The following is a 72,089-nucleotide window of genomic DNA, read 5'->3' as shown; positions in this document are numbered from 1 at the left end:
AAGAAGAAAAAAAAAAATCATGCTACAAAGCTACCCATCATTCCCTCGTCAAAATCCGACCCCTTCTGGAACCTTGTTGCAGTTTTGCTCATGCCCCCCTAATGTCACACGACATCTTTGGACTTTCTATTTTGTACCCTTAATTCCACAGTGCAATATAATTATGTTGTGACCAGTACAGTTAGATGTCTGCTTTTCCCATCGCCCCTAATAACCTGGTACCTTGTACATAGTAGGCACTCATAAAGTAGTACCAGAAGGCTGATTAATCTAAGGGGAGGGGAGTCTCTACTTGATAAAAGATGTGGCATAAAACATTAATGTAAAGTGTCAACGTACCCAGTTTCATTAAAGAACTATTCTCACATTACATAGCAATTAGATAGATGCTTCAAGAAGGAACAGGTTTCTTTCAATTTGCATGCCATGTCATGGGACTTTGAAAGGAGATACACCTAATGACTTAGAAAACTGTTAGGAGAAGCTCCCTACCTCTCTAGGAAAGCTAAAAATAGGAATGGTGAAGGCCACAATGAAAGCCTTTATGGGGGCTCTTTTCACCTGCAATCTCTGATACAGTAACATTTAAACTTGACACCCTCTCAGACCACAAAGCCAGGTTACTAGTACCGACTACTTGAGTTTCTCTATCTTCGTGGTCCTTAAAGTGTGGTTCTGATTCAACAACTAATGGCTCATGTTGCTTGGGAACTGGTTAGAAATAGAAAATTTCAGCCTTTCCTGGAACCTACTGAGTCAGGAGCTCTGGGGTGTAGCCTAGCTGTCTGGTTTTAAAGGAGCCCTCTAGGTACACTCTGCTTCAGGCTACATTTCCCTCACAGTTGCTGCTTACCAGTGGCTCAGACCACCTGGAAAAAGGCTCCTTTGGGCCTTGAGCTCTTTGACAGTGGAGAAAATGAATGCTCATTGGACCGGAATTAAGATTACTCTCTGTTTTTTGTTCTATTAAAATAAAAATATGCTGAAGTTGTCTCCACCAAAATAACACTTAAATGATCAATTCTAATCTTTTTTTTTTTTTTGCATTTTTCTGAAGCTGGAAACGGGGAGAGATAGTCAGACAGACTCCCGCATGCGCCCGACCGGGATCCACCCGGCACGCCCACCAGGGGGCGACGCTCTGCCCACCAGAGGGCGATGCTCTGCCCATCCTGGGCGTCGCCATGTTGCGACCAGAGCCACTCTAGCGCCTGGGGCAGAGGCCACAGAGCCATCCCCAGCGCCCGGGCCATCTTTGCTCCAATGGAGCCTTGGCTGCGGGAGGGGAAGAGAGAGACAGAGAGGAAGGCGCGGCAGAGGGGTGGAGAAGCAAATGGGCGCTTCTCCTATGTGCCCTGGCCGGGAATCGAACCCGGGGTCCTCCGCACGCTAGGCCGATGCTCTACCGCTGAGCCAACCGGCCAGGGCCCTTATCAATTCTAATCTTAATAGGGACTTGCTAATTCAGCTGAGAATTGGAATAGTGCTTAGACAAAGAATTGATGTGGATGCACTGGGCTGATTTAGCCTGAGTTGACATTTATCTTTTGTGATGGCTACGGAGGAGGGGTTCAATAAGATAATCAATAGTGTAGGAACTGTTTTTTTAAGAAGTATGTTTAATTTACATAACAAAAGTATCAGAGTTGCAAAAGGCCTTCGGAACTGATTATTTTTCTAATCTCCTTATTTTACAGAGGTCTTATAGCCAGTTAGTGATAGAGCCTGGACCACAAACCAAGCTGTTAACATTCATAAAGAAGTGCTTGTTCTGGGGCTTCTGATACACTGTCTACAGTGCTTATAGTAAGAAATACCTTACACCACTTTAGCATTTACCTGTCAATGTTTTCCTTATACGACATGAATGTTGAGCCTAAATTTTGGGTAAACCCAAGACCAAGGTGATTCCTGCTCTTAAGGAATTCAGTCTGATGGTTCATAGCCATCTTCATAGCCAAGTTCTAGTTGAAGACCTGACTGAGGCAGGAGAGTAAGAAGCCAGGAAAATTCCCTGGCAAGTAGAACGGGGAAACTGAGACAGATGGCTGAATCATCCAACACCCTGACTCATCTGCCTCCTTCTCCCTTACACTACCACTACCTTAAACCAGTGGTGGGATTCAGCCGGTTCACACCGGGACAGCAGAACTGATACCTAATTTGTTGCTGAGTTTGGTGGACTGGTTGCTAAATGGCACTTGTAATCAGGGTTCTCTCTAAGGTGGGCACCTGGGCAGCCACCCAATGTGGAAATCAGAAATGTACATTCCTTACTCTTTTTTAATGTTCATCTGTGCAACAGTGTATTCTACGCACCTGTAGTGATATTCATTCTGTCCATAGGTGAAAAAAATTTGATGGAACTATGCTTATAATATTTACTTACTCATTTCCTAAAACTCATTATACCTTTGATAAAATACTCCATTTTAATTCTCTTGTGTTTGTTACTTCAGTAAACAAACATACAGTGTAAAGAGAAGAAATGCCAAACAACTAGGGGGTGACAAGCTGTCATTTGTTTCAGTTTGTATTATGCAATATGGAAATACCTTAAATATATGTTTTATTTTTTTTGTCAAGTAATATTTAATATTTTTTAATTAATATTTTAAAACTTTTTCTTATAAAATAATCTAGTTTTGTATACCTCTTTTATTGTTCTTATTTAAGTATTAAATGCATAAAATAATAAACTACCTTTCAGTATATAACTTTTTATACTTAAAGTGGTCATTAGGGCAAAGAACCGGTTGTTAAATTATTTGAATCCCACCACTGTTTTAAGTATTAAGCCCTCAGGACAACGAGGTTCTGTTCAGCATTAAATTATTTTAGGAATAAAGCTTTAGGTCTGTTGACCACTGAGAAAAGTTTCTGCATCTAGGCCTCAGTTGTGTTTTAGCTTCAGGCCCAGAAGAGCAGCAAAACCAAACAAGGTTATGTCATGACTGGCATCAGGACCAGATGCAAATGACCAATGACCCTCTACCTTAGCACTGACCAATCGGTAGAGACCACGACCCTTACCCTATTCACTCATTTTGATGAATCAGCATATTAAAGGACACACCTGGAAATTTGATGAAGTTTCTAATGAGATCTTCCCTTGAGACCTCCTCTAAAATTCCTGCCTTTAGAAAACAGATAAAAACCCTTTAAACAAAAGACCCAGTGCATGCTCTTTCTTTAAAGCACACTTGTGCCTTCTTTCTTCAGGCTTTTATCTTTGTTTTCTTTCTGCTAAGCTCTAAGGGTCCCCATGAGACTTGTAACCAGGGGAGCAGTGGGCAGCAGTAGCTCGTCCTGGGCTAACCTCATGAACCTGTCTCCAAGGGCCCTTTTTTGCCTCTGTAACTTGTTTCCTGAGTCCATGCAGCCCAGCTGGCTCACTTCTTTTTCTTCTGTGACTCTAAAAAGCCAAGGCAGCTCTCTGAGCAAACACTCAATTTTTCTCTTTGAGTGTACTTTTGCTTTGCTTGCTAAATAAATTTCATTTTGTGGCAGAGTTGTTGGCTTTCAGTTCTTTCTTTGCCAAATTCAAGAACTGAGGTTCAACATTGCTGGCAATACTAATTATAGTGATTCATTTTATTATCAAAAGATTCCAGAAAGTTTTGTAAAATATATTGTATTGTTAAACAACAAAATTCAGTCAAGTAAATCTGAAGATCTATTTGGCTTAATTAAGTGACTCATAAGTCAGGCACTATCCCACCTAGTAAATAGAAGGGCACTCCAAGCAGTTGTAAAAATGGAAGTTTTTATAGGAAGAAGGGTGGAACAAGTGAAATATTAACAAAAGAAAAGAAAGGATTACTTTAGATTAGTACATCTTGCAGGGGTCCCCAAACTTTTTACACAGGGGGCCAGTTCACTGTCCCTCAGACCGTTCGAGGGCCGCCACATACAGTGCTCCTCTCACTGACCACCAATGAAAGAGGTGCCCCTTCCGGAAGTGTGGCAGGGGGCTGGATAAATGGCCTCAGGGGGCCGCATGTGGCCCGCGGGCCGTAGTTTGGGGATGCCTGTTTAGGGGAAGAGAATAGCAAGGGTTTCTTATCGTAGAGTTAGTTTCTTATGTCTATAGGATGGAGAAGCCGTACATGACAGAGTAACTTATTGGTGTTGACCAAAAAATTTCAGACTGATTGATTAATATTATATTTCTGGGAGAGGTTAAAACAGCAATTAGGTCAAGCATTAAATCTAAGATTAGTAGGTTTAGCACAAGCGACGCCAACTTGGGCCTGTGGTTTTCTCTTTAACAGTATTTATTAGATTTATTTTTTGGGTTTTAAAGGCTAGAAACCTACTTGAGTCAATTTAAAGAAAAGGAGGTATGAATTACATTGGGATTAAAGAAGAGTTGGACAAGCAGGTCTCAAGAGGATGGAAACTGGGAAGTTCTTCCTCTGGGTTTCTTCTCCCTCTGCCTCTCTCTGCTCTCCAGTCTTATTCTCTTCTCATAGAACAGAATCAGAGGTGGATTAAGGTCGGTTGAGGCCCCGGGCACAGAAGAAAATATTGAGCCCCTTGTCATTAGAAAAAAGTGTAAAGTTGGGGTTTTGTGGGGCCCTTCAGAAGTTGGGACCTGGGGTGCATGCCGGGTGTGCCCGCTGTTAAATCCGCCTCTGAACAGAATGGTATTTTTGTTTCACAGGATACATGAGAAAAACAGCCACAAATAGTCATGAGTTTCATGTCACATATAGAACTACCCACTGAAACACTTGATATTTTTCTTTTTTTAAGTTAAGAAAAATCACGGCTTTATTGAGGTATAATTTAAAATTTTCATACTATAAAGGTCACTTTTAATACAACTCAGTGATTTTTTTCCTGTACAGTTGCTGGACACGCACATTTCCAGCTAATGTTGAAACACTTTCATACTAAAGAAAATTGCCCTCTGTGTGATCTGTTTAGTATACATTTTTTGCATTTTTGTGCTTATTATTGGTAGTGGTGCTTTTTAAAAATGCCCCCCAGTGTAGTGCTAAGATGCTGTCTAGTGTTCCTAAGCAAAGAAGGCTGTGATATGCCTGATGGAAAAATACATGTGTTAAGATAAGCTCTTTTTCAGGCATAAGTTATAGTGCTAGTGGCTACGAGTTCAATGTTAGAAAGTCAACAAGGCAGTGCATCTAGAAAAGGGAAGAGGAAATTTGCCAATCTTTCCACGAGGCTGCTCTGGAAAGTGCTAAAGTAACATCTAAAGTCATAAAGCTATGGAGAAGATTGAAAAGAGGCCAAATCTGTGGATTCATGAGATGGTAACAACTCTTTAACAGGCGTCAAAGACAGTGGATAGCATTGTTGTGCGCATGAAAGCCAAAGAAATTTACTGTCACATTACCCAGGGTGAAGAAAATGTTCATTCAACTCTTTTTGGCCAGTGTTTCAGTATAAAGAAATACCACATATAATTAATAATAAAAATATATATATTAAGTAAGCTGTCTTTAAACTGAAACACGCATAAAACAAGGTTATGGATGTTTAGTTGATGAAATGTTATGACCAAGAAGCTCATGGGAACCTAATCCTGTATTTCCCAAATGCTGAGCAATGGCTCAGTATTTACTAATTCAGTGTTTGTGACAACTTTATAGAATATGACTACCGTGAAAAATGAGAATTTATTGTATAGTCAGAAAGTTATGCTTCAATCCACCACTATCTGACTCCAGGACATTTTCATCCTCTTTCAAAGAAATCTGTCACCCTTCAGCAGTCATTCCCTGTTTCCCTCTACTCCTGGCTCCTAGTGTCCACTAATCTGTTTTCTGTCTCTGTGGATTTGCCTATTTGGAACATTTCATGTAAGTAGAATTATATAATATGTGGCCTTTTGTGTCTTGGTTCTTTCACTTAGCATAATGCTTTCAAGCTTCATCCATCTTACTCCAAAGTGGCCGCACCATTTTCAATCCCACCAGCAGTGTAGGGTTCCAATTTGTCCACATCTTTGCCAACACTTTTTTAAAATTATAGCCACCTTAGTGGGTGTGAAATGGTATTTCTTTGAAGTTTTGATGTGCATTTCTCTGATGAATCATGATTTTTAATATCTTTTCTTGTGCTTATTGGCCATTTGTATCATCTTTTTTGGAGAAATATCTATTCAGTTCCTTTTCCCATTTTAAAAATTGGAATATTTGTTGAGTGTCAGAGTTCTTTATATATTTTGGATACATGTCCACTATCAGATATATGATTTACAAATACAGTATTTTCTCTCATTCTGGGGATTGTCTTTTTATTGTTTGATTTTTGAATGGCCTTTTTTCCCCCAAAGATTTTATTTATTGATTTTACAGGGAATGGGGTATAAGAACTATCAACCAGTAGTTGCTTCACTTTAGTTGTTAATTAATTGTTTGTAGTGTGTGCCTTGACCAGGCAAGCCCAGGGGTTCAAACCAGCAACCTTAACATTACAGGTCGATGCTTATCCACTGCACCACCACAGACCAGGCTAAATAGACTTTTGACCCAGATACTGGAGTTTCTCTGGCTCCATTTGCACAAGTGTCCACCTTGCAGATGATGAAGCAACATTGGCAATTGCTTCCTGTGTAACAATGTGAAGTGGGGGAAAAGACAATTCCTGGAAAGAAGGTTGGGCAGGGCAGACAATCAAATAGGGAATCACTCCAATTATACAGTAGTATGTTATTTCCTTTTGTTATAAGGAGGTGTATACAACTACACTAGAGATTATGGTCACTTAGAAGATCAAAGATATGTTACTTCTTTTTTATTTAAAATAATCTTAAAAAATATTTTACTATTTATTGATTTTAGAAAAAGAGAGAAAGGCAAGGGGAGAGGAGCAGGAAGCATCGACTTGTAGTTGCTTCTTGTATGTGCCTTGACCAGGCACACCTAGAGTTTCAAAGCAGTGACCTCAGGCCTGACCTGTGGTGGCGCAGTGGATAAAGCGTCAACCTGGAAATGCTGAGGTCGCCGGTTCGAAACCCTGGGCTTGCCTGGTCAAGGCACATATGGGAGTTGATGCTTCCTGATCCTCCCCCCCTTCTCTCTCTGTCCCTCTCTATCTCTCTCTCTCTCCTCTCTAAAAATGAATAAATAAAAATACAAAGCAGTGACCTCAGCATTCCAAGTTGACGCTTTGTCCACTGTGCCACCACAGGTCAGGTGACATATTACATCTGATAACGACTTTTTAAAAGATAACACACATCTTGAATCAAAAAATGATTTAAAAATGCTTGCTTTCTTATGAAAGTGTATAACTACAGGATAGGTATTGATATATAAAAATTAACCATTTTCTTTATTTTTAATAGAAAAAGATAGGTAACACTTTATGAAAGCATTCTCTTTCTCAAATATACTGCTCACAAAAATTAGGGGATGTAGTCCCAGTACTCATGGCGGTTGCAGCCGCCTGGCATGTGCTGGTTCCCATTGAATTTGGATAAACTGTAATGAAACTACGGAGCCCAAAACTGGTGAGCCATCCTTTATTCTAGCTCGCAACAGGTGGGTGAGTAAATACTCACAGCAGGAAAACACTTCCCTTTCCATTCCGGGCTCCCAAATCCACTGACTTTCTCCCGGTTTTCCTAGAATCAAAGACCCCCACAAGCTCAGCTACCTCTTTTTTCCCCATCTCCTTCTCTCTGCACAAACTCTGTACAAACTGGCTTCTCTTTCAGCATCCCGCAATCTTTCTGCTTCTCCTCTGCAACCACATGACCTCTGCCAAAATGGCCTCCTAGCTCCTCTTTTAAAACTTTTTGGGGGTGTGAAAGCCCCTCCTCCAGCACACATTAGCATAACCAAGTCCTTTCCCAAGCATGAAGGTCATTAACAGTATCACCTGGGCAATACAATCACGTGGTCAGCAGCCATTTTTAACAATAAAAGTGAGCAAAACCAAATAACACAAATTTTACAAACTTATTTACCCAACAGGGGATATTTCAAAATGAATATGAAGTGATAAAATACCCCCTAATTTTTGTGAGCAGTATAATATTTCTTTCTTCAGAGTTTCAGAAGCCATTTAAATAATGCTCTTAAAAGGTAGCATTGTCTAGGTACAATGTACAATTATAGGCAAAAAAATATCAAAGAAATTTCAAATTTGTTCTAAGTATGCACTTTGAAGTTAACAACTTACAACAGATTTCAGAAGAGAGCTGTGTGTACCTTATCTTCCTTGTCCTATGAGGCCCATCTAAGGAGAGACCTAGCTTAATTTTATCCCTTTTCAATACAAACGTCTTTCTTCTTTAATTTTTAATAAGTGATATGAGCTTAGTTGGTTCCTCAAAAACTCATATGTTGCAGTTGTAACCTTCAGTATCTTAGAATGTGACTGTATTTGCTGATGGCATCTTTAAAGAGATAATGAAGTTAAAATTAGAGTGGGCCCTAATTCCATATGAAAGGTATCCTTGTAAGAAGAGGAAATTTGGGCACAGACATGTACAGAGGAAAGACCATGTGCAGGCACAGGGAGAGGACAGCCATCTATAAGCCAAGGAGAGAGACCTCTGAAGAGACTAACCCGGAAGACCCCTTAATCACAGATTAAGCCTGCAGCCATGTGAGAAAATAAACTTCCATTGTGTAAGCCACCCGATCAATTGTACTTGTGGTGCTTGTGTTAGGGTCACCCTAGCAAACTGGTACAATTGGTGTTGCTATAGAGATTGTGTTTTTAGGTTATTAACTTTTTCTTTATATCTGAAAAGGGATGTTATATTGATACGTAAAGACACATGCAGCCCCATGTTTATTGCAGCATTGTTCACAGTGGCCAGGACATGGAAACAACCAAAAAGCCCATCAATAGATGACTGGATAAAGAAGATGTGGCACATATACACTATGGAATACTACTCAGCCATAAGAAATGATGACATCGGAACATTTACAGCAAAATGGTGGGATCTTGATAACATGATACGAAGCGAAATAAGTAAATCAGAAAAAACCAGGAACTGTATTATTCCATACGTAGGTGGGACATAATAGTGAAACTAAGAGACATTGATAAGAGTGTGGTGGTTATGGGTGGGAGGGGGGAATGGGAGAGGGATAGGGGGTGGGGAGGGGCACAAAGAAAACAAGATAGAAGGTGACAGAGGACAATCTGACTTTGGGTGGTGGGTATGCAACATAATTGAACGACAAGATAACCTGGACTTGTTATCTTTGAATATATGTATCCTGATTTATTGATGTCACCCCATTAAAAAAATAAAATTATAAAAAAAAAAAAACAACAACAACAAAAAAAAAAAAAAAAAAAAAAAAAAGGGATGTTATAAGGGCGTTGACCCAGTTCTTGTTTATACAGTACGCTAATATCTACTAATTTAAATATGTGATTAAGGCAGATTCTGAGGAAAGTCTGCCTTGACATTCTGTTAAAAGAACTGCTAATGTAAATAATAATATAAATGAAGCCACTTTCAAATGGAGCCAGAGCTGCCATGAGAGAGGAACTGCCTTGCCCATCTTATACCTCAAACCTTAGAATGTTAAGAACAGGGTAAAAGTACCTTTGGACAGGATCGTAAGCAACCTTCTTTCTCAAAGAACTGTTTGTAATGATAACAAGAAAGCATTTAGGCCCTGGCCGGTTGGCTCAGCGGTAGAGCGTCGGCCTGGTGTGCAGGGGACCCAGGTTCGATTCCCGGCCAGGGCACATAGGAGAAGCGCCCATTTGCTTCTCCACTCCCTCCCCCTCCTTCCTCTCTGTCTCTCTCTTCCCCTCCCGCAGCCAAGGCTCCATTGGAGCAAAGATGGCCCCGGGCACTGGGGATGGCTCCTTGGCCTCTGCCCCAGGCGCTAGAGTGGCTCTGGTTGCGGCAAAGCGACGCCCTGGAGGGGCAGAGCATGGCCCCTGGTGGGTGTGCCGGGTGGATCCCGGTCGGGCGCATGCGGGAGTCTGTCTGACTATCTCTCCCCGTTTCCAGCTTCAGAAAAATACAAAAAAAAAAAAAAGAAAAAGAAAAAAAAGAAAGCATTTATTGCATTTATTATGACTTCTGGACTAGTGACTACCAGACTGAAATTTGAAGACATCATTAAGAATTACTAACACTACGTTGTGTTACTTGCCCCAGTAGAAAAGCCTTCTTTACCTTGATGTGATTATTTCCCATCCCCTTCCCCTTCTGATAAATACTCATGCCTTTGTCTCCTAATGGAAACATTATTTGGGTTTCTGCCTAAATCAATGATTCCCAAATAGCTATTCTTATTGATTTCAAATAAATGCTTGTGTGCCTCTCACTTTGAAAGGACTTTTTATTTCTAAGTTAACACTATATGTAAGTAACAAAACTCTTTCAAATTATCATGCAAATGTAATGTAACTTTTTTTTTTTTTTTTTACCAACTGGTTCTCCTAAATTAAAGTGAGTTGAAAAAGGTTTAGTTTTGCTAATTTAACAACTCAGATAATTTATATTCATGCTCAGAATTCTTCCTGTTTTTCTAGATAGCATTCCTTGAGACTGGACTCTGATGTAACACTGACTATGGATTGTGCTACAGTCTGAATGTTTGTTTCTCTTCAAAATTCATATGTTGAAATCTTAACCTCTAAACCTCCATGTTCTCACCCTTTGCACAAGCTCCTACCTTTATAATAGCTGCCTCCTAAAGAAGCATTAGGACACTCATAAGTTCTTTAAGCTGCTGACCACTTTTAATAGAATTTCCCACTGAAGTTAAAAACCTTTGTTATATGCAAAGCATTGCAAATCCATGGACCTATCCAAAACACGTGTATATTAACTCTCTTATCCCTAGCTAATGGACAAGCTCCGGAGTGCAGTGAATTCTGCCACTTGCACAGATTTCTGCCTCTGGCAAGGGGTTATATTTTGCAGATGAAGGGAGATCTGTTGTAGTATATCTTGCCTGGTAGTCTCCTGTTTCATTTGGAGGGCGGTATGACCTGTCAACAAACAAGATTAAGTCTGAATTTTCCAAAGGGATTTTAGTAAATTTGCTTGGGGGCACGAATAGTTTAAAAGCAGAGGTTGATCAACTATGAGTTTCTTTTTCTTCAGATAATGCAAGAAGAGCGTAATTTAAAGGACCACATGATGGATGGGAGAACACAATAGAGTGTTCTAAGCAGTAACCCTACTAGCTGAGAATAAATGTTATATATTTTTAATGTGCAACAAAGATTATACAACATGAATGACCATCAGGTTTAAAGCAGACCCTAAAACCAGGTCAATGGAAACCTCCACTAGTTAAGCTACTGCAGCTATTACCCTTAGACAAAGCTAGTAGGTTTTGGCACTGAATCGAGACTGTAGTAAGCTACTGGTGTTTGATGAATTGCAAGAAGGACTTGTCTAGATTTCTCAAGTTAAAAAAAAAAAAAAGGTAGAAAGATTTAAAATTAGGCAAGCCCAAGTCTGTTAATGTTTAAGTTCACAGGGAAATGGTTTGGTTACCTATGACTTAGTTAATTCATGTCATGGCATGGCAATTTCAGTAGCCAGTGAGATCCAGAAATCTTAATTTTTTTTTTTTATGATTAGTCTGGAAAATTTTAAATAGTTTTATAGTTTGTCAAGAGTAAGAGATTTATCTCTGGATAAACCATGTCCTAGCTAATAACAAAATTGTCACTTTTCTTTGGAAATCTTACGTCTTTCTAAGCTGAAACAATTAAGTTGATAGAAGGGTTAGTCTTTGATCTTACTTTGTCTTTGGAACACAACAAAAAGGTCATTCAAATATTGCAGGAGAATAGAATCACAGGTGTTGGTTGAGGACTTGTGAAATGTCGAGGGTACCTCAATAAACCCCTGGGTCCCAACAGCTCAGGTATAGTATTGATTTTCCCAGGAGATGGCAAACAAATACTATTTTGATCAAAAGGGACACTAGCCCTGGCCAGTTGGCTCAGTGGTAGAGCGTCGGCCTGGCGTGCAGAAGTCCCGGGTTCGATTCCCAGCCAGGGCACACAGGAGAAGCGTCCATCTGCTACTCCACCCCTCCCCCTCTTCTTCCTCTCTGTCTCTCTCTTCCCCTCCCGCAGCCAAGGCTCTATTGGAGCAAAATTGGCCCGGGTGCTGGGGATGGCTCCTTGGCCTCTGCCTCAGGTGCTAAAGTGGCTCTGGATGCAACAGAGCAATGCCCCAGATGTGCAGAGCATCGTCCCCCGGTGGGCATACAGAGTGGATCCCAGTGGGGCGCATGCGGGAGTCTGTCTGACTGCCTCCCCGTTTCCAACTTCAGAAAAATACAAAAAAAAAAAAAAAAAAAAGGGACACTAAAGAAAGCAGAACACAGATCTACAACTATAAAATATACACCCTCATAGGCACCAAAGATGAAAGAGTATTTGGGTTTGCTACTCCAAGGACAAAAGTTCTGAGTCTTTTTTCTTACAAATAATCAGCTTCAAATAATCAATACCCCCAAAAGCATATTTGGCAGTGTATACTCTGCTTTCCCTCAGAACTGTCTTTGAAACTTTGAATAAGAAATTTCACAGGCCCTGGCCGGTTGGCTCAGCGGTAGAGCGTCCGCCTGGCGTGCGGGGGACCCGGGTTCGATTCCCGGCCAGGGCACATAGGAGAAGCGCCCATTTGCTTCTCCACCCCCCCTCCTTCCTCTCTGTCTCTGTCTTCGCCCCAATTACTCAGTCCTAAGAATAGGTAAGTGAAACCATAGTGTCTCATTTCAGGAGGTAGTGATAAAGGTGGGCTCCCTAAGTTAGGCCTATATTGAGTAAGCAAGCAATCAGATATTTAAGAAGAGGTGTTTCTGTAGAAACAAAGGAGAAACAAAAGTTAACATTACTGAAGCAAATTATAAACTGGTTTCTAAGCCTGGAGGGCAGCCAGTCAAGATTTCTACCTGTCACGCTCAAAGTATTTTTTCCGTTTGAAATGTCTCTGATGATGCCATTGGGTATTCAGGCAAACTTTTTAGCAGTTCACACAACATCAGGCACCAAAATTGTCTAAGCCTGAGCTATTGTGGTAGTTTCTCTGATGTTTATATCAAGTCTCCTAGCTGCAGTTAGCAGGTCCTCAGGAAAAAGCACAATTGTGATTCCGAATGACTCTACATCAAAGGATGGAAGAAAATTGGAAACATTAGTTCGGAGAGTCACAGCCAAATATTTGAGGAAACAAGAAGAATTTAGAATCTAGTCTAGTTTATTTATTAAGTATTAGTGAATCTGAACGTATTTTCATGTCTTTAGTGACCAATTCTCTGTGTGTGTGTATGTATGCTGCCTATTCATATCTTTGCCCATGCAAAAAATTTGTTATTTTGGTGAGATTTGAATTCTTTGTCTATTTAGGAAATTATTCTTTAATCAGTTGTGTGTGTTACAATGTTTTCTCACACTTTTAAAGCTTGGTTTGTGGCAATTTTCTATGAGAACTTAATATTTATATACAGTTAGATTGCTTTATTCCTTTATTGCTTCAGATTCTTTTTCTCTGTGTTTTTCTAGATTCAATATTATACTTAGAAAATCTTTTCTGTTCCAAGAATATTATTATTATTATTATTATTTATAATTTTATTTTTTTAATGGGGCAACATCAATAAATCAGGATACATATATTCAAAGATAACATGTCCAGGTTATCTTGTTGTTCAATTATGTTGCATACCCATCACCCAAAGTCAGATTGTCCTCTGTCACCTTCTATCTAGTTTTCTTTGTGCCTCTTCCCCTCCCCCTTTCCCTCTCCCTCTCCCCCCTCCCCCCGTAACCACCACATTCTTATCAATGTCTCTTAGTCTCACTTTTATGTCCCACCTACATATGGAATAATGCAGTTCCTGGTTTTTTCTGATTTACTTATTTCAAGAATATTATTTTTAATAAAACCTCAATCATGTTTGAATCTCTGATATATTTGAAAGTCATTTTGATGTAATATGTGAAGTAATGACCCATTTTATTTTTTCACTTTCTACTTGTTCAATATTGAACATACTGGGATTGATTGGTTACATATTTGGAATCTCTTTTTTAAATTTTTTAAAAATTTTTCTGAAGGAAGAAGGGGGAGGCAGTCAGACAGACTCCTGCATGTGCCTGACTGGGATTCACCCAGCATGCCCACCAGGGGGCGATGCTCTCCCTATCTGGGGTGTTGCTCTGTTGCGGTCAAAGCCATTCTAGTGCCTGAGGTGGAGGCCATGGAGCTGTCCTCAGTGCCTGAGCCAACTTTGCTCCAATGGAGCCTTGGCTGCAGGAAGCAAAGAGAGAGAAGAGAGGAAGGAGAGGGGAGGGTGGAGAAGCAGATGGGCACTTCTCCTGTGTGCCCTGACCGGGAATCGAACCCGAGACTTCCACACACCAGGCCAATGCTCTACCACTGAGCCAAGTGGCCAGGGTTTACATATTTGGAATCTTTAACTTTGTTTTTCCAAGTCTTTGTTAATGAGAGTTCTTAAATTTCACATTAGTGTTTGTCTTTAGCAATTCATTCTGCATATTGTTTTTCCCACAAATGCTGACTGATGGCCAATGGAAAAAAATTCTATTGAAACTGGAGCGGACTGCAGCTGCCTTCACATATTAGGGGAGTGGCATTATTCACAACAGGAAAGATGGCTCTTTGTTTAAAAAAAATAAATTAGTAGACGTTTTGGATGGGAAAGGTGAAGCCCCTCTTTCTCCATCCACCTCACCACAGGGCATTGCCTAGAAGCTGTGGGTGAATTGCTTTGCATGAGAAAAATAAAGAAAATCGAAGGCCAGAGGCTGGCAGCTAAGAGAACCAGGGGCTGGGAAAAGGATCCTGGGAGAGATGGGAGGAGACGGCAACTAGCCGGAGTCCAAGGGAGAATATGGCTAGCAAGAAGCTGCCCACCAAGGGGAATGAGTAGTGGCTTTTTAGGTCGGTGATTTTAAAAATTCCATTTTAAGTTGCTGCTTGCATTTCATTATGCTGTGATCTCCTTCTTTACCCTTTCTTCCTATAGAAGCCTGTTATACACACTAGCTGGTAATAGTGGTCCTCTAGGGGGAAGGGAGGAAAGTGAGGGTAGTATTTCCCACCAGGACAGAGAGAGATGGCAGCAGCTACCAGGATACAGGGAACTGTAGGGAAGTGGGCTTTAGAGTAGACCCACCAGAACAGTCTACCCCTCCCCAAATTCCCTACTCCAAACACACACAGAGAATATAAGTAAGATTGTTTTTTTAACCTGTGGTTTTTTTCCTTTTGAGAGAGGGTGATATAAAGAGAGAGAGACAGACAGGGACAAACAGACAGGAAGGGAGAGAGATGAGAAACATCAATTCATAGTTGTGGCACCTTAGTTGTTCATTGATTGCCTTCCCATATGAGCCTTGATGGGGGAGGGAGAGGCTTCAGCCGAGCCAATGACCCCTTGCTCAAGCCAGCAATCTTGGACTCAAGCCAGTAATCATAGGATCATGTCTATGTTCCCATGCTTAAGCTGGCAACCTCGCACTCAAGCTGGTGAGCCCTCACTCAAGCCGGATGGGCCCGTGCTTAAGCTGGCAACCCTTGGGTTTGGAACCTGGGTTCTCAGCATCCCAGACCGACACTCTAACTACATCACTGCCTGCTCAAGCTTACCTGTGTTTTTTTATGCTCTATGTCTAATGTTGAGACTAGAGCTTGATGCACAGTAGTCACTCAGTAAAAAGTTGTTGGAATAAATGAGTAAAAATCCCATCAGAGATTCTGAACTGCCCACTGTACTTAGGTTGAGGTTTTCAGGCAGTGTTTTTGGATATTCAACCAAAAGGTGAACTCACAAGGTTGGAGACTTGGGAAATTAGCTTTAATTTATCTGCCAGGAATCCTGGCTGCTTTAACTCTTGTCTTTCATGAGAGATGTTTGAATTTAGTTTCTACGGATAAACAACTTGTGACGTTATGTTACCAGAAAGGGACCTGGCCCAGAGCAGGTCGGCCTAGGGACAGCTCAGCTGGTAGTGTGTGGGTTCTTGATTTCATGCAGGAAAGATTTCACAACATGAGTCCAGCTGATTTTGAGAGGGTATTTTATTAATATTGTGGCTGAAGGTGGTAAAACAAAGGTGAGCCTAGGGTAAAAGAAGCAATAGGAGAGAGCCCAGGTGTGGCTGCTCTGGTTCACTGAGAAGTCAGATAAAAGGGGGTCTTGGGGACAGGTTCAGGGGATTAGCCTGGGTCGAGGTGCTGCTGCTCATTACTCCCCTGGTTGCAAGTCTTGTGGGGTCCCTTAAAGCTTAGAAGAAAGAGGGACAAGGGAAACACTCCTGGGGTTGGGGGGGAAGAGGAGGAGGAAGGGGAAGGTACAGACATACTCCTGGGAAGAAAAGCATGCTAGGGTCTCCATCCAAAGGGTAGAGCTTTTAGGGTAGGTCCCAAGGGAGGGTCTCAGTAGCATATTCATCAGCTCTGCAGGTGTGTCCCTTCAGAGTCATGGTCTCCATTGATTGGTCAGTATCAGGGCAAGGGGTCACTAGTTAATGCAGCTGGTCCTGAAGTCAGCCTGGCATCCCTTGTCTGGTTTTGCTGCTTTTCTAGACCTGGAGCTGAACCACAACTGAGGCCTAGATGCTTTCCCTACGGCTTAATGCTTAAGGGCTATTCTTTGGCTTTCTTGTTTATTCCTCCTCTAAGAGGGTCTAAGCCACATGACCAGCAACATGCCATGGGAGGAAATGTCAAGGGAAGATCCAAACTGTATAACCAGGGATATGAAATGACAGGGGTTTAAACCACAAGACCAGCAATATACTAGTGGAGGGAAGGTCACTCAGGAGGTGAAACCTCTGTTTTCCCAGTTGCTAGGCACCTGGGGTTCTCTGCTATGGTGACCTTCTTCTGTGCCTGGCCTATGCTCCTTGTTCTGCTCATGTCTGTCTAACTGCTTACTACAACTGCAGTGAAAAAGAGGTCTTCACAATTTTCTTTCTTTCTTTTTTAGGAGAGAGAGAGGGACAGACAGGAAGGGAGAGGGATGAGAAGCATCAGCTCATAGTTGTGGCACCTTAGTTGTTCAATGATTGCTTTCTCATATGTGCCTTGACCAGGGGGCACCAGCCAAGTCAGTGACCCCCAGCTCAAGCCAGTGACCTTTGGGCTAAAGCCAGCAACCATGGGATCATGTCTATGATCCCATGCTGAAGCCAGAGACCCCATGCTAAAGCTGGTGAGCCCACGCTCAAGCTGGATGAACTTGGGCTCAAGCCAGCGACCTCAGGGTTTCAAACTCGGTCCTCAGCATCCCAGATCGACACTCTATCCACTGCATCAATGCCTGGTCAAGCACAATCTTCTTTAATTCCTTCCTAAATCTCAGCTAAAGATGGCTGTTTCACTGCATATTATCATGACACAAAGTAACTCAATTAAATCAGTTCCTTAAGGGTGGGTGTTTTTTTCTGCAGTGAGGTGGATTTGGGGGCTCAAGGGAAGCCTTTTAGCTAGAAGTTTATGGTCTCATATGGAAGGCATTTAATTTTTGGAGGTGAGAAGACATGGGAAGGGAGGATCTTAGTACTGGAGTCCTACTGTGACTGTGGTGAAGAGGTATGTCTCAATAAGGAATGGTCTTGGTGAATCCAGAGAGATGAGAACTGGAGCTCTGATGAAGAATTCTTTGAGAATCTTGGATGTCTCACTGCAGCTGTGGTTCAAATCATCCACAGGGATCGGGTGAAGCAATGCCCATTCTGCATTGGAGTGACAAAGTGTGAAAGCTGTAGAGGCATTCTGCTGAGGTTAGGAATTGCAGGGAAACTTGATGGCTTGAGACTTGAGTAGGGGATACCTATTCTAACATGGCTAATATATTTGAGGACAATTATCTGGCCTCACAGAGAAGAAAAAAAGGTGACCTAGGCACTTGATCTGTAATTTTTTTTGAACACACAAATTTCTAAGATCCTCTGCGTTTCAGTTTCCTCATGCATAAGGTGGAAGTAATAATACTAACCCTCTAGGGTTTGGTGAGATTTAGAGATAATCTATCTATAAATACCTAGCTGCGTGTTAGGTACACAAGAATCACTGAATAAATGGTAGCTATTATGATCATAAATGTTTTTTTCAGATTTTCTTAGAAATAGCTATACAGCAGGCAGTTCAGGAAAGTACAAATGAAGAGCTTGTGGGAGGCCAGATTATTAACAGACTTACATAGATACAAAGTCTGTGACTGACACCTCTCTCCTTCTCCAACGTGGGAAGGTAGGTAAGAGGCCATGCATTCATACATTCCCCAGAGCTGAAACATCACACAGAATGAAGGGCATAACTCTGTTTTTCAATTGCTAGAAAGTTCTTTAAAAGGTAGATTTATTTTTCTGGGAGTGCGTCATGAGGTTATGGAACTGATAATGAATAATCAAGATGAAAACAATAATGAGCGCTGTTGGGCATTTACTCTATGCCGGGCCCTGTGCTGAGCACGTTCTTGGCATTGTCTCCCATCAGCGTTTTCTCCCACGTCGGCCCTGAGAGAGTCACGCTTTCTAGTTCTGGCCCAGGAGATGCTGGTTGAGCTGGATCAAGGATATTTTTGTCTATCCTGTTAACTTAAATCTAGTTAGATTTGGCCTGTTGGTGCAGAGTGGTGACCCTTTCGTGATCTAATTCAGTCATTGATCATTATTTCTCTTTTCCATCTTCAAGTTGTCTGAAAATTTGATCATTGGGCCACAAATACCCTCATTTAAGTAGCCTATAGAAGCTAGAACTAGTAGGGATAAGAATAAAGCTTTGCTGAATGCTTTTAAAAATCTCTCTCTAGGGTGAATTTGACTCAAAACTCAACATTGTTTGGGTTTGTTTATATACAATATATATTTATATATATTCATGACAGAGACACACAGAGAGACAGAGAGAGGGACAGGTATGGACAGGCAGACAGAAAGAGAGAGAGAGATGAGAAGCATCAAGTCTTTGTTGTGGCACCTTAGTTGTTCATTGATTGCTTTCTCATGCGTGCCTTGACTGGGGGACTATAGCAGAGTGAGTGACCCCTAGCTCAAACCAGCAACCTTGGGCTTCAGGCCAGTGATCTTTGGGCTTAATTAAGCCAGCAACCTGGGGTCATTTCTATGATCCTATGCTTAAGCCAGTGAGCCCGCGCTCAAGCTGGTGAGCCCGCACTTAAGCCAGTGACCTCGGGGTTTTGAACCTGGGTCCTCTGGATCCCAGTCTAATGCTCTATCCACTGCGCCACCACCTGGTCAGGCTATATATACTTGTAAGCAGTCTACATTTATCCATCTTGTCTGCAAGAATATTAAGATTGCTGAAATGCAGATTTATAATATTTATAGCACCTCTGTGATTCTACCACATCACTAACCTTAGAAAAAGACTTTTTGTTATAAGTATTCTTAAATTCAGGTTAGGTCCTAGTGATCACATTTTCCTATTTATTTATTTATTTTAATTTTTGTTTATTAATTTTAGAGAGAGAAAGGAAGAGAGGCCGAAAGATGAGAAACATCAACTCATAGTTGCAACACTTTAGTTGTTCATTGATTGCTTCTCATATGTGCCTTAACCAGGGGGCTCCAGCTGAGCCAGTGACCCTTTGCTCAAGTCAGTGACCTTTGGCTCAAGCCAGCGACCATGGGATCATGTCTATGATCCCATGCTCAAGCCGGCAAGCCTATGCTAAAGCTGGCTATCTCTGGGTTTTGAACCTGGGACCTCAGTGTTCCAGGTCAACGCTCTGTCTACTGAGTCACTGCCTGGTCAGGTGTTTGAAGGATATTTTTCATAGCGCTTTGACTTTAAGTGCTTTCATAGACTTTTTTTTAAATAGACATTGTTTTATTCATTTATTTTCTTGGTCAATTTATTAATTTTGCGGTAGGGCCGACACTTCTCTAGATATTAGGAAACATGAAAGCATGAATAGGATTTGGGCCTTCCTTTCAAGGAGGTTACAAAGAAGCAGTGGAGCTGGGGTGGATTATAGAATATTTACATTTAGTTTTATAAGGAACTGCTAGGCCCTGGCCGGTTGGCTCAGCGGTAGAGCGTCGGCCTGGCGTGTGGGGGACCCGGGTTCGATTCCCAGCCAGGGCACATAGGAGAAGCGCCCATTTGCTTCTCCACCCCCAACCCCTCCTTCCTCTCCGTCTCTCTCTTCCCCTCCCGCAGCAAAGGCTCCATTGGAGCAAAGATGGCCCGGGCGCTGGGGATGGCTCCTTGGCCGCTGCCCCAGGCGCTAGAGTGGCTCTGGTCGCGGCAGAGCGACGCCCCGGGAGGGGCAGAGGATCGCCCCCTGGTGGGCAGAGCCTCGCCCCCTGGTGGGCGTGCCAGGTGGATCCCAGTCGGGCGCATGTGGGAGTCTGTTTGACTGTCTCTCCCCGTTTCCAGCTTCAGAAAAATACAAAAACAAACAAACAAACAAAAAAAAAACTGCTAGATTTTCCTCAAATGGGTTTTACCTTTACACTCCTACCACAAATGTGTTGTTTCACATCTTTACCAATCTTTGGTGTTATGAGACTTTTTAATTTTAATCATCCTGGTGGATGCGTAATTGTCTCTCATATAGTAATTTTTGGTTCACTGATCTGACTCCATAAACTTTGAGCTCCTTGAAGTCAGGTACTTTACTCATCTCTGTATTTTCTGTGCCCAATAATGCCTGATGCAGAGTTGGGCTCAATAAATGTTTGTTGAATTGAACTGATCTAAATTGAATTGTCCTGTACACAGAAAAAAATATCTTCTTTAATAATTTATCTCTTTGGTCAAAGGGCAGAGTGAGATTTTGTTATAAATATTAATGTTAACATTTCTCTTGAGTTTAGGATGTTGCCCACCTGAAGTGATCTGAGGGATCAAGCTTCCTTTCCCTAAATATTTGTTCCATTGCCTTTAATTTTATTTTAATAACTTTATTCCTTTGAGTCTTTTTTTTTTTTTTTCATTTTTCCGAAGCTAGAAACGGGGAGGCAGTCAGACAGACTCCCGCATGCGTCCGACCGGGATCCACCCGGCATGCCCACCAGGGGGCGATGCTCTGCCCCTCTGGGACGTTGCTCTGTCACATCCAGAGCCATTCTAGCGCCTGAGGCAGAGGCCACAGAGCCATCCCCAGTGCCCGGGCCATCTCTGCTCCAATGGAGCTTTGGCTGCAGGAGGGGAAGAGAGAGACAGAGAGGAAGGGAGGGGTGGAGAAGCAGATGGGCGCTTCTCCTGTGTGCCCTGGCCGGGAATTGAACCCGGGACTCCTGCACGCCAGGGCGACGATCTACCACTGAGCCAACCGGCCAGGGCCTTGAGTCTTTTTTTTTTTTTTTAAGTGAGGAGAGATAGACAGATTCCTGCATGTGCCTTGACTGAGATCCAGCCAGCAACCCCCATCTGGAGCCAGTTTTCGCCATCAACCCAGCTATCCTCAGCACCTGAGGCCAATTCTTGAGCCAATTGAACCACTGGCTGCGAGAAGGGAAGAGAGAAAGAAGAGGGAGAGGAGGGAAAGAGAAGCAGATGGTTGCTTCTCATGTGTGCCTGACCAGGTTGAATCTGGGACATCGTACCCCAGGCTGATGCTCAGTCCACTGAGTCAACTGGCCAGGGTCTCCTTTGGGTCTTTTGTTTTTTGTTGTTGTTGTTTTTTTTTTTTTTTTTGTATTTTTCTGAAGCTGGAAACGGGGAGAGACAGTCAGACAGACTCCCGCATGCGCCCGACCGGGATCCACCCGGCACGCCCACCAGGGGGCGATGCTCTGCCCCTCCGGGGCGTCGCTGTGTTGCGACCAGAGCCACTCTAGTGCCTGGGGCAGAGGCCAAGGAGCCATCCCCAGCGCCCGGGCCATCTTTGCTCCAATGGAGCCTTGGCTGCGGGAGGGGAAGAGAGAGACAGAGAGGAAGGGGGGGGGGTGGAGAAGCAAATAGGCACTTCTCCTGTGTGCCCTGGCAGGGAATCGAACCCGGGTCCCCCGCACGCCAGGCCGACGCTCTACCGCTGAGCCAACCGGCCAGGGCCTCTCCTTTGGGTCTTTTAAAATGGCTTTTCCATTTTTGTAGGTCCCTATTAATGTGATAATCTATGCAAGAAGAAGATAAATTAATGTTTCAATTACAACCAACAAAAGACTAGAATGTAACTTTACTTTCTGTCCCAGGAATGGGAAGTGCATGTGGAGTGAGTGATGAGAAAGAGCAGGAACAGTCCATGATCTAGGGAAGGGGCCGAAATCAAACAGTAGGGCAGAAGGACTCTTTTAGAGTGTTTCAGAAGTCACAATGGACCTTTAGTCCAGTCTCCGGCTTGGGCACATCATGGCCATCTCTCTTCCTTTCTCGCTGCTCAGCTCCTTCCCTTTCTCCTTCCTTTTATCCTTATCCCATTTCACAGTTGTATTCACGGAACCTACAAGGGTGCCTAGCATAATCTAAGTGTTCCATAAATATTTCTTGAATAAATGTGAACTCTTTCCCAGGGTCTTTCAACTTTTTAATAAAATAATTATTACCAATTTAGGGTCAACTAAAGAAAAAATAGTAGTCTCTCTACAGTGGAAATATTTGCATATAGGGTTACAAGAAAGGCAGTAGAATTAGCCATATCTTGATTCAAATACTGGTTCTGACTGTATGATTTTATATGTTACTTGAGAAATTTCTATCTGCTTTTTCATGGGTAAAATGAAGACAATATCCCTTGATGTTGCAAATTAGATTTTTTTGACATTAGTTTTGTTTTGCTTTTCTCCCAGGATCAATTCTCATTTTGCCACTCGACTCACACAAACAAAAGGTCAGTTTTAGTTCTGTATTGCTTTGTGTTTCTATTTTGTTTTTGGTTACAGAGGTTTTATCATTTTGAAGCCTAGATAATTCTTTTTAAGTTTAATTTTTTAAAAATGGTGGTAAAATGCAGGCAATTTACTATTTCAGCCATTTTTATATGTATAGTTCAATGGTCTTAAATATATTCATACTGTGTAACCATCACCATGATTCATCTTTAGAACTACTTTCATCTTGTAAAACAGAAACTCTGTACCCATTAAACAATGACTTTCTATTCCTCCATCGCTCAGCCCCTGGGAAACATCATTTTACTGTCTTTTTGAATTTGATAATTGCAGATGCTTAATAGGGGAATAATACAGTATTTGTATTTTTTTTCTTTTTTTCAGTGAGAGGAGGGGAGGGAGAGACAGACTCCCATGTGTGCCCAGACCAGGATCCACCTGGCAAGCCCACTAAGGGGCAATGCTCTGTCCATCTGGGGCATTGCTCCATTGCTCAGCAATCGAGCTCTTTTTAGCACCTGAAGTGGAGGCCCTGGAGCCATCCTCAGCACCTGGAGCCAATTTGCTCCAATTGAGCCATGGCTGCAGGAGGGGAAGAGAGAGAAGGAGAGAAGCAAGAGGGGGAGGGGGTGAAAAAGCAGATAGGTGCTTCTCCTGTGTGCCTTGACTAGGCATCAGACCTGGGACATCCACAGGCCAGGCTGACACTCTACCACTGAACCAACTGGCCAGGGCCTGCCCATTTTTAAATCCGTTTTTTTTGTTATTGTTGTTATTGAGTTGTAGGAGTTCTTTATATATTTATATTTTGAATATTAATCCCTTATCAGAGATATAATTTGTGGGCTAACCCTTTTAATTTTCTCTTTTTTGTATTTTATTTTTAGGGACTTTGTATTTAGAGAGAGTATGTATATTGAAGGGTAAATTCATTGAATCATCTTGTACAGAAACATATATATGTTATAATTATTTTTAACATAATAGCAAAAAAAACTGCACATAAATGCAAAAAGGTATTATCAATACATTTTACTATGAGTGATTATTTTCTATTTACCTGTATTTTTTTTATTAAAAAAAGAAAATGAACTTTTATTATAATGACATAAATAGTTACTATTTCAAAAATAAGCAGTTTTTGTATGAAAGTGGAAATGAGAAGGACAGGGAAGAAGCTAATATAGATTTTCTGGGTTGCAGGAGTGTTTTATTGCTGGCTTATTTGTTTTGTTTCAGTGCACTATTCCTTTGTCAGATGGCAGATCACTGAATGTGTCTATAAGTAAAGGAGAAGGAATGAACAGAGAGCAAGGGTGAAGGAGTAGGAGAAATAAGACAGTGGCAGCAGAAGCCCTGTTCTTTAGGAAACAGAAGATAAGAATCCAGAGCATTCACAAGGGAATTGACCTCCATCAGGAGGAAAAATAGTGTCAGCCTGGGAGAGTATGTTTATAAACCTGTAGGATGGGAGGCCTTGAAGCTGAGAGGTGGCCTCTGCTTTTTTTTTTTTTTCTTCCTTTTTGTATTTTTCTGAAGTTAGAAGCAGGGAGGCAGTCAGACAGATTCCCACCTGCATTCAACCGGGATCCACCCAGCATGCCCAACAGGGGGCGATGCTCTGCCCATCTGGGGTGTTGCTCCATTGTAGCCTGAGGTGGAGGCCATGGAGCTATCCTCAGCATCCGGGCCAACTTTGCTCTAATGGAGCCTTGGCTGTGGGAGGAGAAGTGAGAGATAGAGAGAAAGGAGAGGGGGAGGGGTGGAGAAGCAGATGGGTGCTTCTCCTGTGTGCCCTGGCTAGGAATTGAACCTGGGACTTCCACATGCTGGGCCGACACTCTACCACTGAGCCAACTTGCCAGGGCCTTCTACTTTTGCTAAGTGGGAGAGATGTCACCTATTCAGAGAGTGGAGGAGGAGCAGGACTGGGAGGTTATTTTGACAGTCCCAGTGTGAGTGGGAGAGGAGAGGATGAGGGCCAGGGGAAAGGTATTGCTGAGTGGCATTTCCAGGGTTGCAGTGGGAGATCACACATCTATTCTGGCAGCAACCCACCTGGCTGCCACACATAGGAGCATACACAGTGAATGACTGGACTGATCTTTGGGTGAAGAAAAAGGAGTCTGACTAGGCTGAATATGGAAGTAGAGACTGATCAAATAGGTCAAGAGAGTGGGATTGTGGGATTGGAGCTCTTGTGGGGAAGGAAGTAATGAGGTCCAAATAAAGAAGCGAAGAACTGAAAGACCAGTGGTCAGAGAGTGAAAGATACGGGGGTTGTATCAGAGGTGGGTAAAAATTCTGAAATAATAAATCTTTTCGAAGTAATAATTAGATATATTTGCGTTAAATTTTATAGAATTACTCTTTTCTTGTTGAAGCTTCTGTAGGAAAATGTTCATTTCTTCTCAGAGATTTCTGTGTTTTTTTTTTTTGTTTTTTTGTTTGTTTGTTTGTTTTTTTTTTGTATTTTGTATTTTTCTGAAGCTGGAAACGGGGAGAGATAGTCAGACAGACTCCTGCACGCGCCCGACAGGGATCCACCTGGCACGCCCACCAGGGGCGACGCTCTGACCACCAGGGGGCGATGCTCTACCCCTCCGGGGTGTCGCTCTGTCGCGACCAGAGCCACTCCAGCGCCTGGGGCAGAGGCCAAGGAGCCATCCCCAGCGCCCGGGCCATCTTTGCTCCAATGGAGCCTCGGCTGCGGGAGGGGAAGAGAGAGACAGAGAGGAAGGAGAGGAGGAGGGGTGGAGAAGCAGATGGGCGCTTCTCCTGTGTGCCCTGACCAGAAATCGAACCCGGAACTTCTGCATGCCAGGCCAACACTCTACCACTGAGCCAACCGGCCAGGGCTGATTTCTGTGTTTTGAATTGACAAAATTAAGAAATAGCTATTTATTTTCTATGTTTGATAATAAAACCTAGAAGATACTAAATCCTACATTACTGAATTGAAAATGTGAAATAGATCTTCATATTACATTAACATAGATTACAGTGAGTGTTCTACTTGACATTTTATTATGAATACTTTATTCCTGTTAGTCTTTATAGCATTCTAATAATTAGACATATCTGATAATTAGACATACCATCTATTTTCACAAACTAAATTTAGCTAATATACATATATTATAGTGGGGAATTTTGGCAAATACTTGACTGTCATTCAGTTATCTGAATATGGTTGTTTATTTTGATCAAATGACTATGCTTATTCTGTTCTTCCTTTCAATCTGAGTTTTATATATTGGGGCAGAGCCACGTTTCTTCAGACAAGTAGTCTGGGGTAAGTTTCCTGAAACTTTTTGGTAGGCAGACTTTCCATGTTTACTCCCCATCTTCTCTCCCTAGCAGCAGTGAAAAGATGGCTAGTCTTCTCACTGACTAACCACTGAACTAGTTCCAGCACTGCCACCTTTGAATATCTCCAAAGCACTGCCATTTAATAAACACCCTTTATTTTATAACTGCTTAGCCATTCCTTCCCCTTATTTAAAGAGCTCCTGAAAACAAAGCTCATCAACAAAGCCTTCTCTGATGACTATGGAAGAGATGTCCTCATTCCATTGGAATAAACAATTATCTTGCTGTCTAGTTAAGGCTTAATGTTTCTATTTTGCCCTTTGTGCAACATTTTAAGTTTCATGATGATAAGGACCAGGTCTATTGAACTTTTTAAGCAACTGTCATCCTTAATATGTTGACTTCTGCAAGAAGGCACTTCACACTATTTCATAAAGTTGATGACAACAATAGTATCAGAGAATAAAATCCTTATTTGCTTTCTATTGCTCAGCTCATTCAATTATACCAATAGACTGTTAGTAAAACTAGTAATATAGTTCAGGGTCTTAAAATTTGTCTTTAGGATGCAATATATGTTCCTACTGTTATTTGCTTTTGGAAGTGAGACATCATTACTCCAACATTTCTTTGAAAGTGAAGAAGCTGCAGAGAAAAATAAAGGCTGTTTTTATTTCAAATGTAGGGACTTAATTATATGTCTTTTATTCTAAGATATTTAAAATACATTTTCAAAAACGTACATTTACATATAAAAAGCTTAAGTAAATTCACGAAGGAAATGATAAGTGCCCCTCACCCCATATCCCTGAGAGTCTAATCCCTATGACTCAGGTCTCAGAAATCTTATATCCTGGTTCTTTGTCTTTTTCAGAATGATCAACAGATTAGACCAGGGGAGTAATAAAGCTTTCATTTTATTACATCTGTGTATCTCACGAGGATGATGGCCGAAGGGGGAAAACATTTGCAACAACAGTAGCTGATTATACTACACAGTTTGATTCACAACAGGAATTTCTTTTGAGACGATAAAAATGCCTTTGATGAAACAGTGGATTAAAAAAAGTGAAACAAGAAAAATATTGTAATCAAAATACTTAAGACATTTTTCTCATAAGGGAGAACAAGGAGACTAATTAGCTGAAATCAAAATAATTCCTTGTTTCATAAAAATTCCTATTTGGAAGCATTCAGCAACGCCTTTCATAGTGTCCTGAACTTGTCATTATACTCCCTCTCTCATCTGTTTGTGTAATTGCATAGCCTGTTCTATTTCTGAAGGTGGGAAATTGCTCATTTTACTTCTATGGACTTTCTCCTAAGAATCAAATAGGTAAGAGTAAGAAAATAAAAATCAAGGACTTAATCTCTGTATCTGCATACATAAATAATTTACTCTTACTTTCTTGGGATTTAGACTGTAGCATTGTAAGTTTTGACTCATGGTGGGGATCTTCCTGCTCAAAAGGGCTTTGTAGGGAGACCCCTGATTTTAAATTTAGAAGAACTACATTTAAATATCACCTTACAATTGAGCTTATATGAACTTTAGCCAAATCATTTAAACTCTGAGTCTTAGTCCCTCATCTCTAAAATGGGCATAATATTTGTCTAACATACTTCACAGGGTTGTTGTATCAAAGTATGGAGAAGGACCTTGTCATCATGAAGAGCAGTATGAATATATTATTATCACCACCATCATTTTACATATGAGAAAACCAACACTAGTCAGAAAGGTTAAGTATTTTCCCAAAGGACATAAGATTTGTTAGCAATAAAGCAAGAATTAAAAGCTGAGTGTCCAAATTCTTAGTTTCAACTATTTTCCGTTGACTCTTTCTGAAGTGTCGACTTGTTGGAGTTGTGTTTTTTTCTCATTCTGTGTGATTGGGTTTCACTGACCAGTAAATAGGTAAACAGTTAAATGGTGTCTTTCTACTTTATAATTTTAGCCTTGGACTTGAAGTGCGTGTTAACTTTATTAATGCAGAGGAAAGACACAGAGAGTTCATAGGTACCATTGCTCTTTTGCAGACTATTTGGTTGCAGGAGCCTGATCCTGTACTCAGGAGTGAGACATGTTTTTGTATCTGGGAATTGACCTCCACTATGGCTCCTTTGCAACAATAGTTGGTGGCAGAGGATGTGTAGAAGCTTGTCACATAATGTTTGCTTGCATATCTCCAAAATACACAACACAATTCTTAGTCTGAAAGATCATTGCAGATGGGGTCTTCCAAAACATCTCCTTGAGGCTAAGGCACTGGAATGAAACAGTGTCCCTTTCGCCCATGAGCAAGCTAATATCTTTTTTGTAGGATGTTCTGGCCACTCTTAGGCTTGTTAAGTGGGAGAAGAAACTAAATGGGAACAAGGAGATCTGTGCCAGATAGTCTTGTAACCAGAGGGAGGAAGTTTCTTATGTAATGACAAAGTGAAAACAATTGAAAAATGTGTTACATAGACACAACGTGGGTTGAACTGAAGGTGATTTTGGTAGTACAGACAGTATTTCAGCTCTGTACTTTTTTTATTTCCATTTTAGACTCCTCTCAACTTGTTTCTTTTTTAAAAGCAAAAGCTGGAGGATATCAAACTGGAAATAACGGGCTGCTTTGGAGAAAGTATAGTTTCAAAATCAAAGCTATATAGTGATATCATATGTTGAATAAAGTGAAGGTTCAACTACAGTTTGTTGAACTTGACAAACTTGACAGAACCAAGTGATTTTTAACCTAGTCAGAAACAAGGCCAGAAGAAGATATGGGCTATCACTCCTTTCTCATACACTGACCTACAAGATTGCTGTATCAAGAGCCATGCCAAGAAGGAATAATATTTACAGACATTTTGGAAACACCTGCAGCAGAAAACTTCTGTCAGATCAATAAAGAAGGGTTGACAGGCATCTAAGAATACCAAGGAGAGGGAAACGTTGGCTATAACTGCTGAAAGTGTGTGTGTGTGTGTGTGTGTGTGTGTGTGTGTGTGTGTGTGTGTGTAGTATATATAGGAAATAACTTGCAGGAAAAGCACAAGTCTCCTTTCCCTTCACTATAGTGTGTGTGTGTGTGTGTGTGTGTGTGTGTGTGTGTGTTTGGGGGGGAGAATGTCTTGGTTTCACCATGGTGGTAGAGACAGTTCTTGGACTTTCAAGCTCAAGTAGCCTGAGTTTACATCTCAGTTCTGCTTTTTACTAGCTGGCTATGAGGCCGGTCAAGGAAGGATAAAGTGTCATTAGGGACTAAAATACAGATTACCCAAACAAATGTGGCTTAAGTAGCAAAGACTTTCCATCATATCATATAAAAAAAGTCTGAAGGGAAGCTACTGCAGGACTGATGCAGCAACCGGACAATGTCATCAGGAGTCCAACTTCTTTCTAATTTTTTTTTCTTTACCATCTTCAGTATATTGGCTTTTCCTTATCAGGTAGGTTAAGTCATGGCCCCAAGATGGCCACCTTAGCTCAAAAATAATGCCTCACATAATCATATCTATAGCAGAAAAGCAACACCCGGGGGTCAATGAGAATCTTTCCTCACAAGGCTTTATTTTTTATGTGGAAAGAAACTTTTTCCTAGAAGTTGTCTAGCTCACTTCCCTTTATGTCTCATGGGCCAGAATTGGGTCATATCTGATTACATCAACCAATGATTCAGTATGAGAATGGGATTGCGACTTATCTTCTCTGTGGAGATTTGTTGCCAACTAGCTGTGTCTGCATCAGGTTATGTCTACCTTACAGGGTGATAGCAAGCATTAGAGATATATGTACAAGCTTTGCCACTTTGCTTGGTTCATCTCAGGCACACATTAAACAATCATTATTATTTTAATTGTTTTTAATTATTAGCACTTTTTCTACAATCCTTTATTTTCCTGTGAATGTTTGAATATAGTTGTAATCCATATATAAAACTTTGTACCTCACTTTTAGTTCATTATATTTATAGTATAAACATTTCCTAGTGTTTCTGTAGAGTCTCAATAATATCACTTTAAAATTTTATTGAACGAGAGAAAATATTCGTAACTGAGATATTGAATGAGGGGTTAATATCCTAAATATATAAAAAGCTCAAATAATTCAATAGCAAAAATAATCTGATTAAAAAATGGGTGGAAGATGTAAAGATATCCAACAGGAACATTAAAAGATGGTCAACATTTCTAATTATTAGGGAAATGTAGCTCAAAAGCACATTTGTTAGAATGTAAACTGGTGTAGCCACTAAAGAAAATAGTAAGAAGATTCCTCAAAAAATGAAAATAAAGCTACTATGTGATCCAGCTATTCCACTTCTGGGTATTTGTCCAACAAAAACAATGGAAATACTAATTTGAAAAGATATTTGTACCCCTCTGCTCATTGCAGCATTATTTATAAATAACCAAGACATGGAAACAACCTGAGCAGCCACTGATAGATGAACAGATAAAGAAGATGTGATATTGATATATATATTTGTAGATCTCTATGTTTTGGGAAAAACATCTAATACAACCTAACTTTCTTTTTCAGGTAAAATAAGCAAACATCAAACAATATATAAAGTAAGATAACTATATAAAAAATCAATACAAGAAAAGCTTAGTCTAATGTAATAATTTAAAGTCTTTAAAAAAATAAAATAAATTAGTTGTCTTTCAGATTTCTTCTCCTTTTCCTTGTCCATTCCAAGGTGGTGATTGGTATAGAGAGGCACTTGCCAGGTCCTGTGGTGAGGAGGGACCACTCTGTAGTCCTTGCTGGTCTATGTAGAGATAATGTCCCTTAGTTTTTTGGCTGCTGCTTGTCCTACCTGGTATGTCTGGACAAACTTGACAGCTGGTGAACTCTTGATCTTCTCCTCCTGTTTACCCAGTGCCCTGTGGTCCTCCTTGTGTGTTGAGTACTGAATGCCCCCTTGAAGTCTGGCTGCAACTCTAGTGTGTCCCCAGTCAGGGATATCTACCCTTCTGCTCCAAGCTGCAGGGTCACTTGGTCCTTTTAAGACACATATGTAAGCTTGCCAGCCAGCACCATTTACTTTTCAAAGGCAAATGGAAGCTTTTAAATTTAGTGGGAAACTTCATTGGCTTTAAACGTAAGGGTGTTTCCTCTCAGAATCCTGTTTTAGGAAATGGGAAAAGTTTTTCATACTCTGCCCTCAGTTTCCTTCTCAATCTAATACATCTCTTTCTCCAGGACGTTTACTGGGGAGTGGAATGGTCATCATACACGTTTTTATCACCTGTTCTTCCTATAGCCGTACCATTCTCCTTTTTACATCTTTTGGCAAGAAGCAACAGGCTTTCTACTTCCTCTATGTTGTGAGTTTGTTTTAGTAAAGCTTATAAAAAACTCATGATCTAGGGCACTGAGGCTGAATACTAAAGGAGGCTAAATTTTTAAAAAAAATTCTTAGTCAATAATAAAGCCTGGCACTACGACTACTGTATTTTATCAATTTGAAAATGCCATGATTGTAAGATGCACTATTATTTTGTATATCATTAAGACCATGGCCTGATGCTTAATAATAGTCAGTGAGAGTCCTAAACTGGTTATAAGGATTTCTCACTGAAGTGAAATCTCTTTTATCTGCTCTGGGGAACTTGAATTCTCTTGCCTTGCTTTCAATCACAATACTTGGCAAGTGATAGGTATTCCTTTAGCAAATATGTTAGTAAAACAATGTAACATAGTTTTTTTTTTTTAATTAATTTTTAGAGACTGAGGGGGAAGAGAGAGAGAGAGAGAGAGAGAGAGAGAGAGAGAGAGAGGCACTAGTTTGTTGTTCCATGTGTTTATGCATTCATTGGTTGATTCTAGTATGTGACCTGACCAGGGATTGAACCCACAACCTTGACACGTTAGGACAATGCTTTAATCAACTGAGCTACCAGGTCAGGGCTTAATGTGACATAGTTTTAATGACATGTGAGTATCTTCCTTTTACTGGTCCGTAAGAGCCCTTGGTTGTTGTTTTCCAACAAAGTAAGAATAGCAACCATTTATCCAACTGGAGTATTTGTTTTCCTTTTATCAAATTTACATTCCATTACAAATTTACATTGCTTTGTTTCTGTGCCTTTCTGTATATGCAATTATTATTATTTTTTATCCAATCACAAATCATAGTATATTCTTTTTGAATACAATTTGTTTCAGTTCAACTCTATCTGGAAGAAGATGATTAGATTTGGGGAGCAAGTAGACCAGTAGTTAGTTGAACCTTGAGGTTCTCTTGATGGAGGTCATTGGTTGCAGAGGCCAGATCAAGGCATTCTACCTGGCTTATTGGGAAGCAGAAACCCTGGAAGTAAACATCCCTTAATAAAAGACTGAAGAAGAGAAGAGAAAATTCTAGGGCATTCACATGGTAGCTGCCTGGGGTAGTCTTGCTTCTGTCTTCCTGTAAGGCTCAGCTCAAATGCCCTGTGCACATCAAACCTTTCTCTGATCCAATAGATATTAGGCTAGGTCTGCTGCTATGTTCTTTTCCTATTCTAGCACTTAGAATAGTTAAAAAAAAATAATGACTAGTTTATCCTCACACTAGAAATGGAACTCTGCAAGAATCTGTCTTGTTCACCATTGGATTTTTCAGCCTAACACAGTGCCTCATACATAGTAGGTATTTAGTATATATGTGCTGAAAGGAAGGAAAAAAGAAAATACTGTAATTAATGAAGTTTCCAATAAATAATTGATTGGGGTGGAGATACAGAATGCAATTTTTCAGGTTCTGGAGTAGCAGAAAACGAAAATCTTTGTCTTGAAGTTTCAGATGCTGTGTCCGGATAAGGAATGGGAATCATTCACACTTTCTAATAATATAGCTATCCTGTGACAGTTGCGCTTGTCCCTACTACTCATTAGTGGGTCTAGAGGTCCTTTCTGTTGGTGGGAGAATTAAGAAGGGGAAGCCTTGGCTTTGGCAAAGGTGTGTTTAAATTCTTGTCCTATTTCTAAGGAGGGTGAATTGTTGATGTCTTGATGCATATACCAGTATAAACACACATCCAAAACAAATAAACAGACAAATGAAAGTTGTTCATAGTCTTTTTGTTTTCTTCGTGTAATTTTATACTTTATGCTTATCAAATCAATTAAGAAGAGTAAGGATGCTGCAAAAATTCTTACATACTTGTGGTAAGTAGACTAATGGCTCCCCAAAGATGTGCATGTTCTAATCTCCAGAACCTGTGAATATATTACCTGATACAGAAAAGGGACTTTGCAGATGTGATTACGGTTAAGGACCTTGAGATGGGAGATTATCCAGGTGGACCCAATGTAATCACGTGGGTTCTTAAAGAGGAAGACCTTTTCAGACTATGGTCAGGAGACACAACTATGGAAGAATATCAGAGAGATGCAACAATGCTGATTTTAAAGATAGAGGAAAGAGGAGACAAGAATTGTGGACAGTTTTTAGAAGCTAGAAAAGACAAAGAAAGGATTACTCGATAAAGCCTTGAGGAAGAAATGCATCCTTGTCGACACCTTGATTTTAGCTCCCATGAGACTTGTATTGGATTTATAACCTACAAACCTGTAAGATAATAAATTTGTGTTATTTAACCACTAGATTTTCAGTAATTTATTATAGCAGCAATAGAATGCAAAGATAATAATGACCTATAATTAATAATTTCATTCTAAGGTACTCTGTAAAGACATACATGCTTCAACAATCTTGTATCTGCTAAGTCTTTCTCATAAAGACCAAAGATTCTACCAGGCTCACTCAAGAGCTAACTCCTAGACCTGGTAAATTCTAGATGCTCAGGGAAGTTACCACCCCAAAGAGTGAGCCTTCAGCAAGGGGAATGGGAATGGGCAGACTAAAGCCTCAGTTTTTCTGTTCTCTGCTGAGATATTTTGAGGCATATTTCATGTGGTTTCTCAGGGGGTTGAGCCCCAGTTGCCCACAGCAATGAGCCTTCCCTATTTATCCTGTTCCCTCCTTCGAGCATGAAGTAGAATTAGGCAGAACTGAGTTGAATTGGGAAGCCATGAGAGAAGGGTGAAGAGCCACACACTAGAATGCTACATGTTGAAAGGCCAAGTCTAGGGAGAACCATGGGTAACTCCAGGCGAGAGGCTTTTCTGAGTTATCTTGGGGATGGCAATGCATTTGGTTGCTGGGAGGTGCCCACACAAGGTCCTCCACCCCAGTAAGCATGAACACTAACAGCAAGCCCTGGCTAGGACCTTTGCCTATAAGCAGGCTGAGGTTCTCTGGAGCTCCAACCCTTACGTACGTACTCTGGGAGTCAACTCCTAGAAAAAAAGAGGATGGGTCTTCCTGACAGAGCAAACATGCAAAGGCATGGAGGCCTGACGTGGCTGGGAAAGACATCCAGTGCGATTGACTGGGAAAGGAGATTGAGGATGAGGAGTGGAAAATGAAAACTGGAAAACCCACACTAAAAATATTCAGAGCAACTACAGTTTACTGAGTATTTACTATGCACAGGTACCAGGCCAATAGTTTTAAGGGTGATTGCATTTTGTTCTGACACTGTGTCATTTGCTTTTTGCTATTAAATCTATTACCTTTCCTCTCCTAGTTCTGCTCAGTATCATAGAGACTACAATACTCAGGTTTTGTTGCTGGCTAGTGGCCAGTGAGATTGGGTAAGAGAAGACACTTGTGGGGGAATGAAAAGAGGGAGAGGGGGAAATCTGGGTCTATTTCTCCCTTTCTCCCTGTCTCTGATCTTTATAGCAGCGGCATTTCCTTGCTGGCCCCAGGTCCCTGCTTATAACTTGCTGCCTTGTACTCCAGAACTATATTCCTCCAGTCCTAGGAGTGGTAGTGACTTTCTACTGTTACAAACGTCTGGGTTGCCTTACTGTTCCTTGTATGACTTATAAGCCCTTCCCTAACCTGCTACCCCATGGGCTGTATTAAATATCCTGTTTGAAATGCTAGAGTGGTGTCTGTTTTCCTGAAAGGACCCTGACTGGCACGCCTTCTAAAGGAGGCCGGCACTATTTAGAATCCATTTGAGGGCTGAGGGTGTGGAGGCTAAGGAAGGTAAGTGATAACCTTTGGGTCTCGCCACTGTGAGTGGGGCAAGCTGCGCCAGCTGAGATATGGCCTTGGATCCCCAGGACTGATTCTGCAGGAGGTGAAGATCAAAGGCAGAAGAGCGACAAAATTAGAACTGTGTTTTAGAAAGGATGCTGGCAGAGTTGTCTTCCACATCCAACATGCTTGCTTACCTCAATAAAACTACCCAGTTTCCACACAGATCTAAGTTGCAAATAGGGTACAAAATGCCTGTATTGGTATTGTCCTTCTGTTCCTTTGATTCTGTTAATTGTGTGCTATATTTTCCTGCAGATTTAGCTAAGAATCATTTCATGAATGAAAAGTCTTCTGTGCATCAAACCGAACTATTACCACCTGACCAAAGTCTTTTCATTAACAGACACTTTAAGTCCCAGTAGGTTCTGTGATAATCTGTAAATACTTCTTTCCTCAGGGTTCTTTGGGCCAAAGAGTGTACCACATGGACAAAATGAATCTACATGATGTAAATTATTCAAGAGCATATAAAATTTACTCTGCACATTTATGCAAATAAAAGAAGCAGAATTGTTTTTCAATATCTACTTATGTCCCACAGCTGTGTCTGAGTTATCAATAAGTTTAATTGTAAAAATGTTGGCTGAATTTTCCAGTCCTTATGTATTTTCCCAAGGAAAGCTTGTTCGTTGATGTGCTTAGGTTCAGACAGTTCAAGATGTCTTTTGATGCTATGTATTAATATTCCAATGTTCTTTATTTGGACAAAACTAGACTCATACAACTCATAGACTTCCTTTTCCATTCTAGTCCTTTATGTCCCTCACCTCTTTTCTAGCTTTCTAACTTTCTGACCTGGCATAGGATTATACAAAATTTCTGGGCAAATTGTGAAATTGAAAAACAACTTATAATCTTCAATGCCTATTGGAATGAAAATTCACTCTTGCATTTACATTGTTAGTAAAGGGTCCTGTGAGCCCATGGAAAGCTGCATGTATAGTGGTTAAGAACACGGATTCTAGAGCCCAGGTGTGAATCCAGACTACCTATTGCTAGCAATTTCTAATTGGACCTTGTATAAATTACTTAACCTCTCTATGTCTCAGTTCTTTCCTATGTAAAGTGAAGATAAGAGTAACATGTATGTCAAAGAGTTGTTATGAACATGAAATGAGTTAATAGACATGAAGCAGTTAGAGCTGTGCCCAGCATTTAATCAATGTTAGTATTATTATGTGAGTCAGCCATGGAAAATTTTTATTCCCACCATACAAATCAACAAAGATTGGAATATATATATATATTTTTTGAGGGAGGGGGTAAATATAATGATATACCTCTTCCAAGCTCTAATTGGTAACATTAGACTATTTAAGCTTTATTTAGTGGATGTTGGCATTACTCAGTTTTCCCTGTAATTGGAATGGGAGTCCTTGTACTCCAAGTCACTGGTGGTTGTAAATGCCATGAAGACAAGCCTTCAAATTTGGGTGAGAAGGGGTCAGACAGTACTGTAGCAGACAGGGGCAGGGCACTGGGGACCTTTCTGTGGGAAACTTGCTCCTGGGCTGCATCCCTGGCAGTCCAATTTCTTTCCACACACTGGCACCAAAGACAGGGCACACATTCATGTTTGGAATTTCTAAACTTTTAAAGAATATATACTGATAACAGAAGAAAGGCAGGAAACTAAAGCAGAATGTAGGGTTTCACTGCCACTCTGCCTTGCCCGTTATTCCTCCTTCACTTCATGGCCACTGTGGGTGCTCCAAGTTCTGTCCTTGGGCTTCTGGCACCAGAAAGACGGCAGGTTTTCTACTGGAATGTTAGCCACCCTGCAGGGATCCGACGGGCACCTTCCTTCCAGCTAGAAATTGTAGACATAGGGAGGTCGCTCGGTGCCAGTCCTTTCTTCTGAGTGTTGACTCTCCTTCAAACTCTGCCTGGTTTAGGTTATTCTCCAGTGCCTGCAGATAATTGTTTTACAATTTGTATAGAGTTATTTCTGAAATGGCTGGCATAATAGAAATTTACTTGGTCATTAACAGAAATGGAGCTCCTGTATAGGAACTAAAATTAAAAAATCTATTCACTGAGTTTTTAATTTCATTTATTGTATTTTTAAAAATTTTTTATTAATTTTAATTTATTGTGTTTACATGGAGTCAAGTGTCCCACTGAATATTACTCCCTCACCCCCATCCCGTGTCCCCTTTTTATACCCCCTTTGCTCCCCTCCCCTAACTCCCTCCCCCTTTCCTTCAAGAATCTGCTGTCCTGTTATCTGTATCTATGTTTTATGTATATATATTTTCTCTAATCCCTTCACCTTCTCTGATCCCATCCCCTTATCCCCCTTCACTCTGACAGCTGTCCCTCTGGTCCCTGTGATCTTGCCTCTGCCTCTATTCCATTCCTCAGTTGACTTTGTTCATTAGATTCCACATATAAGTGAGATCATATGATATTTGTCTTTCTCTGTCTGGCTTATTTCACTTAGCATAATATATAATATATAAATAGTTTCTAGGTCCATCCATGCCATCACAAAAGTAAGATTTCCTTCTTTTTCATGGCCACATAGTATTCCATTGTATATATGTACCACTGCTTTTTAATCCACTCATCCACTGATGGACATTTGGGCTGTTTCAGATTTGGCTATTGTAAACAATGCTGCAATAAACATGGGGATGAATATCTTCTTTTGAATCAGTGATTTAGTATTCTTAGTGTATATTCCTAAAAGTTGGATAGCTGGGTCAAAAGGCAGTTCTATTTTTAATTTTTTGAGGAAAACCCATACAGTTCTCCACAGTGGCTGCACCAGTCTGCATTCCCACCAGCAGTGCAGGAGGGTTCCCTTTTCTTCACATCCTCGCCAGCACTTATTGTGTGTTGTTTTGTTAATGTGTGCCATTCTGACAGGTGTGAGGTGGTAACACATTGTGGTTTTAATTTGCATTTCTCTGATGATTAGTGATGTTGAACATTTTTTTATATGCCTATTGGCCATCTGTATGTCCTCTTTGAAGAAGTGCCTATTCAGTTCTTCTTTATTATTATTATTTTTTAAGACTTTACTCAATTTTAGAAAGGAGAGAGAGATAGAGAGAGAGAAAGGGGAGGAGCAGGAAACATCAACTCCCATATGTGCCTTGACCAGGCAAGCCCAGGGTTTTGAACCAGTGACCTCAGTGTTCCAGGTCAATGCTTTATCCCACTGTGCCACCACAGGTCAGGCTTTATTCAGTTCTTTGCCCATCTTTTTAATTGAATTGTTTACCTTCCTGTTGTTGAGTTTTAGAAATTCTTTATAAATTTTGTGCCATGGGCCAGCCGTGATGAGTATGTTCAGGTCCCAAGCGGGAATGGTACGGAATTGATGAAAATAGACATAAAGAATTAAAGATGTATAAGATGGGTCCGGGAGGGCTTCACAGTTCCTGCTAGCAGAGAATTACTGCCTTAGCAGAGCTGCCAAACATGGCCACCCCCAGAAACGCATCCTTCTTTATTTACAGATCAAAGTGATAATTAGCATACAGTGTCCAAGGCAACATAAGAACTCCATCAAGTGTAGAAAACCCCCACTAATACATAAACATACACAAAGAAGCCAGTCTTTTCTTCCAGGAAACATGGGGGGAAGGATGAGCAAATACATGGAGGTGTGGGGAAGGGCTTAACCTTTTATAACTTAGTGAGTCAGAGGGCAGAGGGCTGGGCAGCAGCCTCTGTCCACAAAATCCAAACTGCAAAATACCCTGTTGGCTTTTTGGTTCCCAAGAATTTTGGTTATTAACCCCTTATCAGATATATTGGCAAATATGTTCTCCCATTGTGTGGGTTGTCTTTTTATTTCATTCATAGTGTTTTTTGCTGTGCAAAAGCTTTTTAGTTTGATATAGTCCCATTTGTTCATCCTGTCCTTTATTTCACTTGCCCGTGGAGATAAATCAGCAAAAATATTGCTACGAGAAATATCAGAGAGTTTACTGCCTATGTTTTCTTCCAAGATGTTTATGATTTGACAACTTACATTTAAGCCTTTTAGCCATTTTGAGTTTATTTTTGTGAATGGTGTAAGTTGGTGGTCTAGTTTTATTTTTTTGCAAGTACCTGTCTAATTTTCCCATCACTATTTATTAAAGAACTGTCTTTACTCCTTGTATGGTCTTATCTCCTTTGTCAAATATCAATTGACCATAGAGCTGTGGGTTTATTTCTGGGTTCTCTGTTCTGTTCCATTAATCTGTATGCCTGTTCTTATGCCAGTACCAAGCTGTTTTGAGTATAATGGCCTTGTAGTATAACTTGATATCAGGAAGTGTGATACTTCCCACTTTATTCTTCATTTTCAAGATTGCTGAGGCTATTCGTGTTCTTTTTTGGTTCCATATACATTTTTGGAATATTTGTTCTATACTTTTGAAATATGTCATTGGTATTTTAATAGGAATTGCATTGAATTTATAGATTCTTTTTGGTAATATAGACATCTTAATGATGTTTATCCTTCCTAACCATGAACATAGTATATGCTTCCACTTGTTTGTATCTTCCTTGATTTCTTTCATCAATGTTTTATAATTTTTCGAGTACAAGTCTTTTACCTCCTTGGTTAAATTTACTCCTAGGTACTTTTTTTTTTTTTTTTTTTTTTTTGCCGTAATAGTGAAGGGGATTGTTTCCTTAATTTCTCTTTCAGACAGTTTATTGTTGGTGTATAAAATGCCACTGACTTCTGAATATTAATTTTATATCCTGCTACCTTGCTGAATTTATTTATCAGGTCTAGTAGTTTTTTGACTGAGACTTTAGGGTTTTCTATGTACAGTATCATGTCACCAGCAAATGATGATAGTTTTACTTCTTCTTTTCCAATTTGGATGTTTTTATTTCTTCTTTTTGTCTAATTGCTGTGGCTAAGACTTCCAGAACTATGTTAAATAAAAGTGGTGAAAGAGGGCACCCCTGCCTTGTTCCTGATCTTAAGGGGATTGCTTTTAATTTTCGCCCATTGAGTATGATGTTGGCTGTGGATTTGTCATAGATGGCCTTTATCATGTTGAAGTATGTTCCCTGTATTCCTACTTTGCTGAGAGTTTTGATCATAAATGGGTGCTGGATTTTATCAAATGCTTTTTCTGCATCTATTGATATTATAGTATCATGTGATTTTTTTCTTCCTTTGTTTATGTGATGAATCACATTGATTGGTTTGTAAATATTGTACCAGCCTTGCCTCCCCAGAATAAATCCCACTTGATCATGATGTATAATTTTTTTATGTATTGGTGGATCTGGTTTGCTAATATTTTGTTGAGAATTTTAGCATCTAAGTTCAACAGGGATATTGGCCTATAGTTTTCTTCTTTGTAGTGTCTTTACCTGGATTATGCTTGCCTCATAAAAGGAGCTTGGAAGTCTCCCCTCCTCTTGAATTTTTTGAAATAGCTTGACAAGGATAGGTGTTAGTTCTTTGAATATTTGTTAAAATTTGCCAGTGAAGCCATTTGGTCCAGACTTTTATTTGCTGGAAGTTTTTTGATAACTGTTTCAATTTCATTTGTTGTAATTGGTCTGTTTAGGTTTTCTGATTTTTCCAGATTGAGTTTTGGAAGATTATATGTTTCTAGAAATTTATCCATTTTGCCTAGGTTGTCCAATTTTTTGGTAGATCTTCATAGTATTTTCTTACAATCCTTTGTATTTCTGTGGTGTCAGTTGTCACTTTTCCACTTTCATTTCTAATTTTATTTATTTGAGTCATCTCTCTTTTTTTCTTGATGAGTCTGGTTAAAGGTTCATCAATCTTGTTTACCTTTTTGAAGAACCAGCTCTTGTTTTCATTAATCTTCTGTATTATTTTTTTAGACTCTATGTCATTTATTTCTGCTCTGATCTTTATTATTTCCTTCCTTCTACTTCCTCTAGGCTCTATTTGTTGTTCTTTTTCTAGTTCTTTTAGATACAATGTTAAGTTGTTTATTTGAGCTTTTTCTTGTTTCTTAAGGTATGCCTAATAATGCTATGAACTTCCTTCTCAGGACTGCTTTTGCTGTGTCCCATAAATTTTGAGTTGTATGTTCATTTTCATTTATTTCAAGGAAATTTTTTATTTCTTTCTTGATCTTGTTGTTAACCCATTCATTATTTAATAACATGCTATTTAGCCTCCAAGTGTTTGAATGTTTTTCAGTTTTTTATTGTAGTTGATTTCTAGTTTCATGCCATTGTGATCTGAGAAGATGCTTGATATGATTTCAATCTTCTTAAATTTATTGAGACTCGTTTTGTGTTATTGTATTTTTTAGTTGTAGAATTTCCCAGTCCTTTAAAAATAGTTGGTTTTAACTGTTTAGCTTCTCAATCTTGTGTTTTAATTTCCTAAATATATTAATCTTAATTATTTCAAAGTTTGTATTTCATACTTCCCTTATCTAGATCCACTGTGGGTTTGTTTTTTAAAAAAATTTTACACTACAATTACAATTTCACCAGTCATTAAAGAAGATAGATTCATTTCTTGATTTTATTTTTCCTGCTAGCTCTAGCCCTGTTTCTTTCTTCCCTTTGCTACATACCTTTGAAAAAATTCTTTATTCTTACTTTTTCCTAGTTATCTTCATCCGTTTTTTCCCCCTTAACTCAATCTGAGCAGTCCTTCTCTTGTAGGTGTTTTTATGTGCCAGTAGTGGTGTGGTTTCTGCATTGTTAAATCCAATGATTTTTGTCAGTCCTCCTCTTATTTTACCTGTAAATTGACTATTTTCTCCTTCCTTATAAACTTTCTTTACTTGGCTACCAGAACACTGAAGACACTAATTGTTCCTTCTCTTTCTCCTTTATTCCTTTTCCATTGTTTTTTATTTTTCTCCTTCCTTCCTTCTTCCCTTTCTTTCTTTCTATCTTGGACTAATCCAGTACTAAATTCTTTTTAACTTAAAAAATATTATTAATTTTAGAAAGAGGAATGGGGGGGGGAGAGAGAGAGAGAGAGAGAGAGAGATTTTTTTGTTCCAATTATTTATGCATTCTTTATTTGTTTCTTATATGTGCCCTGATCTGGGATCTAACTCCCAATCTTGGCATATTGAGAAGACTCTCTAACCAGCTGAGCTACCCACTAGGGCCAGTACTAAATTCTTGATCTTCTCTCTTTTTAGCTGTACTTCCTCCCTTGGTGTTCTCCATCTGTCTTATAGTTTTAAATCCATCTATGTATTATAACTCACAAATTCATATTTGCAGTCTAGATCCCTCTGCCAAACTCTAGACAAATCTACTCAGCTCTTGAATCGATAACTATACTGGATATAAAATAAACACCTTAACCCTGGCCAGGCAGCTCACTTTGTTAGAGCGCCATCCCGATATGCCAAGGTTGTAGGTTTGATCCCCAGTCAGGTCACATACAAGAATCAATCAATGAATGTATGTTTCTCTATTTCTCAAATCAATAAATAAAAAGATTAGAAAACAAATAGACACCTTAAACTTTATATGTTCAAAGCTGAGCTCCTCATTTTCTTCTCCCCATGTGCATTACCCACAAAGTCCTCTATCCAAGTATAATATATCTTCACTGACCTGTGTCTTGGGTCAAAATTCTCAGTCATTCTCTTCACTCCCTTGTGTTAATTAATTATTTTAAAAAGAACTTTATTATTCAAAGTAGACAATTTATTATTTTTTAGTATATTTACTGTGTTGTATAGCCATTATCACCATCTAATTTTAGGACATTTTCATCGTTCCCCCTTTCCCCCCAATAACTTGTACCCATTAGCAGTCACTCCCTATTTTTTTTGCAGCATCCCCCATCTGTCCTTTTAGCCACTAAACTCCTGGAAAGGAGATTTATGATAGCTTTACTCTTGGTTTTGCTCCTGGGAATAGACCCAGCCTAAAAAGCAAATTTATGGCAGCCTCATTTCTCAAATGTTTCTGTTTTCAGACAGATGAGTGAAGCTCTGAGAAGGCTTCTTTCTGTATCTGTTGAATCTTAGACATATTCATCTTGGAGTAAGCTTTGTACTGATTCTGAGGTTCTGAGTCAGTCCCCACAGAGTCTTCCTTCAGCTACTCAGTCTTTCAGATGCTGCTTTTGGAATCAGAAACTTTGGAAAAGCATCCCCAAATCCTATAATATTCTCTTTTGGCTTTCTTCCTCTTGGATTTTGATTTTATAATCCTCACTGTCTAGAGAGATCTCCAGTGCCTTTTAGCGGATTTGAAAAAAAAAATTTCATCTAGCTTTCCTAGTTGTTCTTTGCAGGAAGGTTGGTTTAAAAATGGCCTACTCTGCCAACAGATATATGAAATGCACAACTTCACTAGCTATCAAAGAAATGCAAATAAAAACCACAATGAGATACCCCCTCACACCTGTTAGAATGGCTATTATTAGTAAGAAGAAGCAACAGGTGTTGGAGAGGTTGTGGAGAACCTCATAAACTACTGGTAGGAATGTAAATTGGCACAGCCACTTTGGCAAACAGTATGGAAGTTCCTCAAAAAATTAAGAAAGACATCTGTGAAAATATGTGTACCTTATGTTCATTCATTGCAGCATTATTAACAGTAGCTAAGATATGGAAACAACCTAAGTGTTTTTTGAGGGATGACTGAATAAAGAATATGTATTGAATAGCACATATAAACAATGAAATACTATTCAGCCAAAAGAAAGGATGAAGAGACACACGTTGTTTCAACAAGGTTAAGGGTCTTGGCCCTGGCTGGTTGGCTCATTGGTAGAGCCAGGGCCTGGCATGTGGATATACTAGGTTCGATTCCTGGTCAGGGCACACAGGAGAAGCTACTATCTGCTGTTCCACTGTCCCCCTCCCCCTCCCCTCTCTCTCTTTTACTCTCTCTTTTCCCCCTCTCTTCCTCTCGCATACCCATGGCTCGACTGGTTTGAACAAGTTGGCCCCGGGCACTGAGGGTGGTTCCATGGCCTTGACTCAGCTGCTAAAATAGCTCAGTTACCAAGCAATGGAGCAATGGCCCCAGATAGGCAGAGCATCGCCCAGAAGGGGGCTTTCTGGATGGATCCTGGTCAGGACACATGTGGGAGTCTATCTCTCTGCTTCCCACTTCTCACTTAATTAGAAAAAAAAGATTAAAGGTCATAACTGGAAAATAGTGGGAAAGGGATTAAAGTCTGGGTCTTTTCACCTCTAGAGCCTTAATAACTCTGCTATGTTGCAAATTTTTAAAAAAATAAAATTTCACTTTTGTGTTTTTCTACCACTAGCCTCATTGCACACTCCCCTTCCCCACAGAAAGTTGCAAATACAGTGAGGAAATTTTAAATAAAACACAGATCCAAACCAGAAGTCTTACAACATCTAAGGGGCAAAAAAAGCCTAAAAGAATCCAAATATTTCAATAGGGTTAGTGTTAACTTCAAAAAAGAAAAGTTAAGGCCCTGGCCGGTTGGCTCAGCGGTAGAGCGTCGGCCTAGCGTGCGGAGGACCCGGGTTCGATTCCCGGCCAGGGCACACAGGAGAAGCGCCCATTTGCTTCTCCACCCCTCCGCCACGCTTTCCTCTCTGTCTCTCTCTTCCCCTCCCGCAGCCGAGGCTCCATTGGAGCAAAGATGGCCCAGGCGCTGGGGATGGCTCTGTGGCCTCTGCCTCAGGCGCTAGAGTGGCTCTGGTCGCAACGTGGCGACGCCCAGGATGGGCAGAGCATTGCCCCCTGGTGGGCAGAGCGTCGCCCCTGGTGGGCGTGCCGGGTGGATCCCGGTCGGGCGCATGCGGGAGTCTGTCTGACTGTCTCTCCCTGTTTCCAGCTTCAGAAAAATGAAAGAAAAAAAAAAAGAAAAGTTAAGTAGTTATTATGTCTACTCAATACAAAAAAAAGTAGTTTCTATGAGAAATGTATATCCTATAATGCCCAAAGACTATTCAAAGCTTGAAAATGTAATAGAAAAATAAAAATGTCATTGAAAATAGAAAAGAACATAATTTATTTGGAACAAAGATTAAGTTATATAGTTTTTTGGCTTTTTGGCCTTTTGGCCAAGATGTAGTGTAGCAATTTGTTCTTACCAGTTTAATATCTGATATGTCCTCTGTCTGAGGACAATAAATTAAATGTGCTTTTGGAGCAGGGAGATGGAGTAGGAGCTTGCTCCGTCCACTCACACACGAGCTGGTATTGCAGTGCTTCTGGAAATGGTGCACAAAAAAAGCAAAAAAAGTTTAAGTTATAATAAAAATATATCTAAAGAAATATCACATCACAACTAAGATATTGCAAAGAAATTGATTTATTTCTACAATAACTCTTTACCGAGTACTCACTATTAAGTTCTGGTGCTGAAGATACCACAGTGAACAAAACACAGCTAAAGCTCTTTCTCTTATGGAGCTTATATCCTAGAGAAGGAAGATAGATGACAAATAATTTAAATATATGTATAGTAAATGTTAGGTGATAATGAGTGATTTGGTAAAAAAAAGTCATAATAAGGAAAACATTATCTTAGGGTGGGAATGAGGTTATATTTTAGATTGAGCATTCAGAAAAGTCCTTATGGGTACTGTAACTACTGAAGGAAGTGAAGGAGCAAGCCATGTGGATAGTGAGGGAAGAACATTTTGACCAAAAGATCAGTAAATGCAAAGTTTGTGACGAGGGAAGCATGTGTGGCCTTTTTCTGGAACAACAAGGGGAATTTACTCCTCTCAATGAGGGGGATGATTTCAGGAAGTGAGATCAGATACCAGCAACAACATATCATGTAGGACCTTGAGGTCGTTGTAAGGCTTTTGAGAGGGTTTGAAGCAGAGGAATGTCACACTCTGATTTATGCTTTTACTATATCATTCTGGCCGTTCTATTGGAGATGGAATGAAGAGGGCAAGATAGGAAGCAGGAAGATCACCTAAGAGGCTACTGTAAAATTTCAGGGGGACAGTGGCCTGAGAGGGGCAGAAATGGTAGGAATGGCAATAAGCAGTGGAATTTCAGAAATGCTAGAGAACAGAACAGACAGATTGCTTATGGGATGTGAGAGCAAGAGAAGGGCAAAGGATTATTACAAAAAAATTTTTTTTCTGAAGTTGGAAACGGGGAGGCAGTCAGACAGATTCCCACATGCGCCTAACCGGGATCCACCCGGCATGCCCACCAGGGGGTGATGCTCTGCCCATCTGAGGCATTGCTCTGTTGCGACCAGAGCCATTCTAGTGCCTGAGGCAGAGGCCATCCTCAGTGCCCGGGCCAACCTTGCTCCAATGGAGCCTTGGCTGCGGGAGGGGAAGAGAGAGACAGAGAGGAAGGAGAGGGGGAGGGGTGGAGAAGCAAGATGGGTGCTTCTCCTGTGTGCCCTGGCCAGGAATCGAACCCTGAACTCCTGCACGCCAGGCCGATGCTCTACCACTGAGCCAACTGGCCAGGGCCTGGATTATTACAAATTTTAAACTAGATGAACTGAAAGAACAGATTTTTGATTTATCAGGATGGGAAAGACTATGGGAAGGGTGGATTTGGGTGTTGGACACCCAAAGAAAAGACGGCTCTGCAAGCGAGGGATTCAAGGTAAAAACCAGGGATTGAGAAGTGGAAGAATTGTCGATATACACTTACCATGGGGTTCAGGAAGTGTATGAGTTTGCTAGGGATGAGTGTAAACAGAGAAGGAAGGAGGTCCAAGGTCCGAGTCTGGGGAATTTTAACATCTCTAAGAGAGGAAGTTTCCAGCAAAGAAAACTGATACCCAGCCATCAGTGAGGTAGGAAGAGAACCCAGAGGATGGGGTCCTAGAAACCAAGAGGAGAAAGCAGCTATGAAGGAAGTTGTCATCAATGGGGTCTGAGAATTGACCCTTTGACTTGCGATCACTGATGACCTTGACCAAAGCAACTGCAGAAGAGGTAGGAAACATAATCATGGCTGTAATGGTTTCCAGAGAGGATGATAGGAGAGGAAGTAGAGACAGAAAGGATAGATAACTTCTTCAAGAAGCTTTCATGTAAAAGCAAGTGGCAACTAGAGGGGAAAGTGATGTCATTTTCTTCTTTTTTATAATGGGAGATATAGCATATTTATGGGAGTGATCCAGTGATGAGGAAACATTTGATGATTTAGGAAAGGGGACATTTCCTAATGCAATATCCTTGAATAAGTGAAAGAGGATTTGACCTGGTGCACAGATTCAGTTTAGCTAGGAGCTGAGGGTTGTCTGGGTGAGAGCATGTATAATTCATCCACAGTGATAGGAAGACAATCAGTGTACAGCTATGTGGAGATGAGGTGGTAAAATCATATGGAAATACTCACAGTGAAGTTTCTCACTGAGAGAAGAAGCAAGGTCATGAACTGATCGTGTAGAGAAGAAAAGAAGTTTAAGGTATGCGGATGAAGGTATGACTACTAGCGGGGAAATGAGGATGGTTGCCCAGAAGCACTAATGGCCTACTTGAGCATAGGTATCAAGAACTTTACACTGAGACTAGTTTACATATTTCTGTGCTCTTCTCCACCCACAGTCAGCTGCAGATGCAGAGTGGGTGGAGAGTTAGATAGAGTCACAGCTGGAGTTTACTCAGTGTGATGGTTAATTTTATGTGTCAATTTGACTGGGCTAAGGGGATACACTGTGGCTGTGAGGTTTTTTCTAGAATAAACTAGCAGCATATGAATTGGTAAGCCCCAGCACAGGTAGGCATCATCCAATCTGTTGAGGATCTGGATAGAAAAAAAAAAAAAAAAGCAGAGGAGCCTGACCTGTGGTGGTGCAGTGGATAAAGTGTTGACCTGGAAATGCTATAGTTGCTGGTTCAAAACCTCGGGCTTGTTGCCCAGTCAAGGAACATATGAGAAACAACTACTTCCCATGCCTTGCCACTCCCTTCTCTACTCTCTCTTAAAAAATAATAAGAAAATCTTAAAAAATAAAAATAAAAGAGGCAGAGGAAGGGTGAATTCACCCACTCTGTCTCAGCTGAGAGACCCATCTTCTGCTTTCAGACATCAATGTTCCTGGTTCTGGAGCTTTCAAATTCAAATGGAGACTTACACCATCAGCCTCCTGATTCTTAGGCCTTTGGACTTGGGCTGAATTCCATTACTAGCTCTCATGGTTCTCCAGTGAGCACACAGCAGATCATGGAACTTGTTGGCCTCCAGGACTGAATGAGCCAATTCCTATAATGTCTCCTCTTATATATTTCTCTCTGTAGAGCTTATTGGTTCTGTTTCTCAAGAGAAGCCTAACTAATCCTCTAGAGAAGTGTAATGGAGAGATAAGGAAGTTGAGGTGTATAATAGGGAGTGATTATAATAGCGGTCAATGGCAGCTAAGCTAGGTGAGGGAAGTGAAGCAATGCAGTTGTAGATAAAAACGTGGTCTGGGGTATGTCCCCAAGAGTGTGTGACTGAGGTAGAGTGGAGAATAAGATTGGACAGTGAAAGGTAAAGGATTAAAAAACTAGAGATTGGAAAAGTTATCAACATGGATATTGAAATTGCCAAGTAATATGTCAGAAACTATGTAAGAGAAAGTAATAATGGCCAGGTTCTAATTTCCTTCAAAGCATGTGAGGGATGATCCAGGGGTCTGTAGATAGCTCCAACAAAGGAATAGAAAATAACAGTCTGAGGGAATAATTTTTTTTACTATTCTGAACAAACTACATTTTATTATGAAAAAAAAAAAGAAGATATAAAGACTACATGCCTACATTTCATTTATAGTGTTCAAGCTTTGGAAGAACACGTGTAAAGGAAGCAAAATTCTGATAAAAAAACTGTATTAATCAAATGTCAAATTTTCACTATCACTTTCCTAAAAAGGTGTTTCCCTCAGTATCTATTAATCACAAAGAAACGTGAGCTGTGAATGAACAATTCAGAAAATAAACATGTACAAATTAATGACATTATTATGACCAAGGTGTTTGGTATACAGTGAATTAGGAGTTTCGGATCATCAAGAAAATGCTTCTTAAACAACCCTTCAAACTTCAATAAACCTCTTCAGGTAGTAGATCTGTCCCAGTGTTACAGCAACTAGAATAAGCACTTCAAGGAAGGACCAGACTCTTCTGTTTGTGCTGCCATTGGTAGCTGTGAGTAATCTCTCCCAGACTTCCATGTATTCCTGATCAGGCTTCGCGGCTGTCCTCACCACAGCTAGTTCATTAATCAGATTGTACAGCTTGTCTGGTGAGCTTCTGTTTCCATGTCTTATCCTTTTGGGGCCTCCCCAATATCAATGGTGAACATCACTATTCTTTGGTGTCATGATGGATATCCTATTGTTAAAATAAATCTTATCTTCTATTCACGTGAGCAGTAAATGTGTTTTTCCAACTGGACTCCTGGTCTGCTTTATAAATTATTATAAATTATTATAAGTTATTATCAGGTCCTATAATCTGCATATCAATGTCCAGGAAACTGGCCTCAGCCACCTAGATGATAAGGCCTGTCTTGGTGCCCAAGGTGACCCGCTTGAAGAAGCACTCTTTGGCAAGTGCTTTGATGCTGACAAAGTAGCCTGAGGCTGTGGCCAGAGGGTAGCCAGGAGCACCAGTAGCTCAGCAAGCATCTTCATGGTGGGGTCAAAGCTAGGACGGGTACTGTGGCCTCCAAGGTGCTGTCGCTGCCTCTACTACCTCCTCTGAAGATATAATTTTCAAGACAAGATCCTTTTAGGAGGAAAGTAAGACCAAAGTTACAGAAGTGGTGCCTGGGAGCAAGCAGTGCTCCTCTATTTGTATTCTGGTAAAGATCTAGAGTATCTAGACTCTAGTATAGTTAGTGCTCTATCTCTACTCCAGACTCAGGTACAGGGGCTATGGGAAAGAAAACAGCCACTATCTGAGAGGGCTGAAGAGAAAAAGTTGTCCTCAGGAAAGAGCCAGTTTCTCTGAGAGTAACTAGGTGAAGGGATTATTTAGAGAAGAGATTGTGTTTATGGTGGTTCAGTTGATGGTGAACTGAGCTCCAGAAGACACAGTTGAAGGTTTTTGGAAGTTGGAGAAGGATGGGAAATAGAATTTAATTAAGGAATATACAGAGCTGAGTGGGGATATGGGTGATGAGAGATGATCTTGGGCATCAGGTAGAAATTGGAGATTAACATAAACAGGGATATTTGTAATGTTGGCACTGGTACTTGTGGTCTCAAAGCAGAGCATGATGGCGAGGATCTGAACATTGAAGTAGAAGGAAGGTAGAGAGTGCAACAGTGTTGTGTGGGCTCTGGGCATACTTGGAAAATTCAGTAGCAAAACTTTTTCTTTTTTTAGTGCAAGAGAGATTGAACAAGAGAGAGAGAGAGAGAGATGGACAGAGAGGGACAAACAGACAGGAAGGGAGAGAGTTGAGAAGCATCAATTCTTTGTTGCAGCACCTTAGTTGTTCATTGACTGCTTTCACACATATGCCTTGTGTTGGGGGGGGCTCCAGCTGAGTCAGTATTATATCTATGATCACACGCTCAAGATAGCGACCCTGTACTCAAGCTGGTGAGCCCACACTCAAGCCAGTGACCTTGAGATTTTGAACCTGGGTCCTCAGTGTCTCGGCCAATGCTCTATCCACTGTGTCACCACCTGGTCAGGCTCACTAGCAAAACTATTGAATCTTGTAGTTTCTTTGTTTGGAGAGTTTTTTTTTTTGTTTTTTTGTTTTGTATTTTTCTGAAGCTGGAAACGGGGAGAGACAGTCAGACAGACTCCCGCATGCGCCCGACCGGGATCCACCCGGCACGCTCACCAGGGGCGACGCTCTGCCCACCAGGGGGCGATGCTCTGCCCCTCCGGGGCATCACTCTGCCGCGACCAGAGCCACTCTAGCGCCTGGGGCAGAGGCCAAGGAGCCATCCCCAGCACCCGGGCCATCTTTGCTCCAATGGAGCCTTGGCTGCGGGAGGGGAAGAGAGAGACAGAGAGGAAGGAGAGGGGGAGGGGTGGAGAAGCAGATGGGAACTTCTCCTGTGTGTCCTGGCCGGGAATCGAATCCAGGACTTCTGTACGCCAGGCCGACGCTTTACCACTGAGCCAACCGGCCAGGGCCTGTTTGGAGAGTTTTAATTATGAATTCAATTGCTTTAGTAAATATGGGACTATTCAGACTTTTTATTTCTTCTTGTATCAATTTTGGTTAAGTTGTATTTTTAAGGGAATTTGTTTATTTTGTCTGATTAATAAATGAAGTTACTGATTATTATTTGATTATTGGCATAAATTAATGTTAATAGTCTCTTATCTTTTTAGTATCTGTATATTTAATGGTGATATTTCCTTTTTCTTTCTTTTCATTGGTAATTTGTGTTTTTTCTTCACTTGATCAGTTTTGCTAACAGTTTATCAATTTGGTCAATCTTTTCAAAGAACAACTTTTGTATTGGTTGATTATCCCTATTACATGTATGTTTTCTCTTTTAATTTTTGCTCTTATTTTATTTTTTCAATTTTGTTTGGGTTTCATTTGCTATCCTTTATTTTTTATTTTAAAGTTATAGTACAGATTTTTCGACCTTTCTTCTTTTCTCATAAATGCATTTAGAGCTATACATTTTTCCCTAACGATTGAGTTACCTGCATTCCACAAATGTGGATATATCATGTTTTTATTTTTCTTCAGATCAAAGTATTTTCTAATGTCACTCATAATTCCTTGTTTAACTCATTGGTTAGTTAGAAGTTTGTTACTAAATTTCTGAACATTTGGAGATTTTCTAGGTATCTTCCTGTTATTGAGTACTAATTTAATTTAATGAAGTCAGAGAACATATATTATGTAAATCTGTTGTTTATTTTGCATGATATATTTTCAGAAATTGATTGGGGATGTATCTTATAAGTGAAACCACAAGACCTAGTGATGAATTGGTTGGCTGGTGGGAGGTGAGGCAAATGAGAAAGTCAACTTTATAAAAGTCATGTATTTTGGTTTTTATGGTACTTGGCACTTTCTATCATGTATTGCAATTACTTATGACACTGTGGGTGAGAATTTTCAGAATACTTTGGAAAACTTTATTTATTTATTAAAAGATTTTATTTATTCATTTTAGAGAAGGAAACAGACAGAGAGAGAGAGAGAGACAGGGAGAAAATGTGGGGAGGAGCAGGAAGCATCAACTCCCACATGTGCCTTAACCAGTCAAGCCCAGGTTTTGAACTGGCGACCTCTGTGTTCCAGGTCGATGCTTTATCCACTGCACCACCACAGGTCAGGCTACTTTGGAAAACTTTATATGAGACCTTCTCTTTTACATATAGGAAGAGTATACTATATTAATAGTAGTTCATATATTAAAGTTCATAGTTATAAAAGCTTTCCTTTAAAGCAATTTGCTTTTTTCTTTAGGGCAGTGTGTGTGTGTGTGTGTGTGTGTGTATGTATGTATGTATATACACATATATATACACACATACATTGAGTATCGTCTTTCACTTATATGTTGTACATATATAATACACACATATGGTCAGAAAAATATTTGAACTGCCAATAAGTAGATTTTAATGTTTAGAATTTAGGTTTATATTTTAAACGTGCTTAGATCTATAAAAAAGCAAACATGAAGCAATAAAATATGAATTATAATTTCTATTCAATGTAACAATTTATATTTCTTTGTATCTACTAATATTTTTTTTTCTATGGGTTTTTTTTTTTGTTGTTGTTTTTTTGTTTTTTGTTTTGCATTTTTCTGAAGCTGGAAACAGGGAGAGACAGTCAGACAGACTCCCGCATGCGCCCGACCAGGATCCACCTGGCACGCCCACCATGGGGCGACGCTCTGCCCACCAGGGGGCAATGCTCTGCCCATCCTGGGCGTCGCCATGTTGCGACCAGAGCCACTCTAGCGCCTGAGGCAGAGGTCACAGAACCATCCCCAGCGCCCGGGCCATCTTTGCTCCAATGGAGCCTTGGCTGCGCGAGGGGAAGAGAGAGACAGAGAGGAAGGTGCGGCAGAGGGGTGGAGAAGCAAATGGGCGCTTCTCCTGTGTGCCCTGGCCGGGAATCGAACCCGGGTCGTCCGCACGCTAGGCCGACGCTCTACCGCTGAGCCAACCAGCCAGGGCTCTACTAATATTTTTGTTATTTCAGTTGTAGAATTTACTTAGATAACCCTTAGGTTTTAAAGATTCAAGATCTTTAAATGGAATTTTCAGAACATATTTTAGGAAATGCCGGCCTTACATTTAAGGAGGCTAGCCTACATTTATAATAGGTCAAAAGATACATGCCACCATTATGGAAACCTCCCTTTAAGGCAATTTATTGTTTCCTTCAGCTCTTTTCTTTATATTTGACCTAAATTAGTGTCCTAAACTCTTACATTTAAAAAATTTTTTATTTTATTTTATTTTTTCTGAAGCTAGAAATGGGGAGAGACAGTCAGACAGACTCCCGCATGCACCGACAGGGATCCACCCGGCACGCCCACCAGGGGCGACGCTCTGCCCACCAGGGGGTGATGCTCTGCCCCTCCGGGGCGTCGTTCTGCCACGACCAGAGCCACTCTAGCGCCTGGGGCAGAAGCCAAGGAGCCATCCCCAGCGCCCGGGCCATCTTTGCTCCAATGGAGCCTTGGCTGTGGGAGGGGAAGAGAGAGACAGAGAGGAAGGAGAGGGGGAGGGGTGGAGAAGCAGATGGGCGCTTCTCCTGTGTACCCTGGCCGGGAATCGAACCCAGGACTTCTGCACGGCAGGCCGACGCTCTACCACTGAGCCAACCAGCCAGGGCAACTCTTACATTTTAAATAAAATTTTAGGAAGTGGCTTCCTGCTGCCAAGTAACATTTTCTTTCTCACCCTGGAACATCATTATTAATGGAATACATGTGTATTTCTATTGCTGTAATTACGATGCTTGTTTTTGGAGAAAAGCCACTGATTTGGCAATAAAATTATATAGTAATAGCTATTTTTAAAGTAATAATGGACAAACCCTGTTTTTGTGTTTCATGATCAAAATGTCCCCGATTCCTTGAAGTAAGTTTCCTCTTACATTCTGATATGAAATATCCAATTTTTGGATATATTGACAATAAAGTGCCTTTTTGCATGTATCCTATGAAAGGTGAATCTGAATTGTTTGCATACTATCAAATGTAATGCCATGATGACATTTTTCTCTTAAGCCACTCAAGGGTGCTAGCTAATAACAAGCACATTGGTTAGCCTCATGGTACAAAGAGTTACAGGCAGGTGAATTGGAAACCAATTGTTTTTGTAAATTCCTTCTTTATAAAATAGATTTTTATTGTTCTCATATATCCAAGAGAGAGAAGACACAGGAAGCATCCTGAGCTCTCTGAAAGACAGGGACTTCTGTATAAATGTTTGGGGTAATGTATCATTCTAGGTTGTTATATATTATTAATACATGATTTAATTTTATAACCCAATATATGATATACGCCTGTTGTGGCTTGGCTTCTTCTGGGCACTTACTTTACACTTCAGCTTTAGAACCTACAATATGTCAGGATTAGGTTCTAAGGGCAGCAGGTAAGGCAAAAGTAAAGGGGATTGAAAGATCTCCCTTGAAACAGTTCTCAAAATGTGATCCGTGGGCAGGCAGCACCAGCATCATCGGAGGGCTGGTTTGAAAGGCCCATTCTCGGGCCTAATGAATCAGAATTAGTGGTGGTGGGGCCTAGAATCTGCTTTCAATAAGTTTTCTGGGTGATTCTGATTGTCTGCTCAAGTGTGAGACCCTCAGCAGCATTCTCCGCCCACCCCTTCCCATTTGATTGTTGCCTTTATGGCAAACTGGGTTGTAGGCCCAGAACTTCAGACATTCCCATTGTTCTGGTCTCAAACCGGAGTGAGCATAAGAATAAATGTGAATACACAGTTATATTCATGAACCCATGCTTGCTGTATTTTATGGGCAATTTAAGGGCGGTTTTCTCCTAAGGTTCATTACTTTTGTCATCCATACTGCTTTTGCAGTTTAATCCTAATCTAATCTTTTATCTCTATATTATTATTATAGCAACATCGTGATTTGCTAAATGATGAAAGCTTTCTGGTACATTGAAATATTGCTAGTTAAACCGAAGAGTGAATGGAGAATGCTTTTACCGTTAACCACAATTGTTGAAAAATTTCTAAAATTTGTGTTTTCTCCTCAGTAGACTGTAACAAAAATGACAGATACTGTCTTTCATAATTTGAGATCTTAAAATGTTTGAGAATGGTCATTATGGATTTCCTTGTACACTATTATTAATAAAGAGTATTTACATTAACAGAGTGAAATGTAAAGATTAAGAAATATTTCCAGGTTACAGCAAGTGACTTAATAAGGCATAGATAGAGGGTGGGGAGGCTGTTTGTTTAGCTGAGAAGAGGTCTTTACTATTGATATTGTTAGCACTGCTAGCTGAAGGGGATATTTTTAAAAGGAGCAACTTCTAGTCTGCTTTATTATTGTTTTGAAATTCTCTGCAGAGCCTGACCAGGCGGTGGCACAGTGGATAGGACATTGGCCTGGGATGCTGAAGACCCAGGTTTGAAATCCTGAGGTCGCCACTTGAGCACAGGCTCAACAGCTTGAGCTTAGGGAGCCCATGGTCGCTGGCTTGAGCGCAAGGTCGCTAGCTTGAGCCCAAGGTCAATGGCTTGAGCCCAAGGTCGATGGCTTGAGCCCATGGTCGATGGCTTGAGCCCATGGTCGCTGGTTTGAGCCCAAGGTTGCCGGCTTGAGCTCAAGGTTGCCGGCTTGAGCCCAAGGTCGCCAGCTTGAGCTCAAGGTTGCTGGCTTGAGCAAGGGGGCACTGGCTCAGCTGGAACCCCTGGGTCAAGGCACATATGAGAAAGCAATCAATGAACAACTAAGGTGCCACAGCTATGAGTTGATGCTTCTCATCTCTCCCTTCCTATCTGTCTGTCTCTGTCTGTCCCCCTCTCTCTCTCTCTAAAAAAAAATTTTTCTATGTAGAAAATACACCCTCTTTTTGCCTGTACCCAGAACAAACCACTCCCACAGCCTCACCCTTGTTACACCACTAAAATACAGAATAGCAGACAGAACAACATAACAAATACCAATTACCCACCCAGCACATCTTAATATCTTACAATATTCATGTCAGATTGCTTTCATTATGTGAAATACAGCATTGCAGATAAAGCTGAAGCCCCTTGTGCACTCCTCTCTCCTCTGTTCTCTCCCCAGGAGCAGTGACTGTTAAACTTAGTTTTCTTCCTTCCTATGCATATTTTTAGTCTTTTACTACATATGTATGTACTCCAGAACAATATAGTTTGTACATATCCATAAACAATATAGTGTTATTTTTGCATGTTTGAAAGCTTAATAAATGGTATTATAATGTTCATATCTATCTGCCACTTGTTTTTCCTGCATTCAAATTTATATTTGTGACATTTGTCCATCCTGATAAAAGTACCTCTCTACTTCACTAAATTTTATTGCTATGTAGTATTCCAGTGTTTAAATACACCACACATTCTCCTGGTGAAACATGTAGGTTGCTTTTAATTTTCTATCACAGACACAAAAACAGCCGCTATAAACACTTTTGTTCATGTATTTTTGATATAATGAGCAAGCATTTCTCACTCGGGAGTATACCTAGGAAGGGAGTTACTGTGTCAGATATGGATATATTTAATTCAAAGGACATTACCAAAATCTGAAAGAGGCTTCATGACGAGACATCCATCTAGGAGTGATAAGCATGACCTGTTCTATCAGGAGGTGAACACACAATAGAGTATACAGGTGTTAAATTATAAAGTCGCACACCTGAAATTTATATAATGTTATTAACCAACCTTATCTCAATAAATTTAATAAATGTTAAAAAGATTCAAATATCACCTGAGATAAGATGCTTACTTATATAGACTTGAAAACATGTTTTCTGCTGTGGTTCTTTGGGTAACCGTGTCTTGTAGGAATGACTTCTGTAATGCCACCTTGGACCCCTCCTACACATTTTGATTTCTTTGTAATTATCAATCATCATCACCAGAGTCATTAATGTTTGCTAAACCTTACTATTTTCCAGGCACTGCATGGAGTATTTTATATAAACTATTTGACTTATTCCTCATAACAATTTCATAGGTTTCGTGTTATAAATTATTTCCATTTATTTTTATTATCTATTGATTTTAGAGAGAAAGAAAGGGAGAGAGAGATCAATTTGTTGTTCCATTTATGCATTTATTGGTTGATTTAAAAAAGTTTTCCATTGATTTGAGAGAGGAAAGGAAAGGTAGGGGGAAGGGAGAAAGAGAGAGAAAGAGAGGCATCGACTCATTGTTACACTTAGTTGTGCACTCACTGATTGTTTCTCTTATGTGCCCTGACCTGTGGGATTGAACCTGTGACCTTGGTGTGCTGGGATGACACTTTACCCACTGAACCACCTGGCTAGGGCCCATTTGTTGATTATTTTATGTGCCCTGACCTGGGATCAAACCTGCAACCCTGGCATATCAGGACAACATTCTAACCAACTGAGGTACCCTGCTAGGCACTCAACTGTGGTGTTAGAGGAACCAAACTAAAGGTGTTAATCAGCAACTTGAAGATTGGAATTTCAGGCCCAATGTCAGATTTATCCCGGAGACAGCATGAGTGTGAGTGTTTGGTTGTTCCCCCACTTTGAACCATATGAAGGTGTCACATGTTCCCCATGCTTGGCCTTAAGCTCAATGCCCTTTTCCTCTGCTGGGTGTGGCTTCTCCAAACCCCACAAGCTAGAGCTGAGGAGCTGTGACCCTTGCTGGGCAGGACATGCACTTGCCAGTTCACTTTGGGGACCTGTCATCCCACATTGCTCATTTAGGATTCTGCTTTGGCCCATAGGCATTTAAGTTCCTAATGCTTGAACAAGCTCACTGACCTCAGCCTGCATGCCTGCAGATTCTCCACCTGTACACTAGTGGGCTCTCTGTCTACGTATATTTTCCTGAGTCCCCAGGACTGTATCTCACAGTAGCTACACTGTGGCTGTCCTTGTTCTGCTACTCTGAGCTGTGGGCGGCCTACTGTGTGATCCTGAACAAGTCATTAAACTTTTTTATTGTTAGCTTTCTAATTTTAAAAGTGATAGAGAATAATGCCAACTTGATAGAATTCTTGTGAAAATTAACTGGGGTAATATAGGTAAAGAATTATGCTTTTGGCCTATAATAAGCATTTTATACATCCAAGCATGTATTGCCGATAAAATGATAATAATAGCAATTGTTAGTATCACAAAATAATATCCAAGGTACTATTCCATTCCCTTTATGTCTTTCTTTCACTTATTCCTTAATTCAGCTTTATAACATGAATGAGAAACTGAACCCCAGAGAATTAAAATTACTGGCTCAAGATTAAAAAATTGGTAAAAAAAGCTGGAGCTGATGTTTGAATCAATATCAATCTAATCTGAATATTTATTTTAATAACTCTGTATTCCACACGACTAAAGATTGATACAGTATTATTGTTTACAATGATTTTATTTTTGGTAATTATCAATGACATCTAGGTTAGGTTCTCAGCAAAACTGATCAAGCTATAGTAGGAAAAATATTTATCTGACCACCAGGTGGCGCTTGCACAAGGTTCTCTAATTATATCAGACCCTTCAAGGAGCTACATTCTAAAGTGAAGCTACCTGAAACCTATGTACTGTACTCTTATTGATCAGTGTCAACCTGTTTAAATTCAATTTGCTAAATAAAATTAAAAAACAAAACAAAGATACATTCTAAAGTGAAATAATTTGCCAGGTTCCACGTAGGAGAAAAAGCAAAAGGCAGCAAGCAGTCCATAAAATGATGTAAATGAATTTATTTTTGAAATGGAGCTTATTTTATGTAGTTTATGTGGAAAAATATGGTTATAATTCCTTGGACTATTTTGGGACTTCTGTCATTAGGCACACAATATATTTAATGAATGCAATTCACTTTGAATTAAATATTTTAATTTAAGTATTAAAAATAGCATCTGGTTAATAACTTTGATGGTAACTTTTAGTTTAATATGATTTTCATGTAGCTAGTTCTAATACTTGAAAGTTGAGATTTATGGTAGAAATGACAGATAGCCACTAATTCCAGTTACAAAGTGGAACAAGGACATCTACTTATTGCCCCTAAAGGAATTGAACAGGCACCTACCTAAGAAGCTCCATGAAGACAAAGTGTGATTAAATAAAAACAAGTCTGTTGTCATTTAAAACTCAGCTTATGAATTGTGTACTCGTAGGGAGTGTCATTTTTGCTGTCAGTCTTGGTAATTTCTGCAGTTTATTAATCTATAAAATCTGTTCTTCTAGGCACTTAATTAGTGTGTAACACTTTGTGTTAATTGTAATTACAAGAACAGACACCACCATTCCATATTTTAAACCTGTTCAGAATCTTTTCCCATGGAGAAGTTACACTATAACAAAGAGTAAGTCTAAAATGAGAAAGATAAATTCTGAGTTATTAAGAATTGAATTATTCAGTTTTTAGATTATGTGACTCCTTTTGCTTCTCACTCAGTCAACAATTATGGATAGTTGGCACACAGTTTAATAAATAAATGTTGAATGGGTAAATAATAAGTGAGTGAGTGCTTCTCATGTGCAAGGCACAGATCTCGGTGTTAGGAATACAAAACAATAGCCTCCATGGCCCCAACCTCTCGGAAGTTTATGGTTTGGTTGGAAGACCAGCAGCATAAAAACAAACAAACAGGCCCTGGCCGGTCGGCTCAGCGGTAGAGCGTCGGCCTGGCGTGCAGGAGTCCTGGGTTTGATTCCCGGCCAGGGCACACAGGAGAAGCGCCCATCTGCTTCTCCACCCCTCCCCCTCTCCTTCCTCTCTGTCTCTCTCTTCCCCTCCTGCAGCCAAGGCTCCATTGGAACAAAGATTGCCCGGGCGCTGAGGATGGCTCTGTGGCCTCTGCCTCAGGCGCTAGAATGAATGGCTCTGGATGCAACAGAGTGACGCCCCAGAGGGGCAGAGCATCGCCCCCTGGTGGGCATGCCGGGTGGATCCCGGTCGGGTGCATGCGGGAGTCTGACTGCCTCCCCGTTTCCAGCTTCGGAAAAATGAAAAACCAAACAAATCCCAAACAAATAAACAACAACAACAAAACAAGAGAAATAACATAAAAGTTCAATAACAATGAAAGGCATAAAAAGTACATACACTTGTATTCCAACTGAATGAGACATAGGATGAGGGCCACTAATTTGAAAGAGGAATTTTTTTGGACACCTGTGGTGAGGGAAGGCTTTATGGAGGAGGAGGGATGTAAGTTGGCCATAAAAAGTGGGATATTTGGAGGAACTAGAGGGCACTTCCAAATGGTGAAGAAAATAGAAGATGAAAATATGAAGTGAACCAAACCAAGTGAAGGTGGGGTTACACAGCTCATGGGTACCAGTGGTGTTAGAGACAGCAGGCATGTTAGCAACTACAGGGGCCTATGCTTTTCTAACTAGGACACTCACCTCCGTGGTGGAATACTTGACCCCGCAGAATAAATGGGGAGCATTTCCTTCGGCACCAATTTCAAGTTGAAAATGTGAAGAAGAAATATTAAAACAATTTAACTGATAGTCATATTAGGACAAATGTGGAAATATTATAGAAGAGGGCTGAAGAGACAGAAGCCCAGAAAGGTTATGGCTTGTCCAAGGTGGTCTAGCTTGTTCTGAGGACAAGTCCAGCTGGACTGGACCACGGAGCAGGCTGTTTCAGACTTTGAACATCATCTTCGAGTGTTTACTTTGCTTTTGTACTCCTATTATTATTTTTAAAAATATTATTGGACTATTCTGCCAAAAGGTGGTCAGGGAAAATAATAAAAAGTATTTGAATAAGCTTTTCTTTTTCCTTCATGTTGATAGCTCTTGTAATGAGGATTAAGAGAAATGATATAAAAGCCAAGATGAAGTTTGGAAATCATTTGTTAATTAATCTTTTCGTGTTTTCCCTGATTCCTATTGTTATCAGAGATAATAGAATTGAAGATAAGTAAAATGTACTGTAACGGGTACTAAGAAGAAGACTAAATATTCGGATTTAGGATCACATTTGAATTCGGGAAAGAGACAACTGATTCATTTGGCAAAAAGTACTGGATAAGTACAGCCAATTCAGATACTTTTCTGGGCCCTGAGAAAAAAAGCCCTCGATGTTTAATGATGACACGGCTGAGGAGAGAGCCTTGACTCTCAGGTGGGTAGGCTGGATTTCTTTTGTAGTCACAGGGCAAACCTCTGAAGGCATTTCCAGAATGTCTCAGCAGCAGAATGCTTTTAAGAGTTGAACTAAAATCTAGAGCAAGCGACTGAGAAATGGTACATTGTTAATATCCAAAAGAGAAGTATGGGCTTTGTTCTCAGGATTTCCGATAACTTGGGAACTCATTTATGGACATATGTGGAATTCTTTGAGGTACTCAGAGCACGTCTTGCCTCTCAGAAGGTCTTGAAGGGTAGGGAATAGAGCAAAATCATGCATGCTTTGGTTTGGAATAGAATGTGGCAGAAAATCAATGCTGATGATTTGACTGAAGGTTCAAGGTAAGATCTATAATAAAGTGTTCTGCCAAGGAAACTTGGAGTATAAAGCTGACCTGTGCGTCTAGTATACCCTGTTGGACCCTGAATCCCCCAAATACAAACTGTGAATGAGAATGGCTCCCAAGACCAGATGGTGGCGCAGTGGATAGAGCATCGGACTGGGAGAGAGAGAACGGCTCCCAAACCTTCGGGCTCTGCTTCCCCCTGTTCTGTGGGAATTTGAGTCTCCTTATCCTCATGAATGACTGTGAAATCTCTCAAAGGAGTCTATCACCAGTGTATTATTATTTTCCTGCTGCTGTTGTAACAAATTGCCACACACTTTGTGGCTTAAAACCACATGCATTTATTAGCTTATAGCTCCGGAGGTCAGACATCTAAAATGGGTTGGCAGAGCTCCAGGGGAGAACTGTTTCCTGGGCTTTTCCTAGCATACAAAGGTCTCCTGCATCCCTTGGCTTGGCGGCCCTCTTCTGTGTCTGCCAAGCCAGCAGTGTAGCACCTTCACATCTCTCTGACCTCTGCTCTGTGGTCACATCTCCCTCTCTGATTATAACTCTCATGCCTTCCCCTTGTAAGTACTTGTGTGATTACACTGGCCGCCCAAATAATCCAGGATAATCTTCCTATGTCAAGATCCGTGACTTCATCACATCTGCAAAGACCCCTTTGCCATGTAAGGTAATGTATTCCCAGGTTCTAGAGATTAGGACACAGATTTAGGGGGTTGTTGTTCAGCCTACCACAACCACTTCTCTGAGAACTAGTTCTCTTGGTTACAATATGAGGCCTATTGTTTTCTTCTTCCTATACTGGGCCGCTGGGATGTGGCTTCACGTGCTGTTGAGGCCTCTTTCCCACCACAGGTGTCTCCCTGCCCCCCTGGGCACTTGTCTCTGTGAGTACCGCCCATCCTCAGAACTGAAAATGGTGGTGTCAGCTCAGACACTGTCCAAGGCCACTGCTGCCTTTATTGTTGCCACCGGCATCATTGTAGCCACTACTGCAAAGGGGACCAATCAGTTCCATACATTTCAGGGTCTTTTTCATCCCCTTGGAAGTCAGATGTGAGCCTGGGGAGCGGGCTACAGGATAAGCTGAGGGACAGGCTCATGCTCTGTCAACAGTCACACCTCCCACTTGTCTTGAAGCAGCTCCTTCCTTTCCCCTGGGGACAGTGTGTCCCAGCAGACTCCTCTGTCCCTCCTGCGATCTCCCTTCAGGCCCAGAGACTTTGGAATCCTAGCATAAACACAGCTGGGACTCGTCCGCTCTGGCACCCACGCTTTTCTTAGGCTCCCTTCCCGGGCGTTCCCATTGCGTGTTTGAAGCTCTTTGGCTCCTTCAAGAAGCTCGGGAGAAGAATCAGTCCCGTTCTTAATTTTTCGCACTTTCCACCTAGTCTAGGGCGACACATCTGGATCCCATCGGAAGCCCTTTGTCCCAGTTTAGCACTTCCTATTCGTTTCGTAAGGGATTACTATTGTAATGCATAATTTAGCAACTTCAGATTTACAGGCCATGTCAAGTACCCTAGCAAATAGGGTTTGACTGAATTTATTACTGTCCAAAAGGAAATCTTTGATTTCTCTCCTCCCAGCTACTTATTGATTCATTTCGTACCCGAGTGTGAAATCGGAGCTATAGAAAACATTTCGCCCTCCCTTGATCTGGTTGGAAAAAAATGTTTTCACTTCATGAAATAAACAGTGAAAAACTTCTCATGAATTTCTACGGACTTTGAATGAGTGTTGTTTCTCGTGATAGACTGTAATAATATTTTATATGCTGTCCTCCCAGGAAATGGAGGACGCTGAGGTCCTATCCCCGTGTCAGTTTGTCCGACAGGAGTCAATATTCATAGCATTCAGGGTGGTGGATATGCGTCGGGTTATGGAGGTTGAGCTCGCAGAGCAGGCGGGCAGAGGAGGGGTTGGCGAGGAGTCTCTGCGGTGAGCAGTTTCCTCCTACACCTTCCAGCATCTTTAGCTCAGTGAGGAGGCTGTGGGTCACTTGAGGGCTCAGGAATGCATATGCAAGGCTTTAAGGAGTAACGAAGGGAAGGGAGGCGAGGGGTAGGTGCGCTGGAAGATTTGAGGTTCGTGGAAGCCAGGAGAGAGGTACTCGAACTGGGTGCAAGTCCGTGGGCTGCAGGTCTCCCACCCACCTTTTCCCGTTGACGGCCAAGGTTCATTTCGTAATTCTTATCATCCTCCCCCCCCCCCCCCTCCAATGATTACCAGGCGAAGTTTGGCCGACCCATGTTTGAATATAACTTCTGATATCCTGAAATAGTTTATTTATATTCGTATGTGTAGTTCTACCCAGATCTACTGCCATTCATTCTGGAGCTGGAACTGTAGCTGGGGCTCGTGAACGGACACAAAGAACACTTCTGCCACCTCCTGGCCACTTTGAGGAACGCGAAGGATTTTTCCACAGGAAAGGGGGGGGGGGTGTTTGATGAATTCCGTTTCAAATTTACTTCAACAGTTGAGAATTTAGCCAAGTATTAAACAGATTAATTTTTGCCTTTGTGAAGGCTTGCACGCCTTTGATCACTCAGTCGTTTTAATGAACTCAACGTGGTCGTTTCCGATTTGGCCTCGAAGACTTGGCACGCGGCCGCGGGCTGAGTGGTGGAGACTCGCGGCCTCCAGCTTGGGTTCTGCAGTCTTGGCAGGGCTTGCCTTCCCACTGATGGAAGGTTTACAAAGAAAAAAAAAATCATTATATCTGAAATTCTGCCAGGACACTTCAGCATATTTCCAGGCTGCCATCTATCGTGTAACTCTCGGAAGACTTAATATTAAAAAAAAAAAAAAAAAAAAAAAAAGACATTGTAATGCACCTGCTCCTGAGGAAACTACCTTGTCATCTGATAGTATGCTTTTGTGAAATCAGCGAATTTTAGATTTTATTTGTTGGGTTTACTATGTGGGCCTCTCCCTTTGGGCTTCCTGACCTGTGTTAAGTACAAGTTGCGGCAAGGTCATACCCTCTTCCCCTCCATACTTAGCACAGAGAGTTACCAGGGGCTTCTGATGCTGGCTTTACCCAGCAAGCGGAGTACGGCACTATTTATGGTCACCCCTAAGTGATTCAGCATCTCTGCTATCTTAAGAGTTTTGTCTCATCCCACACAAAGCTCTTTTCAGACCCAGATTGACGTTATGATATTGTACTGCGGCCCCGCAGGGTCAGAGAGTATAATGAGGCGATTCATTATCAGTCTCGGAGCAGAAAAAAGGCGCTGGATGTTCCACTAGAGGACAGGCTGGCGACAAGGAGCATGCAAGGCAACATTCAGTGGATTTTGCCACTTTGTTCAGATAGCAGTGACACCCACCCCCCTCCCAAAAGGCTCCAGAAGCACATGGATCCTTTTCTTTTCTTTTTCTTTTTAAATTAAGTGAGAGGCAGGGAGGCAGAGAGACAGATTCTGGCATGCACCTCGGCGGTGACCTACCTGACGAACCCCTTAGCAGACAGCTCTGCCAATCTGAAGCTGCTGCTCTGTTGCTTGGCAACCGAGCTGTTTCAGGACCCGAGGTGAGGCAATGGAGCCATCCTCAGCACCTGGGGTCAACTTGCTTAAACAGAGCCATGACTGTGGAAGAAGGAGAGAGAGAGAGAGAGAGAGAGAGAAGGAGGAGAAGGAGGAGAAGGAGGAGGGGTAGAGAAGCAGATAGTCGCTTCTCCTGTGTGACCTGACTGGGAATCAAACCCAGGACATCCACATGCAGGGCTGACACTCAACTGCTGAGCCAACCTGCCAGGGCCCTTTTCTGTTGTTTTTTTGTTTTTTGGTGTCAGGACCTCAGAGCTGAGCTGGTTGGTTAGGCTGTAGGAAACCTTCCTCTTAGCGTCCCTCCCTGGGTGATAGGTCAACTGAAGCAAGGCTTGTTGAAGTCAAGTCTTTGAGAAGGTCTGCTTGAGTTGTTGCATATTAAAATTTTGGTGGTGTGCCTAGAAGCTAAAGTCTATGACAGGCTTTTCCAAAAGTTTCTGGGTTTTTTTGTTTGTTTTTTTTACTAGTTTCTGTACCTGGTCCAGTTTCAAAAGAGCTATCTGTGGCCATCCCGGAAATGAGAGTACTCAAGAAAAGCGAGATTTGGGGTTTGCTCCACGGAATATTTCACATCTAGAGTGGTCATTCATTTCAGAGCTCTTTTAAATCTGATTCCTCATTTAGAAAGCAAACTGGTGGGTAGTGACCCCAAAAAAGTAAGTTCCTGTGGATGTGATTGTCACGTTAATGACTTTCTTTTTAGTGGGATAAAAAAGGAAAAGAAATGATAGCTACAACTTGTTCCTTGTTGATTGACATGCCATTTCTCAACTGGTATTGACAAGGAGCCACGCAAAAATAATAAAGCCCACCTCTTACCGTGTTTCTCAGACCTGGGAAACTTGTATTAAATAAAACTTTCTTCCAACTTGACTGTCCCACTCTGGACAACTTGAAGGGACAATGTTGTCTATATTATCTGGGTTTTACTAATTCAAAATTGTGATTATTTACTTGGGACAGACTGAGAGGAAGTTTGTCTTTGCATCATTTATGAAGGATGGGATGTTCTGTGGAGAGGTGCTGCGGCTGTCAGGACATTTCCTGTCTGGTTCCATTCTGCTACTCACCAACTCAAGATCCTGGCTGAGGGCTCTCTCTAGCCTAAATTCCCTCATCTGGAAAGTGGTTGGTATAATGATTTCTGTGGTCTCATCCAGTTTTAGAATTCTATAATCTGCCTTTGAGGAAGATGAGTCATTTTTGAGGCACTTAAAGTCTAGAGATCCCATTCTAAGAAGTTAATCTTCTATCTGCACTTGAATAGGCTTTGAAACATTATGTGGGCAGTTAAACCATATCCTCTATCTATTTATGTATCTCTTTTCATTCTTCCACCCGCCCTTACACACATTATGTTGGGTTATCATGTAAGCTAATTAAGCTGTTTTTTGAGCAGTGGTACCAAAAGTGTTTCAGGGAAATGTTGATATTTGATATATACAAAACCCTGGTTAAATGATTATCGTGAGAAAAACCAGTTTTATTAGATCCTCTTACACTTAGCTTATGGTTTAATATTTTATATATTTGAGGTAGTAGTGGTCCTGTAACTTTTTAGTTTTTAGGACCTCTGTAGGTCTTAATTGGAGATTATACCTCTACCTTCAGTTCTGTCTCTAGATCTCTAGTTACACACATGCACACTCACATTTACTTGACACTCATCTGCCAGGAACCTCCTGAGTGAGCACGTTTCCTGGGTTGAGTCCTCCAATTAACTTTAGGCTGTAATAGGATGGGTTTAGGGGTTGTAGTTGTCTTCTCCATATCTGCTCTTTGCACCACTCTTATGAGGTTTTGATCTGATTCTGAGATCCATCCCTCTTGCCAAAGTGATAGATGGCACGTGAACGAAGACGTTCCAATGAAAGAAAAGTCCAGAATTTGTTAGATGGCTAGGGAAGTGACACCCTGTTGATTGCATATGAATGAGAAAACATAGAATCCCAGAAACTCCTGGTAGCCCCCTTGCCACCATGGTGCAGCCAGCCTTAGAACAGTATGGATTTTCCAAAGAACAGGCAGGCGATGGGAAGAAGTGGGTATTTTGTGAACTTGTTGAGCCACTGGAAGCCTTCTCTACCATTGCACTTTTCAGTTATATAGGACATGACATTCCCTTAGTTGGGTTTTAGGCATCTTAACTGATACAGGTAAATAGTCTCCCGTTTTACTGATGAAGAAACTGAAGCTCAGAAACGTTAAGAGTAGCTAGATACACCGATCCTTTAGAAAGCATCAAAGATCACACAGCTAGTGAGGGTGAAATTGGGATTGGCACTTAGGCTATCTGATTCCGAAGACCAGGCACTGAACTGCTATATTATTTTTCCTCTTCAAGAAAACCACTATATAATTCAGGCATCAGCCATTTAACATTGGTTTGGTCTCCATTTAGGAACTATATCTAATATCTTAAAAGGAAAACCTGGCTGTATTTGAGAAAGAATAAGACTTGGGTTGCACGGGACATGGGCTACTATTTCTGCTTTCCCAACTTCTCTTCTTTCCCTCTTTGCTGCAGATAGCCCTCCCACCCTCTACTCTCGCTGCACCACCTACCCATGGCCATTTGGATCAGCTGCCCCATCAGCGGGAGCTCCTGGGTGCCTGTTCTTCCTGGGGCATGGTTGGTTGCTCATCTGTTCATATAATTCTGTGAGCTCCTGCCATGCCTTCTTTTTTTTTTTTTTTTTTTTTTTTTTTTCATTTTTCTGAAGCTGGAAACAGGGAGAGACAGTCAGACAGACTCCCGCATGCGCCCGACCGGGATCCACCCGGCACGCCCACCAGGGGCGACGCTCTGCCCCCCAGGGGGCATGCTCTGCCCATCCTGGGCTTTGCCATGTTGTGACCAGAGCCACTCTAGCGCCTGGGGCAGAGGCCACAGAGCCATCCCCAGCGCCCGGGCCATCTTTGCTCCAATGGAGCCTTGGCTGCGGGAGGGGAAGAGAGAGACAGAGAGGAAAGTGCGGCGGAGGGGTGGAGAAGCAAATAGGCGCTTCTCCTGTGTGCCCTGGCCGGGAATCGAACCCGGGTCCTCCGCACGCTAGGCTGACGCTCTACCGCTGAGCCAACCGGCCAGGGCCCTGCCATGCCTTCTTGACAAATCACTTTTGGCATGAAGTAGCCAGACTTGGTCCTTGGTGCTTGTAAAAAATGTCCTAGGTTGTACTTATGGCAGTACTCAAGGCTCCATTCCTAAGGCCATTTATACCTTTGGTGTTGGAATAACTGGTGGACTAAAGGGGCATGTGGTTATTTTCATGGACCCACCAATAAGAAAGATGGTCATTGCAGCCTGCCTATCTCATAAGTTTTCATTTTAGCAACATTAGAAAGAACTACTTGGTGAGGGATTGTGAAAAGTTCCAATTATTGAAAAGCTACCAACTACAATGAGTAAATTATGTACCTTATATTTAATAATTAACATAGGTGCACTATAACTAATGATAGTGTTAGGAGTGCTCTTATTTTAATTACCTGTCCTCAGTCTCACTCAATTAGGCACTGGTAAAATCTTTTCACTGCTAGTAAAAGACAAAGAACTCTAATCTTCATCCTGACCTTGGACTTTTCTTCACATTGCTCTTTCCTTGCGTTTCATGGTAAAGGTATGTATGATTCCTCTGTATTTTGTTCTCAGAATGCTTGGAGTGATCTCCAATCTTGTCGCTGGAGTTTGGGACCAAAACCGTTTCTGGGCAAAGCATGGCTATGTCAGCTGAGCCCTTGGAAAATGGCAAGATTCTTTCTCTGAGATACTGTCCCCATACTTCTCTCTTCCAGCCCCCCCCCCCAATATTTTCCTCTTACCCCAAACTAGGATGGGTGTTAACTTACCCCAGACCTACTCAGATGCCCACAGTGTGATTGACAGATGCTCAGTTCAGGAGAAGTGCAGGAAGTGTGGCAGGAGCCTCAGCTGCCCCAAGGGGGGCGGGGGACATTTAGGGAGTAATGTGTACTGCCACCAGTGAGATATCAGATGATCAGGGACAAACTCTGAGAGCCGGGTCAGCCGTCTTACTCACAGCATTGCTTTGCTGTCTTCAGTCAACCTGTTTTCTTCTCCCACTTTCACAGAGGATTTTATTCAGGAAGCTTATGTCCTTTACTGCCATCTAACTTCAGTAAGGGGCCACCCCAGTCCCCTAGAGAGATTTTAGCCACTTTAAACCTCAGGGGGTAGGGGTTGGAGTCTCTGTTTTCTTTCTTTTTCTGAAGGTCCCTCTATTGCTACATAAATTCTTGGCTGCAAAGTGAATCCTAGGTGGCGCAGCTCTGTTAAAGTCACCCGGCAGCATCCTCACTCTGTTGTGCAGACTCCTTCTTTAAGCGGTACCAGGTGTCCCCAGTTCTTGAGCCTTCTGGGGTCCCAAGCAGCTTGCTTCTGGCTGTTTCCCGCTGCCAGCTTAGGTTTTATTTTTGTCAGCTCTGCAAAGTCAGTTATCACTAATCCACTTGCTTTTCAGCGTCCAAAATTTAATCACTCTCATTTCTCTTATTGTTCTCTTCCTCCTGGGTTTATGTATTTTCTTCTCTCCTTCCTATAATGTTTGTGGCATTTGGCAGCCAGGGGAGGTAAATAAACACACTCAACCTGCTGCGTACAACGGGATGTCCCTTACAAGTGTTATTGACTGCTTAGAATGGTGATGGTAATTTGGGGCTTTGGGCACAGAGAAATAAGAGTTTTTGTGAGTTTCTTTATTTCTCACCCAGGAAAAACTGAGTAGGTTTGATTCAGGGATCAAGTCTGATTCTGATTCTGTTCAGGAACATTCCTGGGAGGTGTTATAATTAAGGCAACATACTAGGTGCTATAGCTGCCTTTTGGAACACTCCATTAAGCTTTTTCTTTGGCAGTTGGGTAAGTTCATGGAGGTTCTTTTTTGAAAATTTTAAAATTTATTTTAGAGAGAAAGGAAGAGGAGGAGAGAGAAACATTGATTTGTTGTTCCGCTTATTTATGTATTCATTGGTTGATTCTTTTATGTGCCTTGACCAGGGATTGAACCCACAATGGCATATAAGATGACTCTCTAACCAACTGAGCTACCCAGCCAGGGCAGCTGGGTGGAAGATTCTTGAAGAAGAAAGCAGTATGGTGGACTTTCTAGTACCAAGGTTGCCTACTTTCAGTGCACTAAAAGGGGAGGGGCATGGCATATGAAATTTTTCCATAGGAAAGAAGAAAAGTCATTCTTAGTTTGAAAAGGGGAGGGGGGAAGAGAAACCAAGTAAAATAAGATATTAGATCATAGAAAAACCTTCAAACAAAAGCTCTGTCGCCTGAACAGGTCCAAGTTCTCAGGTGAGGATGTGAGACCTTCTCTGGCAATACGGGTTAAATTTCTGAGAGGAGAAGAATGAACCAGGCTTTTGTCATTGTAACTAACAACCAAAGATCTGAAATTAGTCTCTCTTTTTTAGAAAGTACTTGATATTGGCTGGTTGAATTACCCCATAGTAAAATAACAAGTTCGTCAAACTGAAGACATTTGCACCCCCCATTGTCATTAATTTTTCCCTTTCTCTACCCTCCTCTCTAACATGAAAGCTATCTGGCCCTTACTTGGACCAGAGCAATTTTAAAACTCGGCCATAGGTTTCCAAGGTGTCATTTCTCAAGAGAGGAACAAAAGTAATAGATTGTAAAACAAAGCCCAAAAGCAGAGTTTGAGGGAAACAGTGAGTAGGAGAGATTTGTGACATCTGAGGCTTGGGGAGTGGAGAATGAAAAGCAACAGGACATTTTTGGAGAAACCTTCTTGTTGGAACTGCTCCAAGGGCAACAAAAATACATTCAATGACCTGAGGCCAATTCATTAGGAAAGACTTGGGTGTGAAGAGCGGCCCCGAGGAGCTGACCTGGGTCTGTGCATCCAGGAAATGAGAGAGCGCCCAGTTCAAGGAAATTCTGGTGAGTGGGAGATCTAGGGATCATTAAATGGGAAGGAAGAATTAGTTTCAACGTATAAGGGAATTTTATAGATTCTAGACAATTCCCTAACTCATGGGGAGTTCCAAGTTTTGTGGTGAGTAGTAACTTCTCTGGCAATAAGATAAACAACTCAAAGAGGAAAAACGAATTTGTTAACTATAGCCAGACTTAAGGGAAACAGTATGGGGCTAGTACTTTAGAATATGCACTTCATGCTCAGATATTCTGGGGTTTTAGTCCTTGTTTCTCCCTGATTAGTTATGTGATTTGGGGCAAGTAAATTACTTTTCCTGAACTTCAGCTTTGTTATTTTTAGAAGTGGGTTAATTTCATAAGGTTAGTTTGAAAATTCAACGAGAAACTGTTTGTTAAGCCATTAGCAGGGGCTGGTGTAGATGGTAGCCGCTGCAAACACCACCATTATCCTTCTTCGTTGTAGTTGAGCTGGGTTGCAGTCCACAAATGAGTCACGATCCTCTTCCATAAAGAACAGTTTACTGGGAAGAGGCTGCCCAAACAGGAACTACATTGCCCAACCACCCTTGCATTTAAGTGGGGCCATGTGACTTCATGGGGGACCTGCCTTGACTCTTTCTCCCTCTGCTGTCTGTCAGTAACCAAGGTGACCTTGGAAACCGTGTATTGAAGATGGCAGAGGCTTTGTTATTCTGGTTCCTGAGTGACTGTGTGGAACCAAGATTTCAGGGTTTGTTTGTTACAGCAGTGAGTGTTACCTTGGTAACACAAATAATGTCACTGTGGCTCAGGATCCCACTAAACTTGTAAAGTGTTGGAGAAACCCATCAAAAAGAGTAAGCCTTAAAAATTAATGAATGGGACTACATCAGACTAAGAAGTTTTTGCTCAGCAAGAGAAACTGATAACAAAATAAATAGAAAGCCAACT

General features: G+C 41.1%; 2 non-coding genes and 1 pseudogene across 2 annotated transcripts; 1 reads left to right on the top strand and 2 right to left on the bottom strand.

Annotated features, from left to right (window-relative positions):
- The first annotated feature begins 45,125 nt into the window (after positions 1–45,125).
- Positions 45,126–45,315, top strand: LOC136377695 (U2 spliceosomal RNA). The gene has a single exon (XR_010746370.1). It is a non-coding gene; the product is annotated as a U2 spliceosomal RNA (small nuclear RNA).
- A 3,762-nt stretch (positions 45,316–49,077) lies between these two features.
- Positions 49,078–49,689, bottom strand: LOC136377355 (transmembrane emp24 domain-containing protein 2 pseudogene; annotated as a pseudogene).
- A 4,075-nt stretch (positions 49,690–53,764) lies between these two features.
- TRNAG-GCC (transfer RNA glycine (anticodon GCC)) lies at positions 53,765–53,840 on the bottom strand. The gene has a single exon. It is a non-coding gene; the product is annotated as a tRNA-Gly (tRNA).
- Positions 53,841–72,089: the final 18,249 nt, after the last annotated feature.

Source organism: Saccopteryx leptura, chromosome 6 (assembly GCF_036850995.1).
Source record: "Saccopteryx leptura isolate mSacLep1 chromosome 6, mSacLep1_pri_phased_curated, whole genome shotgun sequence".
In the NCBI taxonomy this organism is placed as follows: domain Eukaryota; kingdom Metazoa; phylum Chordata; class Mammalia; order Chiroptera; family Emballonuridae; genus Saccopteryx; species Saccopteryx leptura.
Note: the sequence above shows the minus strand (reverse complement) of the source record. Positions and strands in the feature narration are given on the sequence as shown.